The 70,965-nt window shown below is 41.8% G+C and overlaps 3 protein-coding genes across 11 annotated transcripts; 2 read left to right on the forward strand and 1 right to left on the reverse strand.

Annotated features, from left to right (window-relative positions):
- Positions 1–2,501: 2,501 nt before the first annotated feature.
- Positions 2,502–17,679, reverse strand: DNAJB11 (DnaJ heat shock protein family (Hsp40) member B11). Its single transcript, XM_055408624.2, has 10 exons — positions 17,387–17,679; positions 13,664–13,820; positions 9,311–9,408; positions 8,390–8,522; positions 6,524–6,666; positions 5,818–5,900; positions 4,894–4,951; positions 3,795–3,906; positions 3,408–3,567; positions 2,502–2,955 (listed from the first exon to the last, which is right to left on the reverse strand). Exons 1-10 carry the CDS (start codon positions 17,452–17,454, stop codon positions 2,891–2,893), a joined length of 1,077 nt encoding a protein of 358 aa, XP_055264599.1. The 5' UTR covers positions 17,455–17,679; the 3' UTR covers positions 2,502–2,890.
- A 463-nt stretch (positions 17,680–18,142) lies between these two features.
- On the forward strand, positions 18,143–45,075 carry TBCCD1 (TBCC domain containing 1). 6 transcript variants are annotated; one of them, XM_055408603.2, is made up of 8 exons: positions 21,358–22,184; positions 23,837–24,215; positions 28,629–28,784; positions 31,503–31,869; positions 33,668–33,854; positions 33,989–34,486; positions 40,568–40,718; positions 44,315–45,075. In XM_055408603.2, exons 2-7 carry the CDS (start codon positions 23,880–23,882, stop codon positions 40,695–40,697), a joined length of 1,674 nt encoding a protein of 557 aa, XP_055264578.1. In that variant the 5' UTR covers positions 21,358–22,184; positions 23,837–23,879; the 3' UTR covers positions 40,698–40,718; positions 44,315–45,075. The 6 variants fall into 6 exon arrangements, with proteins under 6 accessions (XP_055264560.1, XP_088694506.1, XP_055264551.1 ...); XM_055408612.2 differs by lacking the exon at positions 44,315–45,075 and adding an exon at positions 43,426–44,308; XM_055408585.2 differs by lacking the exons at positions 21,358–22,184; positions 40,568–40,718; positions 44,315–45,075 and adding exons at positions 18,143–18,261; positions 34,606–40,535.
- Positions 45,076–46,736: 1,661 nt separating this feature from the next.
- On the forward strand, positions 46,737–52,990 carry CRYGS (crystallin gamma S). Of its 4 annotated transcripts, none has more exons than XM_055408645.2 (3): positions 46,737–47,033; positions 51,915–52,157; positions 52,554–52,990. In XM_055408645.2, the coding sequence occupies exons 1-3, from the start codon at positions 47,013–47,015 to the stop codon at positions 52,824–52,826; spliced, it is 537 nt and encodes a 178-aa protein (XP_055264620.1). In that variant the 5' UTR covers positions 46,737–47,012; the 3' UTR covers positions 52,827–52,990. The 4 variants fall into 4 exon arrangements, with proteins under 4 accessions (XP_055264620.1, XP_088694521.1, XP_055264629.1 ...); XM_088838395.1 differs by lacking the exon at positions 46,737–47,033 and adding an exon at positions 47,122–49,574 and having other exon boundaries at positions 52,554–52,986; XM_055408654.2 differs by lacking the exon at positions 46,737–47,033 and adding an exon at positions 47,123–51,275 and having other exon boundaries at positions 52,554–52,985.
- Positions 52,991–70,965: the final 17,975 nt, after the last annotated feature.

Below are 70,965 nucleotides of genomic sequence, written 5' to 3' on the forward strand. Positions count from 1 at the left end.
CACGACTGAGCAACTGAACTGAACTGAACTGAATTGCAGCTTAACTTTTTTCAAAGACTAGCATAAAATCTTCTTTTCATTTTTAAGACCAATCAATGTAACTTTTACAATTGGTTTTAAGTTTCCATATCCTGTTCCCGTTTCCAACAACAGTGATTTCTGAGCACTAACACCCATCTAGGATTCAGGAATCTGGCAATATACATTCACTAACCAATAGTGAATGTAGCTGAAGAGCAGAAACTAAACTTACATAAATGTATGGCCAAAATGTTAGAAATGTGCAAAAACTCTCCCTAAAATATATCACCCTTCATCATTCCCAACTGACTTGCCCAGTGTCACAGAACTGAGTCTGATCCCAGGCCAACCACCTTTTCTGCTTCATTACGTATCTCACTGCAGGGACATTTTCCCGTGCAGGGCTAAAGACACTATTATTTAGCCTGCCACCATCACTACCTAGAATATTTCCTCCACACCACCTGTTTTCTTTGAGTAGAAATCATGAGTTCATGGTAGTTGAGGATACATTCTCTGGAGTAGACTGTTCTGTTCAGTCGCTCAGTCGTGTCCGACTCTTTGCGACCCCGTGGGCTGTAGCCTACCAGGCTTCTCTGCCCATGGGATTCTCCAGGCAAGAATACTGGAGTGGGTTACCATTTCCTTCTCCAGGGGATCTTCCCGACCCAGGGATCGAACCCGGGTCTCCCACATTGGAGGCAGACGCTTTAACCTCTGAGCCACCAGGGAAGCCCCTGGAGTAGACTGCTTGGCTTCAAATGTTGGACCCACTGCTTGTAAGCTATGAGAATTCTTCCTCATCTGTAGATTGAGGATAACAGTTTCTCTTCCATATAAACAACCTCATCCGTATAAAACACTTGAACAGAAACTGGCCCATAGTAAGGACTCAATAAATATTTTCTACTCAGTGAGTAAGAGGACAAGTTTTCAGTTCTTCACTTGAAAACTTTGTAACTCATAGAGCCTTTTTTTTTTTTTTTTGGTACACAGAAACTTTTGGCTTAAGGGGAGCTCACATATTGACCACTATGACCTCCCAAGCCCATTCCGTAGGGAGCTTGCTGCCTTGGGGATCACTGCTCCACTTCAGGGCAGCATTAACTTCTGGGAAGGCAGCTGTACCCTAGTGCAAAAAGCCTGGGCTTTGAAGCCTGGTTTTACAATCTTCCTGTCATCTCCACCACATCATCCTGTTACTATGCTTAATTACAAGAAAACCTATGGGGCTCGGATACAAGTCTTTTCATATTACAGTGTGTTTCAGAGAAAGCACTTAAATAGTGACAAAGCCCCATGAACATTCTTATTTGCAGCAAAATAATTATATCTGGGGTCTTCCTAGCTAAGAACAGTTCTAGCTTAGTATATGACTGATTCTTGCAAAAATCTTGGAAAAAATCAATAGGTGCGAATCATGATTGAGAGCTCTCCTGGGCTAAGATATAGAAGATCAATGTTGATAATTATTTCTCAGAAATTTTTAACTACAGAAACTTAGTACATAATGAATATTAAATGTACAAAACATCCATGAAATATACATATGTATCTATGTGGTGCATTTAATTTTAAGATTTTTAGCATTTTAAATATTTCTCAATTTTCCTTCCCTTTACAAGTAAATGCACAGTTGGATCACTCAAATCCAAATAGTGTCTGATCAAGGTTAAATGATGTGCTTGTTAACTATTCATAATGGATGAAATTTCTTCCCCCTCTTCCCTTAATTTTTATAAAACAGGGCAAAATAAATGAAAAGGCTACAGCAGCAATGGCTGTTACATAGACACAGATGGGAATGTTGCTGGAACCACACTGATGGCTAGAAGGCAGCTCCATAAACTCTCCGCAACAGTTCTTTAACAACACTGAAACACTCACTAGCTAAAGTAAAGAAGAGCAGAGTGTGATCTGACCATGTAATGAAGACAAAGGAAAGAGGTTCCAAATTCACATATACTGAAGTCACATACCACCTGAATCAGGCACCACTGACAGAAGAAAATGTAAATTTGTTACTCTAGTACTTTAAAATTCATTTTCTAGGGGCAACAACAATCGTAGTTCCCAACACAAGCCAAAGATTTGTTAAACATGTCAACTGAGATTGGACACATGAAAAGTGCTTTCTAAACAGTAACGTTTCCATGTCAGATTTTACTATTCCCTAATTAAAATGAGAAGGAATATACTTTTTCAAGGATAATTAGGTCCTGGTTTCATCCACTCCGATCTCTAATTTCTTCAGGCTCCTCTCTAAAAAGTGCCATGTGTGTTTAATTGGATATAGGGACTTGATCTTCACCACTCTCCTACAGGTTTGTGTATTCATCTTGCTTCATGGGAGGAAAATCCAACTAGCACACAGGTCCCAGAGAGGGAAATGAGGCTGATTAAGGAAAAATGACAAGGAAAAAAGATGAAGATGGGAGAGACAACAGGGGAGCTAAGTCAACAAGAAACAGGAGTCAAGAAAAAAATTAACATCAGAATGTATTTAAAAACAGACTTCTCCAGTTGGCATTTCAAATGAAACAGCTAACAATTAACTCCAACCCTTTGTATAGTGTCTTTTTGCTTCTGGAGTCCTCTTGCAGCTTTAATTCTTGAAACTCGGGCGCAGCACCAGACATAAATCCCAGAGGGAGAGGTATTATTAAACCTTTTGCTGGTCATTCTTTTCTCAACACAAATGGACAAATTCTTAAGCCCGCTTACTCATTTCATGACGATCATTAGAAGAAAAAAAATTAAACCAAACTTGCATATTGAAAATGAAAACAAAAATACACAAAAAAACCCCTGCAGATAATAAATATCGCTGATTCACTTATTTTAAAACAAAGTCCAATTTTATTCATTCTTAATATCCTTGAAGTCCATTGTAAACCTTCTGCACTGATCCTTGTTTCAGTAGCTGTTTGATACCTGGGGAAAGAATGAACAAATGACTCCATTAACAAAAACGCAGCTTAAAGAGAGCATGTTTCACAGGGAGGCTCCACAAAAGGCCCCATGACAAGCAAGCATGGATCTGAATTAAACAAGTCACTACCCATGTCCAGCTTCATCACGTGCGGATACCCATACACGCACGTCCAAGGTGATCCCTTGTCTTTGTGTCTCAGGCAGATATACAACACACACATCCCACAAAATCCCATGAGAAGAGGCAATTGGAATGGACAGAAAACACTTCAGCTGTCTTCCATCCTTTTTTTTTTGTCCTCTTTCCTTTTTCCTTTACCTTTTCCTTTTTACTTACGACCCACCACCTGGGCCCTCTTCTCAAGCAACCATTGCAGCCTTCACCCTCCAAGCCTCTGATCCTTCTAAAGCAGACCTCATCTTTCCCTGAACAGTAAACATTATACCCTCACCTTCTCTTGCTTCCTCTGACAACTGTTCTTTTGGAAAATCCACATCGAAAGTGATTATCAAAGAGCCCTTGATGTTGTTGTTGTCAAAGTTAGGGAGCCCTTCCCCTTTCTTCCATAGCTTGGCTCCGGGTCTGGTGATCTTATCCCGGGAAATATGTACCTGGAAAGCAAAAGGGAATGGACCAGAGAAGGAGTGGTACTCCCGAAGCATAACACAGTTTCTGGTGAGCGCTGGTACCCAGAGCTCCTGTCACAGCTCAGCAGAGCATCAGGATGAAGGGGCAAGCAAAACGTGTCTCCGTGGCTCCAAAGGACTGAAGTAACCTCAACACCAGCTACAAGAAGGCTTTAAAAGGACAGGACTTTTAAAAGAACTAGTTTGCTTACCTTGTGACCATCCAAGTGAGTAATGTCCATATCGAAGCCCACCAGAGACTCTACGAGGGAGATTGTCACATTTGTGTATAAGTCATCTCCTCGCCTTTCAAATATTGAGTGTCTGGAAGAGAACGCGGTAAAGATCAGTAACTTCCAAAGTCTTTTTTTGGAAGAGTTCAAAAAGTTTCTAGAAAAATCATGGAAAAGGATGGATGCCACTCTTTCAAACAATAAGCATCTCTTAAGACATTCCTTTGTGTGTAATATTAATAGAGACTGTAAAGTTAGTAGGATTTATTAAACCCTCATCTTCAGGAGCTTATGATCAGCAATAGCAAAAGCATATAATTAAAATACAAGTAATCAGATTAAGAAAAAAGAGAAGGACAACTTCTGGCTGTGGAATTGGGCGAGAAGGGCGTCAGAGATCATTGGGTGGGTGGGGATTCCAGAGCTGGGTTTATAAGGCCCGGTCAGCTCTGAAGCTGTAAATAAGGAGGATGCGTGGGAGGCTGGGGACAGGACAAGAGGGAATTCTGGCAAAGATATGGACTTGAGAAGGGACTAGGTTCATTTAGGAAACAGAACATATCCCAATTTCCCGGGAAGTGATCAGAAAAACAAGGCAGGTGAAGAACACTGGGAAAAGATCACTGAGATTAAGGAGTGCTATGAGAGAGAAAAAAGTCTTTGGCACTGGGGGCCCATTTCTCCATATTTGGTTGGGAATCCTGTTTCAGTGAATCCTTAGAAGCAGAGGCATCACTGGTCTCCAAAATGGTAAACAAGAAAGCCCGAGTTCCAGGCAAAATTCTTATGGAAGGAGCACTGCATGTTGAAGAGAGGCCAACCAGGGAAGCTGCCCAGCAGCTGCAGATGACGTCACAGTAGGTCCTGTCTATGGAAAAGTCTCCCATTACTGCATGGGGAGCATTTCCTCAGTTAATCTCTCTGACCTCCTTGTCTGCTTCTCTTTCACAGCTCCTTATGTGTCTTATCAATGCTCTCCTCCCAACATCTTTCAGAATCTTAAGTCTTGAGTAAATAAATATTTAGGCTCAATAAGAGGCTCCAACCCAAAGAAGGCTGCCAAACTGAGATGACTTACTTGACAACTTTGATTCGGAACCGCAGGTCTCCTGGCTCTCCATCCACGTGAGGTTCACCTAGTCAGAAGAGATTACCACACACTGTAAGCGGAACACTGCAAATCTGTTTGGTAGTTGAAAGAAGTTTTTAAAGCCACTAACTCAGGCTTTGACTGTTAAGCCTATCTGTGAGTGCAGTCTCTCTACCTGGCTATATCAAATTTCAGATTAATAGTGAGGCTCACCTGTGCCTCATGCACAGCAGTAAGTAAGTTGACCTATTTCCTAAACAAAGAATGATTCACTGATTTCTGAACCTGATATTTTAAAGCTATTTTTTCTTCTAGAGTTTTAAATTTAACCCCAAAATGAGGTCTGCGAGCATCTTATTAGTGCCAATTAGAGTTACATCTCTTCTTTTATTGCAGAGTTCAAATTAATCCATTAAGTTCTGAACATCTTAAACTTTGATATAATTTAGGCTGTGTGTGCAAGCTAAGTTGCTCAGTTGTGTCTGATTCTTTGTTACCCCATGGACCATAGCCCTCCAGGCTCCTCTGTCCATGGGATTCTCCAGGCAGGAACACCAAAGTGGGTTGCCATGTCTTCCTCCAGGAGATCTTCCTGACCTAGGGATCAAACCCACGTCTCTTATGCCTCCTGCATTGGCAAGCAGGTTCTTTATCACTAGCACCACCTGGGAAGCCCAACTTAGGCTACTGGACAGTAACTTTTGGCCATCGTATTCAAAGGATAAACAGTAATGCGAGAGCTTAAAGATGGTCACAAAAGGCTTCCTGTGTCCTAAAAAACAACTGAAGTGTGCTGGAAATGAGGCATGCTTTCACTATGTGGCCATGACGTATGGGGTGAGGTGGGAGGTATTCATAAGCAATCAGAGAGCAGAAAGTTATGATAATAAAACATCAATGTCAATATATCACCTTCTCCAATAAAGGGGTACTCCATGCCGTCTCTCACCCCAGGTTCAATTTCTACCTCTAGTGTTCGTTCTTCGTTCACTAGTCTGAGACAAAGAGAATTTAAAAGGAAAAATAAATGAAAATATAAATCAAATCCCAGATACAGATAATTCAAGTTATGTCTACTCAATCTACTTTTTCTTGGAAGACTAGCCTGTATCTCTAGATGACAAAGCCACTTGATATCCACTCACACTTTCAACCTGCCAAATGCCAGGGCAAAGTTTCTATATATCACGTAATCACACAACCACTGATTCCAAAAGGAACTACAGTTGACTGGCTGCTTTAACGTGAAGATCAATAATAGAGAAAACCACTCACACTTGCATAAATGTCCACCTGAAAGGACAGTGTCATGTTTATCAGAAAATCTAACAGGTAAGTTTATCCTATTTGACTTTTTCTCCTGATCCCACAAATAAATGAGCCAGATTTAATATGTACAATTGAAGGTTCAATTAAATAGTTGTGTTCAAAAGAAGATATTCAGAAGAGATACTTTAAGAAGAAACAAAAATGTAAATTTCTTTGCTCTGTCCTCTGGCAGCACATGAGGAAGAGAGGGAAAGAAAAAAAATCTAGGTATGGACCGTTGGCATTTTATTAGACCAGTGAGATGATTAAAAGTGTCCCTTGGCAGAGTGAAGAAGGTGCTTCTACTCACTTGACGTTCGGGCACTCGTCGCAGACCACCTCCTGGGTCATCTGGAAGCGCCCGGGGCCCAGCTGGGTGGTTCGCATCTCCTGCCTGCAGTTGCATTTCCGTTTGCCAGGGGCCTGCCTTGCCACGGGTTTGTTTCTAACCACCTAGGAAGTGCACACACAGCATAAGCTTCTCTTTTGCATTCCCCAGATTTCGGTTTCCTGACCAGATCTGGGCTGGAACCTCCCCTTCTCTCCCAAGCTATCCTTCAGGGAGACCCACTGCTGAGAGAAGTCCTGGAGGAGTTACAAATCAGCCCCCACACAGGACTATAGTAAATGGATCTTCAACGGACTCAAATTCTAAAGCTGGAGAAGAGAGAGGAGGGTAAGAAAGAAGAGAACTCGAAGATAGTGTGTATAGGATCATTTTTTTCTAAGCCACAAAGAAATACAGAATTACTGTTTCTTGAGAAATCTGAGCTGTGTAAAGCAGGAGCCCTGAAGAACAACCACAGCCTTCAAAAGCTGGCATGTGGCTCCCACTCCAAGATTACCCATGATTAACCTAATGAAAACACTTCCTTGTTTCAGGCAACTCAATCTGGCAGTGTTTTCCAATGCTGCCTCAATCTAGATACTCAGCCTGTAAGAAGAGACACAATGAGCATCTCCTTGTAGCTGATTGCAATCAAACATTCCTATCCCTCCAAATCAAAGGAAACTAAAATATATGAAGAAATGCATGCCTATGCAGCTGAATGAGGCGAATGCTTGGAGAAAAATCCCTCAAAGCCAACAAACATATGAAGCCCAGTTCAACAGAATAAACAATATAAGTAAATAGAGCTAACAGTTATGGCACTTACTATGTGCCAACCAAGGCCCTAATCACATATATTTACGAACTCTTTATGACATAGACGCTGCTATCATCTCCATTTTACAGAGGATGGAATGAAAGCACAGAAAGGCTCAGTAATATGACCAAGGTCACACAATCAACGTATGGCAGAGCCAGGACTCTAAATCAGGCAGTCTAGCTCCAAAGTCTGTACTTTTAACCACTATGCTCTTTTAGAGTAATTATTTTTCTTAAAAAGAATCGACCATGGGGGCATTTAAATAGCAAGGCCACATACATACATTCTTTACAATAATTAGATTAACAAGGAATTTGTTTAGGTGCATGCTAACTGCAAGAAAGTGATGTGTACATTACGTACAGCCAATGACTACAGAAAACAGGCCTGCAAGGGAACAAGGGAAATTAATCTCTGTATCTGAATATATGTATAAAGCTTCCCAAAAGCACTGTTTGGAAATGAAAAAAACCTGGAAACAACCTACATGCCTGTTGATCCAATGTGTTCGCTGAAATTTCAGCGGTGCTGAAATTCTATTCAGCAGATTTACAGCTGTAAGCAACAACATGGGTGAATCCTGACAAGAGTAAGTAAAAAAAAGGCCGGTCTCAGAAGATAATGTACAGTCTGATGTTGTTTTCAAAAAGTCAGAGACAATGTGAGTGAACGAAATACTATTCAGGTATACATACACATATAATAGAACAAATAAACAAAGAATGGCAATAGAGACAAAACTCAGGCTATGAGGTAGTTACCTTGGAAGGGAGGTGGGCGGATGGAATAGGGAAGAAGCATGTAGGTAGATATAAGTTCTGGTTTATTGTTTTATTAAGTTCTTGGGCTGAGAGATGAGTTCATGAAACAATTACAGGGTATCATGAACCAAAGACTATGATTACTTCAATTCTATGCACTGTCCCCCTTCCTAAAAGACAGAGAAGGTACCCAGAAACCTCTTAGTTTTAGTCATAAGAACACATTCTAGAGTCAATATGAATAGCTGCATAATTTGGACTTACTTCTACAAAATTTCCTGCATACACTTCTTCCAAAGTGACTTCTAGATCTACAATAATATCACTTCCTCTTGGAATATTTCTGTCTTGCTGACGAGGGGTTCCTCCGAACATGAAACCAAAATCTCCAAAGAAGCTGTTGGTAAGCATAAAATTATCAGAAAAAGAAATCAGAATTCACCTCTTACAATTTCAGTTTTCTTCACACTGATTCTTACTTTTTTTTGAGTTCACAAAACTCTTTAAGAATCTGAAGAAAGCACTGCATCCTCCCCCCACAGAAATGAATATTCAAATATATTTTTATTTATAATTTGACCCAAAACCCCCAATCAAGACCCTATTTATGCATCATCAGAGCACAAGAAAATTGACATGTTCAATAAAGTGGGCCTCAAAGAGTGGGAAGGTAAGGTGTTTATTATCCAGCCACTCAGCATTCTCAGAAAGCCGGGAGCAGCAAGAGATAGAGAGTCTCTGCCCTGACTCTTTCCACCAATGCTGATGATCACAATCATCCCTTTCTTGTTGACAGGATGAAGAGGCAGCTCTGGGTATAGAAACAGGAATTTCTCTTACGAGTATCACCTTTTTCATTAAGTGGTTTGCAGATCTGAAGACAGCGAGGAGACAAAATGAACTGGTTTCCAACATATATCACCCCCAACATAGTCGGGATTGATTTAACTGATACGGTTGGCCAGGCAGACATCCCTGTAAGTACTACCTGTCTTTTCTGGAGCTTTGTGAAAACAGAGAAGTATATTTCCATACAAAGAATGATGAATGACCTTCTGGTCAAGGATAAGTTAAGTTGTACTATTCATCAAAAGATTCTGAACAAGGGAGCAAGGATAATTCTTTAATAATCCCTAAGTGATACACTCTTGACACTAATACCTTGCAGATGGATAAATTACTTACTGTGAAAAAATGTCTCCATGGGAGCTCTGATGCCCATCTTTCAAGCCCTCTTCACCATATGTATCATACTGTTTCCGTTTCTCACTATCTGACAGAACCTGGGGGCAAAAGCCAGTGGAGGAAACGATTATGAGTTGGTAATGGTTTGGTGAGGTGCATTCACATTTATGTTTTAAAAATTTTAAACTCTGATACTGTGTGTAAAATTTTAGTGGATTGTGGTTTTCATTATGTATGGTATTAAGGTATGTTTACGAGTTAATAAACTCTTTGATCAGCATTCATTTTGTAACTTTTCACAATGCTCAACTCATGTTTTTGATTTAAATTGATCAGCCTCACCTAGCTGCATAAATGTCATGCAGATTAGCGCTAACGAGATTAGCGACATGGCTATGAATGTGAGGGTGAACTCCGAGAGTTGGTGATGGACAGGGAGGCCTGGCGTGCTATGATTCATGGGGTTGTGGAGAGTCGGACACGACTGAGTGACTGAACTGAACTGAACAGGAGAGAGTGACATGAATTCCTCAGCTTTACTTCCCATGTAGTTTGACTCCCATATTTAGGCTGCTAACCACTATGCTATATTATCTCTCTAAACTATAAACTTGGGACATGACTGACAAGATTGTCATTAGTCACAGGAGCAGTAAATAAGGACAGCCTTCAACTTTGCTCAGCCTCACATATCTATACCATAAGCTCTACCCGACACTACCCCACACAAATTAAGAGATTGGCAAGTCGGGGGAATCAAATGACAGGTCTCCAGAAAGGTCTATACTGCAATATTTTCATATTCCCCTTTCATTCTTTTGATATATGTAGAAATCCATCTGTCGAAGAGTGCTATCTGGCACATACAGCTCATAACCTCCTGAGTCTGAACTGCAAACAGTAAAAAGGGACACTGCTCTATGAAGGATGCTCAAGCTCAATTTCACAACTTGAGAAAAGACTTTCTAAAGTTTTAGTGGTTTTAGAAAACTATATGCTCAGTCATAAGTATATACTTTCTCATTGGAACCACTTCATATCAAGAATAAAGAATGTAAAACAAAATAAGCTTCGGTGTTACTCAAAATTTGCCTTCCAAAAAAGCTTCCCATTTGCTGGGAGCATTCTGAAATATATGCACTTCAAAGGGGTTTCCCAGGTGGCTCAGTAGTAAAGAATCCGCCTGCTAAGCAGGAGGTGAAGGTTTGATCCCTGTGTTGGGAAGACTCCCTGGAGAAGGAAAGGGTAACCCTCTCCAGAATTCCTGTCTGGAGAATTCCATGGACAGAGAGGCCTGGCAGGCTACAGTCCCATGGCATCACAGAGACTGACAGAACTTAGCAACTAAACAACATAAGTTTGAAAATTAAATAACTTTATGCTCTTTGGTATTCCTACATTTCTATTTAGACAGCAGACTGAAGGAAAAAGCTATTTTAAACTCATACTTGTGTTGGCTCAGGGAAAAAAAAGGTTGGAAGTATATGGGGCTTGTTGACTCAGCAAAAGAAAGATCTGATTGGCATATGTAAATAGGACACATTTTTGGTTCAGGGCCTGAATGATATGTAAGGAGCCACAGTAAAAAAATCATTTAAGATACATTCAGAAGGATAAGCAGACAGTCAGTATATAAGAAAGTGAGCATTCTTAAAATCAAAGAGAAATGAGTTAGACTAGAAGTGACTAGAGTACTCAACTAAAGCCACGATGATAGAGCAGGTGAAAAATAAAGGGTTTGATCAATATCCTTAAAAAAAAAAAAGCTACTTTGGGGAAATAGAAATGGGCAGAGTTAACTTAAAAAACAAAACAAACTCATTATTATGTGATCAGGATTTTCAATATTTTCACTTTCAAGTCCATTTCTCTGTTCTTGTCTTGGCAAATAAATGAATTCCACATTGGATCCATAAGAAATTCCATTTCAAAGCCCCTCAAACAAAGACTATTTTTAAGTCAGCTTCTTTTTGGACATAAGAGGCTTCTGTAATAACTCCCCCAAAACTACCCTTAAAGTTATCTATTATCATTCACTTACTCCTCACTTCTCTTCTATCTAAAGAATGCAGTTTTATTCCAGTCTCGGAAACTTTTATTTTTAAGAGAAAGAAAAGAATTTTTTAGTTGATGGGCCAATCAACCAGTCTCAACTAATTAAAATGCCTGCAGTAATCTCAGCTCAGTAGAGAAGACAGACGTATTCACAACAGACTCTTCAACTTTAGTGGGATTTTTATTTGTGGACACTAATTTATCCAAGGACCAAAGACAGGCAATCAAGTGAATGATGCAAAGAAGAAAGAAAATTTGAACTGAGGACTAAAAAGGTTCTGAGTTAAACTGCAATCTCATTGAATGATGCATGTATAGCCTGCCTAGGTCATGGTGAAACAACATGCAGAATCTATAAAGAGCATGGAAAATTCTTAGCAACAGTTCTCCCAGAAAATATTTTTGATTATTGGGTTTCTAGCAAGCAATGGGAGTATTCATGGGAAATAAAGTGCAAAACATGGAATCCATATTAACAAGAAACAAAATGTTACATACAGTAATTTAAGAGGGTCCACCAACCCTCTCAAGTTTATTTGTGAGCCTAAGGTTAGGAATTTTGGTCCTATAGGTGTTGAGAGAAGAAAGGGAAATCCCATTAAAGTTTCATGTGCATATAAATCACTTTTACTTCATTCATTTCTTTAACCCAGGAGGCCTTGGAATCCCCTCTTTGTGGTTTTTTTCCACTAAAATATTTTTCAGACTTGTTTCCAATCTTCTCACTATACAGGGATTTAATCTGAATTCAGATGCTGTAGCTCCCTGACTACTGCAGTCAAATTATTTTTTTAATTGGAAGGACTGATGATAAAGCTGAAACTCCAATACTCTGGCCACCTCATGCGAAGAGTTGACTCACTGGAAAAGACTCTGAGGCTGGGAGGGATTGGGGGCAGGAGGAGAAGGGGACGACAGAGAATGAGATGGCTGGATGGCATCACCGACTTGATGGAGGTGAGTTTGAGTGAACTCCGGGAGCTGGTGATGGACAGGGAGGCCTGGTGTGCTGTGATTCACGGGGTCGCAAAGAGTTGGACACGACTGAGCGACTGAACTGAACTGAACTGTGCCCTTTCAGAAAATGGGAATAAACGGTGACTAGAATTAACACTGAATTGTATAGCTGCAAGTTGTGAAGAAAGCAGAACTTAAATGTCCTCACTATAAAAAGGAATACATGATGTGATGGACTGAGCAAAATCCTTTCAAAATGTATACATATATCAAATCACCACAACGTACACTTTAAATATCTTACAATTCCATTTGTCAATTATATCTCAACAAAGCTGAAAAAAAAATATAACCACAGATCTCTTATTCTATTTCTAGGGGAAAGGTGAATTGCAATACACGCAAAGCAGCTAACTCTTAAATTAATACACATGAAAGATTATCAGTTGCTTATTTGTAAAAATTTTTCACCATGGTGTTGTGTAAAATGGTTTTTCAAATAGCAAAGAAGGTTATTAAGGATTCAGTAAATATTCCTCTGTGCTGTTGAAAATGAAAAAGAAAGAAAGGAAATGGGAATAAGAATATGCCCAGCTCTGCTATATTTCATGTTGTCCTAATGAAGATTAAATGAAACGATACACATCAAAGTGTTTTAATCTCTAGATTAGAGGCTGCAAATTCAAACTATAGCTATGTTTTCTTTGATCTGCACATAAAAGAAAATTTTAAATTGAATTAGTTCCCAACATGTTATAACCAGGAAAATTTACCAAAAGAATCAGGAATTCCACTGCTCTAGAAAAATTAAATGATGTGGCAACACAGTGCTTACGTCTATATATGGCAAAAACTGGTTGGGGTTGAATAACAGCTGCTCCCTTGAAATGAGTCAAGAAGTCTTCAGTTTGTCAGTCCTCTTCAGTCCCTGTTGACTGCTAAAATGTAGGTAGAATATCTACTCTCCTGTTTTATCTTATATCTGCCTGGTTCATATAGGCAGGTGGATCTGCAATCCTCATTTAGATTTTGTTTCTGTTTCTGGCTCCAACTTCCAAACAGACCGACCGAAGATCAATCTACTAATTAATCTACCAATTCTATCTTCTTTCATTCATCTTTTTTAACACTACTCTCCTTAATAAAACAAACACTGATATGAAAAGGGCAGGAAGTAGTACCTTCTAAAATAAATGTACAATATAGCATTGAGCACTACTTTTATCTATTGTCTATTTCTTTTAAAAAGTGACCTGAAAAATGGAAGTGTTACTCTGCGTTACACAGTCTTTTCTGTATCTGCAGGTTTTATTTACACTTTTAATCTTCTTCCTGACTCACTTCATAAGCAGCACCCAGATCCTGGAATTTCTCCTGCGCTCGTGGATCATCAGGATTCCGGTCAGGATGAAGCTGCAGGGCTAGTTTCCTGTAGGCCTTTTTAATATCCTTTATAGAGGCACTGCGAGGCACCCCCAAGATCTTATAGAAGTCTCGCCTGGGGATGCAGGAGAGGGAGAAGATACTTCATTAAAGGGTTATACATTACATTTTTATTTTTTTTTTTTTACATTACATTTTTAAAAGTGAAATTTTTTCCTTTACATTTAGGTTTGTGTCTGAGCAAAGAGGTAGGAAAATGAAGGTACACATGTGACATACAAAAAGAATGACTAAAAAAAAAAACACACCAGAATTTGTAATGAGTGTCATACATTGAAGCAATCATAATGACAGGTTATGTATTTTTTGAACAATGCCAGGATTATTCAAAGTATCTGTGGCATTCTTCTCTTAGGAGAACTACTTTTAGTCAAGAAAATCATTTTCTTATTTTATGGTCACACATTATTTCCAAGCAAGAACTCTATAATCAAATTGACTCTCTGTCGTCCTCTATTACTGACTTCAAATGACTTGACTGCTTCCAAAAATTTAATAATCTCAAAGGATGATTTTCTTTATTCAAAATGATTGTATCACATAAACGTTCTGACTAAAAGTAGAACTCTTGGAATGTTAAAGATGAAGTGACTGAAATTAACTTCAGAAGCCCAAAACAAGAGAAGCCTGAAGAGAGAATAACATTCATTTGAATGTATAAGTTGTGGAGTTTTGTGCCAAAAAAGAGAAAATATCAATTTTGCAGTCATTCAATCAGTTCAGTTGCGCAGTCATTCAGTCAGTTCAGTCGCTCAGTCGTGTCCGACTCTTTGCGACGCCATGGACTGCAGCACGCCAGGCTTCCCTGTTCATCGCCAACTCCAAGAGCTTGCTCAAACTCACGTCCATCGAGTCGGTGATGCCATCCAACTATCTCATCCTCCGTTGTCTACTTCTCCTCCTGCCTTCAATCTTTCCCAGCATCAGAGTCTTTTCCAATCAGTCAGTTCTTCACATCAGGTGGCCAAAGTATTGGAGTTTCAGCTTCAGCATCAGTCCTTCCAATGAATATTCAGGACTGATTTCCTTTAGGATGGACTGGTTGGTTCTCCTTGCATTCCAGGGGACTCTCAAGCATCTTCTCCAACACCACAGTTCAAAAGCATCAATTCTTTGGCACTCAGCTTTCTTTACATAGCCTTGACTAGATGGACCTTTGTTGGCAAAGTAATGTTTCTGCTTTTTAAGATGCTGTCTAGGTTGGCAACCCACTTCTGTACTCTTGCCTGGAGAATTCCATGGACTGAGGAGCCTGGTGGGCTACAGTCCATGGAGTCGAAAAGAGTTGGACACGACTGAGCGACTTCACTTTCACTAGGTTGGTCATAGCTTTTCTTCCAAGGAGCAAGCATCTTTTAATTTCATGGCTGCAGCCACCATCTGCAGTGATTTTGGAGCCCAAAAAAATAAAGTCGCTCACTGTTTCCATTACTAGGAGTTATTCTAGTTTGTCCAGGTCAAGTCTTAATCAGAGCCAGCTGCTGGAACCCATATGCTGGTGCCTATAAGTCTCAGCAGCTGCAAATATGCACATGGCATGAGCTAGGAGACAAAGTAGAGAGCCACTGACCTCCTTGCCAGGAACTATGCTAAAACTAAATTAACTGTAGAGCAAATCTTTGCAGGAAAGGCCAATGGGAAGACAGAATTAGACTAATAAACTTTGAGGGCAGGGACCATATCCAGTCCATAAAAGACATCAATAAATGTTCACTGAATGAAATGACTAAATAAGCATGCTCTCAAAAGTCTATCCCTTTAGCCAGCAGCAATTATTCTGAAAATGCACTCTCTCAACCAAGGGATGGGAAAGTTATTCACAATGGAGATCATGTAGGAGTGATGATAATTTTAAAATGTAGTGGGGGGAAAATGCATTGGGGTACCAAGATCCACCAGAGAACTTTATACCATGGAACTTAAAAAAAAATGATTTAATAAGCTCTAAGTCACACTTTAAGGAAATCATATAATCATTTTATGTGTAAGTTTTTAAAATTATCACTGACAAGGGGATGAGGATTATTCCATGAGGATTATTTAGGTGCTTTATCCCCCTTCCCCTAAATATGCAAAAACCTGGCATCTCTTCAGACAAAACTAGATAAAGGTTCACTAATGTTAACAACAAAAGAGCTAACTATATAAAAAATGAGGCCTACTTAGGATATACTTAATATAAAAATGGTTATGTAATAGCTGAGAAAAACATAGGGAGATGGCTGGCACAGCTCAGTATCAACATTACAGTTCCCAAGAGACTCCTTTATGAAAGACTTGGGCTTCCCTGGTGGCTCAGATCGTAAAGAACCTGCTTGCAATGCAAGGAACCTACGTTTGATTGCTGAGTCGGGACGATTTCCTGGAGAAGGAAATGGCAACCCACTTCAATATTCTTGCATGGGGAATTCCAAGGACAGAGAAGCCTGGTGCGTTTCAAACCATGGGGTTCCAAAGAGTTGGATAGAACTGAGTGATGAGCACTTTCACTTTTTCACTAACTTTACAGTTAAGAGTATTAACAGTATTTATATTGACATCTTGTTCAAGCAACTTAAGGTACACATTGCTTTAAGTGCAAAAAGTGCTAAAAAAATGTTAAAAATACAATAAAGTGTTATCTAGGAGAAGAAGACTTTATTTTAGAAATTTAAGACGTTTCACAAGGAAAAAAAAAACCCAACAAAGTTTACGCATATATGCACACGGGGGAAACAAAAAGCTTTTAAGAGAATAACAAGCACTTAAAGTGTCAAGTTCTGCTAGGTAGTGCTTTCTCTTTTCAGAGTAACCTACAAATTTGTCAGAAGCTAAGGATTTACTATTTTCCATATTCTAAAATATGAGCCTGGCATATAAAATTCTGTGGGCACCAAGCCTACAGGATAATGGATCTCAAAGGCTGGAGAATCTCTAGAGTCCAGGAGGTCCGGCTTCCTTCAAACAGGTGGCACATTATCATCCTCATGTCAAAGATGGGAATTTAGGTTTTCTTTCAAAGTCACATAATTCATAAGTTGGGTGGGGCGAGAATTCCAGTCTACTATCTATTGGTAAAATGTTTCTCCCCTCTGCTTGTAGTGCTACTCAGCTCCCTAAGAATGCTCCCTGGAGAGACAGTGAGGCATGACAGCTTAGGCTCAGTATCTTACGAAGCTGAGAAGTACAAGGGTTCTTCAAAAGGTCTGTCGTGCTCCCTCAATCCAATTTCTTTCAGTCCCGACATGGCTACCCTACCTATTCTCCCCACTTCCTCACTTTGCCTGGCATCACAACCCACCCACTTTAATGCCTGCCCAAAGGCGGGCATTGTAGACTTAACACTGTATCGTCCCCTTCTCTAACTCAGCAGACCCCCATCCCACGTTGCGTTTGGCACTGTATCCAACCCTCGCTTCTCTGGGCAAAACTAGGTCTAGGGATTCTGGGTCTAAGCCACTATCACCCGGGTCACCCACTGTCCTCTGCTCCATCCCACTAGCCTGGCCCACACTACCCACTCCTCTCCACCGCCTCACCACAGCAAAGCCCCTTTCCACTCCCCCCGTCGGACAACGTCCCCTTCTCTTCCCAGCCAAGACTGACTTCACGGCCCCGTGCCCGCGGATTCCAATTCCTCACCCGGCGATCACGGTCCCGATGAGGTACAGCAGCAACAGGCAGAAGGTGCCCAGGTTCTGCGGGGCCATAGTTCCTCCGTGCCGGCCCCGGACCCCCCGCGACTCCTCACAGCCCCCGCCGCCGCCGCCGCCGCCGCGTCGGCTCGCCAGCCCACCCGGCCCTGAGAGGCCGCCTTACGCCCGGGTCTCCGACTCAGGAGCAACAGCTAGCTTGCCCCGTCCTCTACCAGTCCACTTCCCGGGAGTCCCGAGTCCCGGCGAGAGAAGCCCCTCAGCGGCCCAGAGCCAATCGCTGCTCCGGACATCACACGCGGCCGGCGCCTCACAGCCAATCAGGGCAGTACACTTCACCTCCGAGGCGGCGCGGGCGGCCAGTTAGGCTTCGGAGCTGCAGCCGCAGCTCCCGGCCAATCAGAAGGGGAAACGTCAGAGGATCGCGCCGCCGCAGGAATCCGTCGGGCCTAGGCACCTGCCAGTCGGAGAAAATCACGTAAAGATTGGTGATGTAGGATGCGTTCCGAGAGCCGGCGTCCACGGTACGAGGTTTCCCTCCGCCCGCCTCCCTCGACTCTCTACCAATCACAAGGCTCTTCCAGCAGCACTGGCCAATTGCGGGAGGGAGGTTTTATCTCGGTTAAGAGTCTAGGAATTTCATTCATATAGAGCTAGGCGCTGGACGCCCGGGAGGAGGGACGCGAGCGAGATGGGCGGGGACAGTGACTGTAAGTCAACGGTAAAACGGACGCGACGCTTAGGTCATGTTTTGCCTTCTCGTAAAACTCACGAGAAAACTGCCTTGGTTTCGCAAAGAAGAGGCCTGATGTCCGTGGAAACAGACAGACTTAGGTTCGATTTCAGCTTCCACCACTTCTAGCGGTGAGAACATGCACCTTGTCCCCAGTCTGAGCCTAAGCTTCTTTTCTACAAAACTGAGGCATAGCATTTACTGATAGTATTGTTAAATTTTAATCTGTAAGCCGTCTAGCGCAGCGTCTGGCACATAGTAAGCACGCAAAGAATAAAAAATATTACACTTAACCAAAAAAAAGAACAGAACCGACCCTCTGACCCCTTCCACTCGCCCCTTTGCTCATTTCACAAAATCACCACCTAGTTTTTCCATTACAAAGCTTCAGGTATCTTCCTTGATTTCTCTCCTGTGTCCCCTATCCGAATCTTTACCTTTAAACCATTTATTTAATCTGTACACTATTATATATCTCCACCACCTCTCGGCCAAGTCACATCATCTCCCACCAGGCAAGGGCTTCCTAACTCGTCTCCCTGCCTCCACTCCTAATATCTTAGGATGTCTGCCGACCCTTTTCCCTGCCATGATTTTTTACACACATGTCAGATCATGTAATTTCTCTGCTTAAAAGCCTCGAATGACTTTCCATTGCACTTACAATAAGATCCCCAGCCTTTTTACTAGCTATAAGATAGCATGATAATGTTTCCTTGTTTAGCCACTAAGTCGTGTCCAACTGTTTGTCACCTCATGGACTGTAGCCTGCCAGGCTCCTCTGTCCATGGGATTCTCCAGGCAAGAATACTGGAGTGGGTTGCTATTTCCTTCTCCAGGGGATCTTCCTGACCCAGGGATCAAACCCATGTCTCCTGCATTAGCAGGCGTATTCTCTACCACTGAGTCACCAGGGAAGCCCCATAAGAAATGTCTAAAGAGATTTAAAATATATCAATTATATGAATGTATATCACTTGCGTATCATACACATTAAAAATATTAATAGGCAGCAAAAGATAAATATATAACTTTAAATAAACCATCCGCCTAATTATTCTCTAAGTGGGTAACTAGTGCCTAAAAAGTTTAAAGAGGAATACTGGCCTAGCTGAATCAGTGTTAAAACATTGATAATATAAAGAAATAGATTTGTTCAGTTGCTCAGTCTTGTTTGTATCTGACTCTTTGCGACCCCAAGGACAGCAGCAGGCCAGGCTTTCCTGTCCTTCACTATCTCCAGTAGTTTGCTCAAACTCATGTCCATTGAATCAATGATGCCATCCAACTGTCTCATCCTCAAGAAGAGAAGGGATGACAGAGGATGAGATGGAAGGAATTGAAGCAGTCACCTAAATTTTCAGAATAATGTTAATCCTAGAAAATATCTTAGTCCTAAAATCTAGTAACATCTGAAGGGCGAGAGTCTCTTCCTTTATAATCCTAAAAGTTTGTACTGTTACATCTCAAAAAATAAGGAATGTGTATAAAGTCAGATTAAGATAATAAAAAATAAAATCTCTCAGTCTAGAATATAAACAGCTGGGGAAGTGGGAGAATGATACTGTTCAAACATACCAGTGATCATCTGCAGAATAAATATAATGAAATAAAAATTTATGGGAACTTAAATAGAAAAAGCAAACCTCACAGATAAATATTTGAACCATGACTGGCAATGCAGCTATGGTGATCAAGCGATCATGGCAGGCAGCAGGCAGAAGTCAAAATTAGGAAGCAGGACATGGGGAGGCATGTATAGATGAACGCACCGACTCTCAACATCATTCCAGCGTGCCACTAGCCAAGTTTCAAGTGCTCTATAGCCACATGTGGTCAGTAAGAAACTTATTATTTCTCAAAAAAGCTGGGGAAAAAGAACAAAAAACTTACATGATCAGTACCTTCACCTAGTATACTCTACCACGTTTTCCAGCAAAACGGTTTCCTTTATCTTTTTTGAATACGTCAAGCTCATTCCTGGTTAGGGCCTTTATTCTAGTTGTTTTCTGCCTGAAACACTCTTCCCTCAGGTCCTAACATGGGTGACTCCTTTTTAAATTCAGATAACAGCTTAAATTACCACTTTATAGAAGACTTCCTTGACCAAGCAACCAAAATTGCAACTATTGAATCTCTGTTTACACTGTCCTGTTTTATTTTTTTCATCCCTGCCCCTAACACTCACACATACTGGAATGCATTTCATGAAAGCATGAATCTGGACTGTTCTCTTAACAGCTGTTTAAGACAGCAGCTTAGAACAGAGTCTGCCACGGCATAAAAGTCACTTGGACTGTGATCTTCCTGTGCTGGCTTCTTATTCTTCAGGCCTCAGCTCAGATTTGGCATTCACCCCTTTCCCCCAATATGAAATTATTCTAGTTTTTCCTAACACATTATTTATTCTCCCTATTAAAATATACACTCCAAGAAAGCAAGGGCTTTATGTTTTGTTCACTACTGTAATTTAAGTGCCTAACACTGTGCCAGACACAGTGCAGAGCTAAGCGGGAGATCAGGTTACTGCTTTCAGGAAGATGCCTACTAAGGAAGAGAGGCCACATGCAAGAGGAGCTAAATTGCATTTTATGGTCCTGTTTACCTTTGTATCTCCCACACCTAGAGGCCACAAACGAACTAAGAAAGCAGGAAATGGCCAAAAATCATAAAATTAAAGTTTAGAGAAAGGAGTGATGTTTTATACTAGGTGAAATCCAAACAAACTTCTTAAAGGCAGTAACATGGAGGAGAAGCTAACAGTTAAGGAGCTCACCCTGGTCGCTCTCGCTTCAGATAGTCTGGGTTTGTATCTTTGCTCTGTCGCTGTGTTACTTTCACCTCTCTAAGCCCTAGTTTCTTCATCTGTAAAACAAGTGTACTTAGAGTGCTCTTAGGAAGACTGAGATAAGTTAAGGTGCTTTAAGTGCCCAGTTCATAGAATTCTATAAAAGTAAACTGTCACTTTTATTATTATTATTATTGATGAAAGCGTGCTGACCTTACCAGCAGCTAGTTGCTGACCACAGCTCTGTGGAGCAATATAAAACTTCCTACTACCCTGAGTAGAAAGGCGAGACTCCAGAAGGCAGCCGGTCTGGTTCCAGGTTCCAGCATCAAGGATTCCTGGCGCTAGCCAAGTGTTTCCCAGACCGCGGAAGACGTACTGGGCCGCTCTAGCAATGTCGTGCGCCAGGTCTCGGTGGTGCGAGGCCTCGCGCTTGCGCAGAGGGTGGGCGACGAGCGCGGGGCCGGTGTGGCGCGCAAGGCACGGCCGCACCCAGACAGGTATGGGGGAACTGCCCGTTGCCTTCGCAGGTAGCCGCTCGCGGGCCGGCGCCTGGGAGGGAGGAGAGGGACCATCTAGCTTCGGGCTCCGGCTGGGAAGGCAGCCTTTGCGCTCGCCAGGTCTTGGGTCTTCTACAGACCCTGTCAGCTGGGGCTTCTCTGTTCCCAAAGTCGACCCGGGGCGCGCACGGGCTGCACATCCCGCGTCCCAACCTGGACCGCGTCCTACCCCGGACCGCGGATGAGGTGGCGGCGAAGCCTCGGGAGAACGGCCTTGGACCTCACGCCCGTCTCCCCTCCTAAAAAACCAGGATCCCAGGGGAGCTTTTGAAGCGGAAAGGAGCGTCAGTTTATGTTTATGAATTTAGCCGTCTCGAATTTCTTGGTCAGAATAGAGGGTTCGTCTCCAGTGAGCTTTTGATTGCTCGCTTTAGAGACAGGTGGACTATACTGGAGCTGACCAATCTTCACAGAACTTGCATCGTCTGATTTTACTCAGAGAGTTCGAAGATAACTGTCATCCACCCTCTCACACCCTTTCTGGGGTTCATGCTTCCATGATTCTTCACCTGGCCCTTCCGTGGCCCTCCGTTTAAGAGAACTCATTCTGGTAATTCTCTTCTGGATTCACTCCCACTTTTCAGATTCTCCTAAAACTGGGTTCCTAAAGTAGTAATATATATATTTGTAAGTAGCTCAGTTCTGAAGTCAAACTGACTTGAATTCTAATCCAGGGTTCTCTGCCAACTCAAGTATGTGACTCTAGGTAAGTAACTCCCTTAACTTTTCTAAGCCCCAGTTTTCTCATCTGAAAATGGGGATAATATATGTATCTGCAGGTGATTGTAAGGATGAAAGAAGGTGAAGAACATGAAATACTTAGAATGCTACCTGGCACATAATAAGCACTTAATTTATGTCCGTTATTTTTTGAACAGAGAATTCCCCAAAGAAGCACAGTTTTTTTTTTTTTTTTAGAATCAAGTGCCAAACAAAAATAGCAGTAAAACTTTTTTTCATCCAGTCATAAAATGAAAGTTTTTAAAGTGAAGTTAATACTGAGGCGTGCTCAATGAAAACCATTCCTTGGTCAACTGATGGAAAATTTGATATCATTTTGGAAAGCAGTGGACATGTATGGCAGGAACTTCAGAAATGTCAATTACTTCATTTCACAAATGCACATTTGAAAATTTTCTCTGGGAATTAATCACAAGCCAGAATATATGCAGAAAGATGGTAATTATAGCATTATTTATAAAAGTGAAAACATTAAACTTTTTATCGTGGAAAAATTTAACATATATAAAAGTAGAATAAGTAAGTGAACCCCCGCGTGCTCATCATCCAGCTTTAACAATGATCACTATTTTGTCCGTCTTGTTTTTGTGAAAAATTTTAAAGTTTACAAGGTGGCTGAAGATAGAACAGTTGAATAAACTAGAATTATTTATTTTTTCAGCTTTTAAAATAATACAGAATTGTATTATAATACAATGCAGAATATATAGTATTATCACAACTATGAACATTCAAAAACCTGTGTAGAAAAAAGGAAGGAAGTACAGTAAGATATTAACCAATTTCCCTTTGGTGGTGGGACTATGGATACTTTCCCCCCCTTCCATTTTTAGATATTTAATAAATATTCCATTAAAATGGTATATTGTTGTTACAACAAACAATGAACAAACAAAATCTAAAAATATTGCTCCTGAACTAAGGACAATAGAATATACAAGAGCAGGTTAACTGTTGCAGAGAATAAAGATGCTTTAATTTCCCTTGATTAGTATTTTTGGCTTATGTTTACATGAGCATTCTTGTCTGTCACCTCCTGCTAGCGCTTGATGTTGCACTCATATGGTCAACTAACACATCCAGATCTTTAATCACTCTCATCCTTTATTTGTAAGTGATTGGACTGTGAAGTTTTAGTACCTTTATTTTGATTAGTGTTTGCCCTAAGGGCAGAGCAAGATTTCTGGTGATAGGATGGCTCTGTTTTTTCCATTTCTTCTTTTCTTTATCCTTAGCAGGCACATCTGTCTCACACGTCACGCATTTATACTCTTTCTAGAACAACCACTTTGAACAATTCAAGTCAGATGGTTTTATCACATTTTTTTCTTGCTCAAATAGATTATGATGAGATCTGACCAAAAATCTATTCTGCTTTTGTTTGATGAACTGCATTCACTTTTTAAACTGATCTAGTACACTTACCTGGAGAATCCCAGGGACGGGGGAGCCTGGTGGGCTTCCGTCTATGGGGTCACGCAGAGTCGGACACGACTGAAGTGACTTAGCAGCAGCAGCAGCAGTACACTTAAAAACAGTTGAGAGAGGTCACCTTACAAGAAAATGTGTAAATGAGTTTTGTTTCAAATTAGTTTGTAAAGAAACTTTGTTTCCTAGGTATGCAAAGAAGGCTTTTCACGCAGATGTCCTTAGAGATAATATGGATCAGTCCGGAGTTCTCCTCTGGGTGAAAGCAGAACCCTTTATAGTCGGTGCCTTGCAGATTCCCCCTCCATCCAAGTTCAGTCTTCACTATCTCAGGAAGATATCCACTTACGTGCGAACAAGGACCATAGAGGGAGGTTACCCACGCCTGTCTTGGTCTACATGGAGGCACATTGCATGTGGGAAGCTGCAGTTGGCTAAGGATCTGGCATGGCTTTACTTTGAAATGTTTGATAGTCTTGCAATGAAGACACCAGAGGAGCGCCTGGAATGGTCTGAGATTCTGTCCAACTGCATGTCTGAGGAGGAAGTTGAAAAGCAAAGAAATCAGGTATGAATTTATATGTATATATGTGTGTGTTTAGTTACTTTGGGAAATAAACTATTTAAAATTTTTGTACTAGCTGTATAGTGTGCAGTTTTAGATTTTAAAGACCATGTGATCCCAAAGCACCATTTAAGTTTTAACATTTCCAGTTTGTCAGTATTTAGTGAATCAGTCCTTACTTAGCAATCCGTACTCATCTACTTTCAATGTAATAATGTGATACGGAAACCCTGTAATTGGAAGAGGGAAATATTTTTATTGACATTAAAACTAATATTGCGGTATATAAGTGCTTATGAACTGTTGACATGTTATGGTAAGAGCACCTGCTTATTTTTAAGTGTGCATCTGCTATGTGCTGGGATTCAGATGATTAGATTAGCAGCTCTGCCCTCATGGTGCTCATAGACTAGTAGGGGAAGCTGGTGTGTGTAAAAAGGTGCTATTTAATAAACATTTCTTCAAAGAAGACATGCAGATGACCAACAATGCTAATTATTAGAGAAGTGCAAATCAAAAACCACACTGAATTCTACTCAGTACTCTGAAATGACCAATATGGGAAAAAAATCCAAAAAAGAGTGGATATATGTGTAACTGATTCACTTTGCTATGCACCTCAAACTAACAAACATTGTAAATCAACTATTATTAGTCACTCAGTCGTGTCCAACTCTTTGTGACCCCATGGACTGTAGCCTACCAGTCTCCTCTGTCCATGGGATTTTCCAGGCAAGAATACTGGAATGGATTGCCATTCCCTCCTCCAGGGGATCTTCCCAACCCAGGGATTGAATCTGGGTCTCCAGCATTGCAGGCAGGTTATTTTCCATCTGAGCCACTAGGGAAGCCCAAATCAACTATACTCTAATAAAAAAATTTTAATAAAACCACTTTGAGGTATTACCTCACACCATTCAGAATGGCTATCATCAAAAAGTCTACAAATAATAAATGCTGAGGAGAGTGTGGAGAAAAGACTGCCTTCCAAACTGTTGATGGGAATGTAAATTGGTACAGCCACTATGGAAAACAGTGTGGAGGTTCCTTAAAATAAAAGTGAAGCTACCATATGATCCAGCAACCCCACTCTCGGACCTATATCCAAAGAAAACTCTAATTTGGAAAGATGCATGTACCCCAGTATTCATAGCAGCATGTTGACAGTTGCTAACACTTGGAGGCAACCTAAGTATCTGTCAACAGATGAATGGATAAGGAAGATGCATATATAATTACTCATCATAAAAAAGAATGAAATCATGCCATTTGCAGCAACATGAATGGACCTAGAGATTATCATACTAAATGAAGTAAGACAGAAAAACAAATACAATACCACTTTGATGTGGATATAGAAAATAGTACAAATGAACTTAACTGCAAAACTGAAACAGACTCAGACATAGAAAACAAACTTGTGGTTACCAAAGGGGAAGTGGGGAGATAAATTAGGAGTATAGGATTAACAGATGCACACTAACTACCATATATAAAACAGATAAACAATAAGGATCTGCTGTATGGCACAGGGAACTAACTGTATTCAATATCTTGTAATTCACTATAATGGAAAAGAATCAAATGTGTGTGTGTGTGTGTAACCGAATCACTTTGCTGTACACATGAAGTTTAACACAGTATTGTAAATCAACTATACTTCAGTTAAAAAAGTACTATTTAATAGTATGGAATGTACAGTAAAAGTATGCATAGAGTACAGAAACAGAATAGAGAAGAGAATAATTAATTCTGGTGATGAGGAAAGACTTCACAGAGAAAGTATATTAATCAGTAACAAGTGAGTCCAGCATTTCAGTGGCTTAGTGCAATAACATTTTATTTCTTATTCATGCGGCAGTCCAACATAAGGCATCTGGTTGGATGAGTCTCTAGGCTGCTGTTGTTTAAGGAATGACTCAGGGATCTAGGCATCTTCTGTCTTTTGGAGCCACTATTATACTAGTTTGCTTTGCTGCAGTTAAAAACAAACAAAAATGAAATTCCAGTGGCTTACAGTAACTGGAGTTTATTTCTTGCTTATTTGACTTTTAGTTTGCACCTTAGTGAAGGCTCTTTTCCAGGCTCTGGCTGTATGTTTCTGCCCATTTGGGGACTCACGCTGAAGAAACAACTTCTGTGAAGGTCATGCCTGTCTTATGATAGAAGGGAAGAGCAAAAGAACAGGAGAAAAGTTTTGACACTCTTAAAACTTTTGCTCAGATGTGACATAAACAGCAACTACTTTTCTTCCATTGGCTAAAGCTTTGTCATGTGTCCATGCCTGTAATTATTAAGATGGGAGGGAATCTACCTCATAGGAAGTAGGGAAATCCTGTGGCCATGGGTAGAGCCATGTAAGCCCCTTGGAAGATGAGGAAGTGAACAATTGCAAATAAAATACAGTTTGCAACGGCCATACCCACTTGGGTCTCAGTCCTTCACTTCTATTCTTTGGGAGGCTTGAAAGTGGTATGTATAAATCCACCCACGTTCCATTGATTGTAACCCATATCCAGTCTCAAAGGAGGCTAATTGTGTGTGCCATCTAATTGTGTGCTCAAGGAGGGAAAGCTATTTAGTTAGCATCTAGTGGGACTCTACCACATGAAATAATATCTAAACAAGGTTTTGGAAATTGGAAAAAAGTTTGGCAAGCAACCAGGAGGAGAAGGGCATTATAGTTAGTTGTTGTTCAGTCGCTAAATCATGTCCAACTCTTTGTGACCCCATGAACTGCAGCACTCCAGGCTTCCCTCTCCTTTGCTCTCTCTCAGAGTTTGCCCAAGTTCACATCCATTGCATCAGTGGTGCCATCCAACCATCTCATCCTTTGTTGCCCCCTTCTCCTGCCCTCAGTCTTTCCCAGCATCAGGGTGTTTTCCAGTGAGTCAACTCTTGGCATCAATTAGCCAGGGTGTCGGAGCTTCAGCATCAGCCCTTAAACATTTATTGAGTGCCTACTATGTGCAGTAGTGAGTGCTGTGGATACAGAGATGAATAAAACCTTCAAGAAGCCCCAGTGTTTTTTGATGGGGTCGCGGAGAGTCAGACACGACTGAGCGACTGAACTGAACTATGTACTAGTTTCTTTGCTAGTTACTAGGAACATAAAAATGAAAAAGAGATCTCATAGTCTCATGGAGAGGCAGGTACATGGAGAAGTAATGACAATATAACAAATAATTATTAAATGGAAGTACTTATATGTATAAAATCAGGAAATTGTGTTGAGTGAAAAAAAGTCAGTCCCAAAAGATGACATACTGTGTTTCCGTTTATGTAACATTCTTGAAATGACAGAATTATGGAGACAGAGAACAGAAGAGTGGCCAGGGGCTGAAGAAGGGCTGAGGGAAGCTGGGAAGTAGGTGTGGCTGTAAAAGGGCAGCATGAAGGGTCTGTGTGTGGATGGAAGTGTTCTCTACCCTGACTGCATCCATGTCAATAGCCTGTCAATACTATTGCACGCTAGTTTTGCAAGATGGGAAATTGAGGAAAGAGTACATCAGATCTTCGTTCTTGCAGCTGCATGTGAAACTACAGTTACTTCAAAAGGTTTAGTTAAGAAAGTAACTTTAGTTAAGAAAAAAACTTAAATTACATAGATTCACGAGGTTCCATGTTGTCTGCTGATTTGAACAGCTAGGTTTAGGTGGCTCTGAGAATCCATATTAAATTTTAAGTTCCTTAGGCTTCATGATTTTGAGCCATGTTGGCAGTCAGGGTGAATATAGCTGCAGTCCTAGAGGTATTACTTCACTTTTTTGCCTCCATCGTATGTGTATCGGAATGGGTATGTGAGGATAACCATGAGCTCCAAACCATACCTTTTTCAAATAAGAAATGATTTAGAAACATTTGTCAGGCCAGTAGTATTTTTTTTTTAAATCAAGCACTTTTTAAATAATTTGATGAAAACCTAAGGCCTACTCCTCCACAGAATACCACACACCAAAAAATTACATCCAATTTCAGATGTTGCCCTGGATATCCTAAACTTTCTTGATAAGTTTATGATTATGTTAAACTAACTTCTGTGTGTTGATTAAATTTCCTTCCTTTCTTTCTACTTTTTAATTCAAATTACTAAGGTTTTTTAAATATATTTTTAAACTTCTGAAATAATAATCTTCTAAAAAGAATGTGCCTCATGACTTTTGGGAGAGACTGTCAATGGCTATAGATGCTACATAGCTTTCTGAGAAGATAAGTGACTCCAGTTTAATTAGTTTCAGACACGCCTACATCTGGGCACCAGAGACATATGTGTCCAATGCTGGAAACATTTTTACCTTTGTCCTTTTAGGATCAGAACACTGTTGTGAATTTCACTTACTATACCTACTTAGTTGTAGACTAGTGGTTGATGTCATTTTAGGACATGTGTTCATAATTTATTTTCTTCTTGGACAGCTTTCAGTGGACACCCTGCAGTTTCTGCTCTTCTTACATATACAGCAGTTAAACAAGGTCTCCTTGAGGACATCTTTGATTGGAGAAGAGTGGCCTAGTCCCAAACACAGATCTCAGTCTCCTAATCTGACTGAAAAATCCAGTTGTCATAATAAGGTACTGTTTAAGTTATGGTCTCTTTCTCTGAAAGGGACAATTTTCGAGGGAGATATATTGCTTTCATTAAAAATTACTTTGAATAACTTATATAAGCCATAGATTTGCTGGCTTGTTTTATTTTGCTTTTTACTTTTTTTCCTATTTATAAAACAAAATCAACATGTGCAGTCTTAATCAACATAGAGAAGTGATTTCAGTTCCTTCAATGACACAAAAATCACTTGGATAATTTTCTGGCAAATCATTTACTTTACCCTTAATTAGTGTTCACAGTTTTGCAAATGTTGATGAATTCGATTTCACATGATTGTAGGCAAGTCAGTTAACTTCTCTTGCTTGGCTTCTTTTCTCTGCGTGGTGATGATGGTGCCTATTTCCGAGCAGCTGTGAGAATTCAGTAATATATGGCACATGACTTGTTGCACACTAAGCACCAATATATGGGGACTTTAGTTTGTCTACGGCCTCTCCCAGCAACTGACTGGACCAGGGATGGACACTTGACTAGAGTAACCCATTCCTTGGCATGAATTTGAAATTGGTCTGATTTGAAATGGTGACCATAGCCCAAACAGTACCCCAAGGGGTTGAAGAAATTACCATTTGGTGATGGGTATTTGAGCTGGTAGCTCATGTGGCATTAAGACCAGCACAGCTACCACATTTGTGAGTGACCTGGAGTTATGATGGATTAGAAACTCTGAGGGGATCAGAGAAAAAGAAGAGAATGGAACAGATATCCAGAGCGTCCTGGGAGAGGACGAGGTTCACACTGGCTTTCCAGTTCCAGTTCCTTTGAGGCCTCCCTGTACTTCCATTTGGGAAACGACTATGTGTCCCTGCAGTAAATGTCCCTTCACTTGAATTAACTTGTATTCCCTATGCCAGTGAGTTACTACCAGCCAGCCACCCATGCTGTCTTTATCACCACCCTTACCTACTTAGTTGTCAAGCCTTACTGATTCTGATTCCAAAATAACTTTAAAAATTTGTCTTTCTTCTTCTTCTTATATGGGTCCTAGTGTCTTTTTTTTCTTTTTCTTTTATTTCTGGTATTAGATGCTACTTGATCATCCTGCTTTTAATCTATAGCCTACCTACTACACTGGAGTTTCCAAAATACAGATCAGTTGTATCCATCTCCTCTCAGAACTCCATCAGTGAATTCTCACTGTCATTGCTGTTTTCACCCTTGTACTCTTTGGAGTCCTCTCCAGCCTGCTTATTATGGGGGAGGGCGATGCAGCAAGAGGGAGGAAGAGCAGGTGAGGTTGTGGGCAGCTCTGCCTTGAAGTCTTCTCTGGCATTCAAAAGAGAGTTTATTCAAAAGAGAAAATGGTATAGCTGTTTACAAAATAGTTTGAAAATCTCTGGCACAAACAATGAAGCCCGGAAACCTTAGTATTTCATGCAAGGCTTTTGCTGAATGGACGTTACCTACCATTTTGCCTTCCCCTGCCACTTCCCAGCATGCTCCCTACACCCCACCCAGAATTTTCACTGCTCTCAACATAGTATGTAATTTTACTGCTGTGGGCCTTTGGATGCAGTTACCTAGGGCTGCTGCGGCTGCTGCTGCTGCTGCTGCTAAGTCACTTCAGTTGTGTCCGACTCTGTGTGACCCCATAGACGGCAGCCCATCAGGCTCCCCCGTCCCTGGGATTCTCCAGGCAAGAACGCTGGAGTGGGTTGCCGTTTCCTTCTCCAATGCATGAAAGTGGAAAGTGAAAGTGAAGTCGCTCAGTCATGTCTGACTCGTAGCGACCCCATGGACTGCAGCCTACCAGGCTCCTCCGTCCATGGGATTTTCTAGGCAAGAGTACTGGAGTGGCTTGCCATTGCCTTCTCCGTTCCTAGGGCTAGAATGCCTTTTTTCCTGATCTGTTTGCAAAGCTACCGATGTCAATCAAGAATCTATTCAAACAGCACTACACTAAGATTTGTTTTCCCCAAATGACGTTCTAGTTCCTCTCCTACCCATAGAAAGTCTTTCAGATCTCTGCTATAGGTCTTGTCTCATTATGTTTTAGTTTATGTTGTCATTTCACTACACAGATGCTGAATTCCTTGAGGACAGGAACTATGTCTTAGTTTGTATAATTCATCACTTAACACTGCTCGTATCACATAAGAGGTATTAAAAAAAATCTGTCAAAGGAATGAGCCAAGTTATTATAACGTCTGCCAACTCAAAGCTTATTCCCAAAGTAATAACTTCTTTTAAATCTGACTACTGTAAGATCAGTTGCCTTTTTTCATTGGATTTTGAAATTAGTTCTGTGATTTGAGAAGGTAAATTAAAAAATCTAGTGTTTCATGAAATGTTTGATCTAAACTTTTAGAATATTTACTAGCTGTGTGACCTTGGGCAAGTTTCTTTTTGTATCTCCATTTCTTCATCTGTGAAATGGGCATGGTAATGGCATCTAATTTAAGACTGTTGCTAGGACTCAATAATGATAAAGTTTCTTTAACAGTGCTTGGCACACACTGAAGCTTAGCTACTAGTGTTACTTTTGGATTATCTTAGGTAGGATAGAATCTCTTTATACCTATCACATGCACAGAAAATCTTTATAAGGTTTGTGTAGTCACCTTAAATGCTTTTGGGGGGATGAGGCAAAGTATAAACATAAAACAATTAAAATATAAAAGTTTCAGATCTCACTGAATCTCTTTTTTCTGTTAAGAGTGCTTTCTTTTGATATTTTTTAGAACTGGAATGATTACAGTCATCAGGCTTTTGTCTGTGATCATCTGTCAGATCTCCTTGAGCTGCTTTTAGACCCAGAGCAACTTACTGCATCATTTCATTCAACCCACAGTAGTCTAGTCTCTCGGGAAGCTGTTGTGGCACTCAGCTTTCTTATCGAAGGTACAGTGAGTGGAGCCAGGAAGATATATCCGCTCTATGAACTTGCACTGTGGCAACCACTGCATGCGGAAACTGGCTTCTCAAAGACCTCTAAGACTTTTTCTTTCTACAAGCTGGAAGCCTGGTTGAGAACCTGCTTGACTGGGAATCCATTTGGTACATCTGCTTGCCTCAAGTCTGGGAAGAAATTGGCTTGGGCTCACCAAGGTATTTATTAATATCTTAATCTATATTAAATTGAATGACAGGTTATGGAACCTAGTATTTTCTGGTGTATTAGTGATCACACATCTTTTGTGGAAGACCTCAGGAATATTGCTACTATAAAAGGGAAAAAAGGGAACATCTCTTTTGTTAATGACTTTTTCTCAAGGCAGCAACAATCTCAGTTGACTCATTAGTCCAACTTGCTTTGGTTGCAGCTAACAGAAACTCTAACTTCAGTTAGTCCTTTCTTTGCTCTACTTTTGTCTTTTCTGGCTCATTTTCCCTTTCACTCTCATGCTGATTTTTTTGAACCTTTCCCATTTTCTGTGCCACTTAGCAGAAATTGGCTACAGTTTCCACAGTTTCCACTGTATTCCACAGTTATACCCTCATAGAGTTGTTGCAAAATGAAGTTCTTTTAGCTATACAGACACAGGCAGACTAGCTATTTCTGAATTAGAAATTTAAATTCATAGTAGAGAGAATTTGGCTCTGGTTGCAAAGGTATCCACTTCTAATAGTCCAGTGATGGCTAAAGGGATAGGTTCAGGTACTGTATGACTTCTTGGGGCCCAGGTATAAGTTTTAAGAGAAGAGGGCCTCAGAAATAGGTGCTGCACTAAGGCAAATGCCAGGCAAAATTAATGGGAAAAAAACTAGAATATACTTCCAAAATCTCTGAGTTTCAGAGATAAAGAGAAAATAGTTTCCATGCAAATGTAAAAAAAAAACAACAGTTTTGTATCAAATTTTTGTAATGCTAAAATTCAGGAAAAGGTTGAGCAACATCTACAATGTCCCAGGTATTTTATATGCAACCAAGTTATTGCTGTAGCATGAGGTCAGACTCTCAGGTATATATGGCTCCTATAAACAGGAGATACTATATAATTGTTGATGTTGATAAAAGAAATATAGGTGCAAGTAAGTTTTTAAACATTGTTAGGGTAAGTACTAGGAGGAAAAAGGACATCTGACCTCTTAGGATTATAAAATGTGTTAGATAGTAGGATTACAAATCATTTTTATCTTGTTTTACTTATAGTATTTAAATTTTTCTACAGTAGCCATATATTAGTTTTCGAATAAAAGAAAACAATAAGAATTGTTTTAAAAGAAGAATAAGTGTACTATGTTGACCTCTCCACATTTGGCAGTTTTCTTTACAAGAGTGGTCCTGACAGCTTGCAGGGAAGTACGGTCTGAGAAAGCAATGATGTCATGGTGAGACTGTGTTAGGAGGGCAGCCTGCACAGAGTTTTTGAGTGTGAGTTTGTGCAAGGCACCATGTCTGAGAGGAAGATGTACTCTCAGTAATGATCCTGGGAGTAAAGGCATGAACCTAAATAGAATGCATGGAATGACATGGTAAGTAACTTAGGAGGAGTTCAGAATTTGTCTTATGGCAATTCTAAAAGAATATTTCGGAGTTGGGATGATAAATTAAGGTGAGTTGGGGAAGATATTTGAATTGCATCAACTCGACCACTTACTCGCCATATGGCCTTAGGCACGTTACTTGAAGAGTAGACATGAAAAAAATCTTACATCTATAGGCAAGCTTGAATGGATTGTAGATTTAACCTTTTTTTAAAAAGACAAAAATATTTAAATTTGGCAACATACAGAAAAGCACAGAGTAGTATAGCATACACCTCTTTACCTGACACCCAGATCTAACACTTTTTTAAACCTGTTTTGTGTCTAATTTTAGACATGTGGACATGTAGATATATATAAGCTCATTTGGGTGATGGTTTTCCTTTGAAACTATCTCTTTTGTATTTTTCTTAAATAGTTGAAGGGACAACCAAGAGAGCGAAGATTGCCTGTAATACTCACGTGGCCCCAAGGATGCACCGCATGGTGGTGATGAGCCAGGTTTACAAGCAAACGTTGGCCAAGAGCTCAGATACTCTGGTGGGGGCACATATAAAGATCCATCGTTGCAACGAGTCTTTTATATATCTGCTCTCTCCCTTACGGTAAGCAGTCTTCATAGTGTTCTGACGTCGTTATATCTTTAGAACGGGGTTGGTCCTTTTATTTGTCGTCACAGAATAATATTGTAGTCAAACGTTTTTTAATCTTATTCAAAGGAATTTACCTCGTTTTTCAGATCTGTGACAATTGAGAAGTGCAGAAATAGCACCTTTGTCCTGGGCCCTGTACAGACTGCTCTTCACCTCCACAGCTGTGACAACGTTAAAGTCATTGCTGTTTGCCATCGTCTGTCCATCTCATCAACGACAGGCTGCGTCTTTCACATTCTGACCCCTACACGCCCCCTTATTCTCTCTGGAAACCAGAGAGTAACTTTTGCCCCTTTTCATACCCATTACCCAATGCTGGAGGACCACATGGCCAGGACCGGCCTTGCTGCAGTGCCTAACTATTGGGATAATCCCATGATTGTGTGTAGAGAGAACAGCAGCCCAAGTGTCTTCCGACTCCTACCACCATGTGAATTCTATGTGTTTATTATTCCATTTGAAATGGAAGGGGACACAACAGAGATACCTGGGGGTCTTCCACCTGCCTATCAGAAAGCACTGAGCCAAAGAGAAAAAAAGATACAGGTCTGGCAGAAAACTGTGAAGGAAGCTCGTTTAACAAAGTGAGTATTTTCTAGAAGTAAGTAGTAACTTGTCTTATATAAAATTCCACAGGAAAGCAAATTAATCTGCATGCATGCTCAGTCTCTTAGTCGTGTTTGGCTCTTTTGTGACCCCATAGACTGAAGCCCACCAGGCTCCTCTGTTCGTGGAATTCTCCAGGCAAGACTACTGGAGTGGGTTGCCTTTTCCTACTCCAGGGGATCTTCCCAACCCCCAAACCTGCATCTCCTGCCTTGGCAAGTAGATTCTTTATGACTGCGCCACCTGGGAACCCCCCCAAATTAATCTGCTCATGTTTATAATTGTGCTAAACAAACAAAAAAGACAAAGTGTGTCTTTTGTTAAGGTCAGTATTCCAGGTACTGTTTGGTTGGGAGATGTGAGCAAGTGGATACTCAAGTATTAGACTCCCTCCTTTTTTTTTGGTATAGTAAATTTTATTTTTTTTACTCACAAAAAAACACTTTGTATTGGGGTATAGCCAGTTAACAATGTTGTGATAGTTCCAGGTGAACAGTGAAGGGACTCAGCCATACATAATACACGTATCCATTCTCCCCTAAAATTCACTCCTATCCAGGCTGCCACATAACATTGAGCAGAGTTCCATGTGCTATACAATAGGTTTTTGTTAGTTATCCATTTTAAATATAGCAGTATGTACATGACCTTCCCAGATAGACTCTCTCCTTTTAAGAAGCTTCAGTTTAACTGGCAGATATAAGATGTAAATGAAGGACCGTGTATAAAGTCAATCATAAATGGATTACTTTTAGTTTTTAATTTTCTTCTCTGCAGTATATTGTGGTTCTCAAATGGTTGTGTGTCAGGATCATCTAAAGAGCTTGTTAAAAATACAGGTCCTGGCTCCTTTACTCTACAGATAGACTTCTCAAAAGTGGATTCCTAATGCTAGTCCATGGACTAGTGCCAGTTTTTTTCAAAGTTCCTAATTCTTGTAAAATGTGCAAAATAAGTACAGTGTTTAAGTAGTGCTAAATTTAGTCAACTTAGAATACTGTCTTTTATTCTGAAATTGTTTCTTTCCTACTTTGTAGATACTAAAGTATCTTGTTTTTAATAACATTCTTGATAGAATAGATGCTTATGGTTTATTATGTCCACCACAAAATTTTATTTCAAGGGTACTTGTCTTTAAACTCTAGGAGCCAGGGACACAGTATGTATAAAGCGTATATAAAGATTCAGAAAACATGAGTGTGGGTAGTCAGAGGAGATTGATGGAGGAAAAAGAGTTTGTGTTGGACATTGAAAAATGAGCAGAGTTTGGATAGGAATTGAGGGTTAGGCAGAATACTTTAAACAGCACTAGAGGAACAGATGTGGAAACAGAAGCAGACTTAAGGTGTCCTTGAAATCAGTGGCTTAAACAAGATTCAGGGTGTGGATAATGATGTTTAAACTTGTATGAGTAGATCAAGCCAGATTACTTAGAATCTTGCATATCAGTCAATATGAGTTAGATTTATGTGGAATTAAGTAATAGAAGGCACAAAAGGGTTTTAAACAATGGACTGAAGTTCAGAAAGCCATTTCATTTATTCAGGAACATTTATAGAATGCCTGCAATATGCAAACCACCTTATTAGATGGTATGGCAGATAAAGAAATGTGATTGGCACATATGAAAATCCTCTGATTAGATCTGAAAGAGGGAAGTCAGGGTGATATTACAATATTCTAGATTAAGAAACTGGACTAGAGTGGAGATAAAAGGTGTGGAAACCAGGAATACTTTGACAGGAGGCTGAACTTAGTACAAGATTTTCTAAAAAAGACAAAATTAAAGATGACTTCAAAAATTGGACTCCAGTTTAGACTCCTTTGATCACTTTTCTTCTGGACAGAATAGCATATACAACTTAAAACGTAGTGGGTGCTCAGAATAATTATTAAGTAATTATTTAATAATTAAGCAATTATTGTCTGTACAATATTTTGGTATTTAATTTTGTTAGAGATGTTAGGAAAGATAACTAGGAAACATTACAGTACCACAAGCTGGAGGGGTGCTTCTTCTACAACATTGTCCATTTGGGAGCTGGAGCTAGTTTGAGAAGAGGGTATCAAGTTCTTTTGGAGGCTGTTTACATGAAATGTCCTATATCCTGATAATGTCTTGATCCTTAAGACTTAGAAAAACTCTTACCTTAATAATTGGATTCCATTTGCTTGGTATTAGTTTTTTGTTTGTTATCATTTTTCCTAATTAACATTATCTTGGAAAACAGCAGTCATTCTAAATATGTTTCTATTTCTCATGATCCAGAGCTGTGATTTAATGTGTAAGTAGAAGTGCCTATTTTAATTAGATCTCTTGATTTTATTGGATGTTAAAAATCAGTGTTGTTTTTTGGACAGCTGTGTCTGTATTGTAGTGGAAAGTACTCTGACTCAGGAATTAGTACAAACCATGCCACTTACTGTGTGACACTGAAGGTGTCATCTGATCTATCTCTTGGCTATATCACGTATATATAGTGTATTTTCTACCTGATAAGATAGATATAAAGGTTCATTAATAAAGATAACGTATAGTAATGATCTTGTATAAGACACTGTAGTGGTGTGTCCTATACCATGTGTAGTAGTGTGAAGGTAAGACACCCTGCTTAGTGATGAGTTTGAGAGACACATCTTCTAGGTGAGATTGTTTACTCAATATCTGAGACGTGACCTGGTAGAATTAATTTCATTCTAAGAGAAATCGTTGAAAAAAGACTCAATCCAACCATCTAATTTTCTGGATGCATTTTTGTAGCATATGGATTAAGGAAGGAAGTATATAAGATATACTTACACACTTGCATTTAGATTCTTTTTTTAAAAACCTTTTTGTTTTGTATTGAGGTATGGCAAATTAACAATGTTGTGATAGTTTCAGGTGGACAGCAAAAGGACTTAGTCATACATATATGTGTATCCATTCGCCTCCAAACTCCTCTCCCATCCAGGCTGCCACATAAAATTGAGCTGAGTTCCATGTGTAATACAGTAGGTCCTTGTTGGTTATCCCATTTTAAACATACAGTGTGTACATGTCCATCCCAAATTCCCTAACGATCCCTTCCCCTCATCCCTCCCACTGGCAACCATAAGTTTGTTTTTTAAGTCTGTGAGGCTCTTTTTGTTTGTAAGTAAGTTTGCATTTAGCTTCTTCAAAACAGTTGCTGGCTACCAAAAATATAAACATCAGTAATAGTCACAACTCATGCTTTATCTGGGAATCCACTCTAAAAATACTGCTGTTATCTGTAACAAACATTCCACTTGTTTGTATCTCATGGATTGAGCCACCAGGATACTAATAATATGGATCAGTCATGTAAATAAGACGTACTGAGCACTTACTATGTGCCATGTACTGTTCTAAGCACCTTCTATGTATTAACGCATTTCTTCTTCCTAACGTCAAGGCTGTATATTGTCACCCTGCTTATTTAACTTATATGCAGAGTATATAATGAGAAACGCTGGGCTGGAGGAAGCACAAACTGGAATCAAGATTGCCGGGAGAAATATCAATAACCTCAGATATGCAGATGACACCACTCTTATGGCAGAAAGTGAAGAACTAAAGAGCCTCTTGATGAAAGTGAAGGAGGAGAGTGAAAAAGTTGGCTTAAAGCTCAACATTTAGAAAACTAGGATCATGGCTTCCGGTCCCATCTCTTCATGGCAAATAGATGGAGAAACAGTGGAAACAGTGTCAGACTTTTTTGGGGGGCTCCAAAATCACTGCAGATGGTGATTGCAGTCATGAAATTAAGATGCTTACTCCTTGGAAGGAAAGTTACGACCAAGCTAGATAGCATATTAAAAAGCAGAGACATTACTTTGCCAACAAAGGTCCGTCTAGTCAAGGCTATGGTTTTTCCAGTGGTCGTATATGAATGTGAGAGTTGGACTATAAAGAAAGCTGAGTATTGAATTGATGCTTTTGAACTGTGGTGTTGGAGAAGACTCTTGAGAGTCCCTTGGACTGTAAGGAGATCCAACCAGTCCATCCTAAAGGAGATCAGTCCTGGGTGTTCATTGGAAGGACTGATGTTGAAGCTGAAACTCCAATATTTTGGCCCCCTGATGTGAAAAGCTGACTCATTTGAAAAGACTCTGATGCTGGGAAAGATGGAAGGCAGGAGGAGAAGGGGATGACAGAGGACGAGATGGTTAGAAGACATCACCAACTCAATGGACATGAGTTTGGGAAAACTCTGGGAGCTGGTGATGGACAGGGAGGCCTGGCGTGCTGCAGTTCATGGGTTCGCAAAGAGTCATACACGACTGAGTGACTGAACTGAACTGAACTGAATAATTCCTTATCACGGATGAGGAAATTAAGGAACAGAGAAATTTAAGTAATTTACCCAAAGTCACGCAAGAGTCAGGATTTGCATCTAGTCAGCCTGGTTCCAGAACCTAGGTTCTTAGTGTCTCTACTGTTTTCTGTGAACTATTATCATATATAATATAATCATTATAATGATGTGATATAAAAGTGGATCATTGGAAAAACATTCTTTTAAAGCAGTTCCGTTGTTTGGATGCTGTTGTTATTTAGATGCCTAGATTTTCTTGCACATACAGAAAGCTTATACACATGTGCAGAATCTGGAATATGGTGAGGCACTTAATACATGTTAACTGTGAGTTATAGTGTCTTCAAGTGGTAAGATCCTTGATAACACTAGAAACAAGAAAAAGCACACAATTTCACCTTGGGAACATGGAAAGACAGAGGAATTATTGACTAATTTGAAAGGAAACTCCCAACATCATCCTTTTAAAGTGATTAGGTTATATCATTTCCTTACTGTGACCCCACTCATGATTCCCCGTCATACTTGAAATAAAATGCAATGTAAAACCTTTGCGGTACCCACCAGGCCCTTTCTGCCTCATTTTTCTGCCATTCTTTTCCTTATTCACTGTCCTCCCACCATACTATGATCTTACTTACTCATTGCCATCCAGCAATACACCACCAGGAATGTATCTGTAGAATAAAGTTGGATATCATTGCTTATTGCAAGGAGGGAGAGAATTAGTTACATTTCCATAAAAGCATTTTTAAAAGAATTGATTATTGCATTTTGGCTGTGATAGATGATTTGGGGGAGGGTCCTGTTGTGAGTTCGATGCAATCTGGAAGTGAGGGTAATTCTGTGATTTGATATTATAATAATTTTTATATTAAAGAAGAGAGGAATAAAGGGGATAAAAATGTAATTGTAAAGAAACAGCAGTCACTCATTAGCCAGGAAAGGGTAATGCTTGGTCATTTTTGTGGTTTGGATCACAAAATGTTTTTGTTTTTCATCCAGATCTGAGATATGATTATGGAGTGGTTTTGTACTTGTATTGATCTAGCATCATCCTACAATGATCTTGTCTGCTCTTGGTGTGCTGTGGGATTCTTTATGTTTAACAGAAGAGCACTGCAGCCAGTCCAGATCCAGACTACACCTAGGCCTAGCTCAGCCTAGGTGCTAAACCAGCTCCTGGCTGTCAGGAGCTTCTCTTCTCTTGCATATCCTGAATATGTTAAATATTCTTTCACTTTTGAGCCTTTGCACTTTTTGTTCCCTCTGCCTGGAATGTTCTTCTCCAGATATTTATACACACGTCATTTATTACCGATATTCCCTACTAGAATATGCAGGTCACAAGGAGCACAGACTACATAGATCACAATGGGAACCACTCCCTCTGGAGTCCTGTGGTCCAAACCTGCCTGGACAGAGGCCATTTCTCTTTTCTTTACATGTCTCATCAGTCAGAACACTACCCAGCATCACTGGTCCTCAGTAAATATCTGTTGAGTGAATAAACACAGTAGAACAAAATATATAATTACTGACAAGATTTTACAAAGAGAGAATTTGACCAATCTTTTTTTTTTGGTGGTGGTGGTGGTGATGTCGTCTGTAAAACTGAACAGAGCAGTCATTCAGAGAGAACAAATGAATAACTGGAAATAATTTAAATTTATCCTATGAAAGCATTTTATAACCACTTGGTATAAAATTAATATGAGTACATTGTTTTTGCAATTTTAGGGATCAAAGAAAGCAGTTTCAGGTACTTGTGGAAAACAAGTTTTATGAGTGGTTGATTAATACAGGACACCGTCAGCAGCTGGACAGTCTTGTGCCTCCTGCAGCAGGCTCCAAACAAGCAGCAGGATAAGACTTCCTCATCGAAACACTGGTAGGTATTTACAATGGCAACCATGTAAATCATTTGGAGGATGTGTGCCCCCCCCCCAAAAAAAAACACACAGACTGTTATGTTACCAACCATTGCTATTTTTTCCCACTGCTCCCACCACCATATACAGAATTTTAAATGCCCATATTTACAACATTTTATACTGAGAAGACCAACCAGGATATTCAAGCAGAAACTATAGCGTTATTGGCAAACAGAATAGCCAAATTTGTCTTTTTTGTCTCTTGCCTGGCACAGTCCAAAGCTGTTCTGTACTTCCTTGTATATGGCTTTAAGGTTTATTCTTTCTAACACATTTCATCTCTATCCTGTAAACCCACATACTAGTCATTTAATTTAGCTAATCTTTGTTAATTGTGCATTAATAAATAACTAGAATTAATCCAAATGAAGATTTGAATACTAAACTCTAGGAAACCTGCAGACTCAATAGAAGAGGACATATATACAGACACATTTACTGGAAGTTGTTTAATCCAAATACATAGTATATTTTTTTAATAGAAATTAGCTTGTTTTGCTATTTGAAAGTATCTTTAAAAGCTCACAATAGAAAAACACAAAGGACATACGTAGATAGTTCACAGAAAGATACTTACAAAGATGCTCATTTTCACTTAAAATTAGAAATGTAAGATACTATTTTTCATCTGTCACATTGGCAAAGATCAAAAATGTAATGTACAACACTAAGATATTTCACTTACCACCACTGCTGCTGCTGCTGCTAAGTCACTTCAGTCGTGTCCGACTCTGTGTGACCCCATAGACGGCAGCCCACTAGGCTCCCCCGTCCCTGGGATTCTCCAGGCAAGAACACTGGAGTGGGTTGCCATTTCCTTCTCCAATGTGTGAAAGTGAAAAGTGAAAGTGAAGTTGCTCGTAGCGACCCCACGGACTGCAGCCTACCAGGCTGCTCCATCCATGGGATTTTCTAGGCAAGAGTACTGGAGTGGCTTGCCATTGCCTTCTCCGCACTTACCACTGAGCAAAGTGTAAATTTGTGCAACCTTTTTTGGAGGATAGTTTGACAAAATCAGAATTAAAAATGCACACATTCTTTGATTTTGTAATTTCACATCTTAGATTTAGCTTGCTGCTGCTGCTAAGTCACTTCAGTCGTGTCCGACTCTGTGTGACCCCATAGACGGAAGTCCACCAGGCTCCCCCGTCCCTGGGATTCTCCAGGCAAGAACACTGGAGTGGGTTGCCATTTCCTTCTCCAATGTGTGAAAGTGAAAAGTGAAAGTGAAGTCGTTCAGTCGTGTCCGACCCTCAGCGACCCCACGGACTGCAGCCCACCAGGCTCCTCCATCCATGGGATTTTCTAGGCAAGAGTACTGGAGTGGCTTGCCATTAGCTTACAGATATGTAAAGATCTGTTTAAAAGAAATGTTCATTGTAGCAGTATTTGAAATAGCTGTAAGCTGGAAACAAGCCAAATGCTTCTCAGTAGAGGGCTGGTGGCTATGAACCAGTTCATTCATACTTGATCTAAATGATCTATAGTGGAGTGAAAGTAAAAGGTGAGAAGGGGAGTAAAATGTTGCCTTGTGTGTTTGAGAAAAAAAGGATTTAGGTAGATAAATATGTAAATATGTAGGTATTTACAACTCACATATTTATATACTAATTATATGCCCTTAAAATTTCTGAAAAATTATAAAGAAATTGTTAGAGTGTTTGAGGAATGAGACTGGATGTCTAGGGTAGGAGAAAACTTACTCTTAATTTTTATTGAGATATAATTCACATACCATAAAACCCACTTTTTAAAGTGAAGAATGCAGCAGCTTTGATTATATTTACAAGTGTGTACAACCATCACCATGAACAAATCGAGAACATTTTCATCCCCCTAGAAAGAAAGTCCATATATATCAATAGTCACGCCCAAATCCTCCAACTCTGATATCTCCTCTGCCTCCTGTTCCCGGGCAGTCTCTAACCTACTGTTTGTCACTTGATTTGTCAGTTTGGAACATTTCATATATTGATAAGTGGAATTGTACAACATGTGGCGTTTGTGTCTGGCTTCTTGCACTTAGCATAATGTTTTTAAGGTTTATCTATGTTATAGCATGTGTCAGTATTCCTTTTTATGGTTGGATACTGTTCCATTGGGGCTTCCCTGGTGGCTCAGTGGTAAAGAAACCACTTGCTATGCAGGAGACATGGGAGACATGGGTGTGATCCCTGGGTCAGAAAGATCCCCTAGAGAAGGAAATGGCAACCTACTCCAGTGTTCTTGCCTGGGAAATCCCATGGACAGAGGAGCCTGATGGGCTACAGTCCATGGGGTTGCAAAGAGTCAGGCACAACTTAGCAACTAAACAACTATTAATATTCCATTATATGGATATACCACACTTTATCTGTTCATCAGTTGATAGACAAATGAGTTGCGTCCACTTGTTAGCTGTTGTGAATAATGCTGCTATATGTACTTTTGTGTACAAATTTTTGTGTAGAGATATGTTTTTATTTATCTTCAGTATACAATACAGAGGAGTAGAATTGAAAGGCCATATGTTTAATTTTTTGAGGAACTGCTAAACTGTTTTCCAAAGCTGGGTAGCATATTCTTTACTGTTTGTACATTGTTTATATTTTCAGTATGTATTACTTTTTATGAAAAAAAAATTTGTAATACTTCAGTCGCTCAGTCCTGTCTTACTCTTTGCAGCCCCATGGACTGCAGCACGCCAGGCTTCCCTGTTTATCACCAACTCCCAGAGCTTGCTCAAACTCACGTCCATGGAGTCAGTGATGCCATCCAACCAACTCATCCTCTGTCACCCACTTCTCCTCTTGCCCTCAATCTTTTCCAGCATCAGGGTCTTTTCCAGTGAGTCAGTTCTTCACATCAGGTAGCCAAAGTATTGGAGCTTCAGCTTCAGCATCAGTCCTTCCAATGAATATTCAGGACTGATCTCCTTTAGAATGGACTGCAGTTCAAGGGACTCTCAAGAGTCTTCACCAACACCACAGTTCAAAAGCATCAATTCTTCTGCGCTCAGCTTTGTTTATAGTCCAACTCTCATAGCCATACATGACTACTGGAAAAACCATACCTTTGACTAGACAGACCTTTGTCAGCAAAGTAATGTCTCTGCTTTTTAATATGCTGTCTAGGTTTGTCAGAGTTTTTCTTCCAAGGACCAAACGTCTTCATTTCATGGCTGCAGTCACCATCTGCAGTGATTTTGGAGCCCAAGAAAATAAAGTCTGTCACTTAGAATATTTAGTTAATAAATAGTGAGATTAAGAATGGAAAATCTGATGAAGGTTATACAGAGGAAATGGGAGCTATAAGAGGATAAAATTTTACTTTAGACTAATCCCCACTGCCTACTACTTTGTCTATATGTGAGTTTCTTTATGTCTATTTGTGAACCTCAGAAAAAAGGAATGTAGTTAACTTTTAACTCACATGTTTTATCACTCTAAATTATCATCTGATTGATTTATGTGATGTTGTGAAAAGGGTTTTTTCCTATTTTTCCTTAAAGGCAATAGAAAATTAAGTGATTATAGTTTTGTTTTCTTTTATTTTTTTTTTCAATCATTTTCAGGGAGCAGAAAATGGTGCACATGTTGAAACTAAACTGGGAAGGTGCTCTTGCTGCTTAAGAGACTTTGGAGATTTTTCTTCCTGTTTAAGACCTTTCTTTACATTTCCTTCCAATTTCATTTGTTACTGTTTACATTGAATTTTAGTCTAAACTTCTATTATATAAACATATTGTTTATAGAATATCAGAAGGCTCATTTTATGATGCTAAAATGAAAAAGTTGATGAAGACATTATGTTAATATTAAAATGACTTGAGTATTGATATAGTAAACCTTACATTTTAAGTTGTATAATGAAAGGGTTTCATCCTTTCTAGAGTTAAATAAGAGTTTCATAGTTCTTTGTAAGTATTTAAATGGAAATTGCTACGCCTTTTAAAAAAGACTTGAAATGAAAGTATGACTTGTTGGAGTATAAATATAAATATAGCAGAAAAGGTTTTATACAAAGATATTTTAGTCCTTAAAGTATACAACAATGAAATTGTGTAGAATTTTTATTTTTCATTTTCTGCTTCAAATTTTCAGTAAAACTCTAAAAAGTAATTTTCTCCTTTTGATTAAAAAATAAAGTTTTAACTTTGGGAAAGGTTTCCAAAGTCATTCTGTGATGTTATATCAAAATAAAGTTTATATTTGATAGAGTTGTGTTCTTTAAGATAAAGGAAAACAGTTTAATAAATAATCTGATTGCTGATAAATGTTGTTTCATATGCTCTTTGGTCAGTTAATTAGTAATTATATCAAAAGGGTATGATCTCTTATTTATAAAGTGAAAATTAACCCTCGGAATGTTTTAATTATAATTGGAGTTCTTATAGTTTTTATTTTAATATGAAATTTAACCAAGCAGAACGTTATAAAATAAAGAAACACTGGAGTAATAGGAGTGTGTTTTGGAAATTGCTCTTGGTTAATAAAATTAATGGTATTAATTATACTTTCTTTAAAGTTTATAAAATTCAGAATAGTAAGCACATAATACTTTATAACCTAGCAAGCTTCATATCAAGGCACATTTGTCATTTTCTGAACTAACCATAATATATCTGGGGGCATCCCATTTATAAAAATATTTGCTGAAGTCTTTATTAGTGGAAAGATGAAGTAGAACTTTTGAGAAGAGTATATTTGACCAGGAAAATTAAAATGGAGAAGAACTGATTTGTTGTTTGAGTTTATGTGAGATGTAATCTTATTCATAAATCAGAGGTATATTAAATGCCAAAGACTGTTCTCTACACGGGTTCCAAGATGATAGCATGGCAGAGAAATGCCACCTAGCAGGCGGCAGGTCGGGCTTAGCTAAACCTTTGTGATTCAGGATTTCCACAGTAACTTTCTGCTGCTTGGGCTACACACTGCAGCCCCCTTTCTTGGGACTAGAACTTTTGTATGTGTGTGTTGAAAAAAATTTCAGACTTAAAGGACAGTTGCAGGAGTGTGAATTCCCACATGCCCTTTGTCTGGGTTGACCAATTGTTAACATTTTGCTACATTCACTTTTGGAGAAGGAAATAGCAATCTACTACAGTATTCTTCTAAAGGAGATCAACCCTGGATGTTCATTGGAGGGACTGATGCTAAAGCTGAAACTGCAATACTTTGGCCACCTCATGCGACGAGTTGACTCACTGGAAAAGACTGTGATGCTGGGAAAGATTGGGGGCGGGAGGAGAAGGGGACGACGGAGAATGAGATGGCTGGATGGCATCACCGACTCTGTGGACATGAATTTGAGTGTACTCCGGGGGTTGGTGATGGACAGGGAGGCCTGGCGTGCTGTGATTCATGGGGTCGCGGAGAGTCGGACACGACTGAGCGACTGAACTGAACTGAACTGAACAGTATTCTTGCCTTGAGAATCCTATGGACAGAGGAGTCCATGGGGTCACAAAGAAGCGGACACGACTGAGTGACTAACACACACACACATATTCACTTTACCACCCTCTACGTAGTGTCACTATTCTATTTTTGCTCAACAGTTTAAGGATAGGTTGCCCACATCTGGGACCTTAACTCCTAAATACGTTAGTATGTATTTCCTAAAACCAGACATTCTTTTACATAATCATAGTACATATAATTAAATTCAGGAAGTTTTAACAATGGCACAATAGTAGTACCTAATATATAGTCTATATTACAATTTTTCTAGTCATTCCTAAAATGTCACTTGTGTTGACTTTTCCCCCCAAACACAATATTATGCACTGCCATTAGTTGACATGCCAGTTTTATTGCTTTGGAACATGTTTTACTTCTGTTCAGAATTAGAGTGTGGTTTTTCAACTCATCTCCTACAAGCTCTGTTGAAGTAAAAAAAAATGATTTTGGGGACTTCAAGGTGGCTGCTTGCTAAAAAACCAAAGTGCACAGGTAAGAGGATCTTCTTTGTTTTTAATTTTGAAAAATTTGGCTGGGTTTTGGTGTCTTGACTCAGCAGAGTCTATAATGCAGCAAGGCTTGGTAAGCATTAAAGAGGGTACTGAAGCTTTCCTTTATTTCATAATCCCGATTGTTTTTCTAGAAACCATCAATAGCCTCTAAATGACTGACTCAATTTTTGGATCCTATTCTCATGACTAAGCAAATGTTTGATTTGAAACCAGCCCAGTATAAATGTCTCTGTGCCTGTAACTCTCTAGCCATTCCTGGATTTCAGCACTGGGGAAACCAATCTATGCACCAAACATGTCTAAAGCTGGAACCAAAGTAAGTAAATGGTGACGCTGATTTCTAGCCTACCCACTTTCTTTTCACCTAATGATACATTGAAAGAAACATTTTTGCTTCTTCACCTGGAGGTGAGTGTGATAGTTAGAAGGCTGGGATGATTGAAGGAAAGATGAAGGAATGCTTACTATATTCTCAATTCCAGCAATTACCAAATAATTTATTAAGGGTTTTATCTTCATGTGTGGTGCTATGTTGAATACTGTAAGGTAGGTAATGTGTAAGTATCATCATGATTTCTGCCTTCTAGCAGCTGATCTTTGAATTTCCACAGGAATAAGATGTGCAGATAAGAGGATTATGTGGAGTAGAAAACTTTCATTATTCAATTAAAATTTTGTCTTGTGAAATTTAGCCTCAACCATTAATATTCTGAGTGGCTAAAGTGGGTGGACCAATCAGATGAATTAAATTCTACATCTCCCCTTCATTCAGCAGCTTCTCTTATCCTGTTCCCTAAATAAATTGCTGACTTGGATCAGGAAAATTGCCTGTAAAATATTTGATTCGTAATTGTTGGACTGGAAACTGATTCTCTTTGGGAATGAGGGAATATATCTTCTCTTTTTAATTCTTCCCTGACTATAGGTTTAAAGCAAAGTCTCTGGTGCCTGGTTCTCCCCTCAATGTTTTACTTTGAAAATGTTCAAACCCATTGAATCTTAATAAGAAAGAAATGGTGAAAGAATACTTGTTTGTCCTTTACTTAAATTTCCAGTTGTTTACATTTTGCCATATCTAGTTTCTCTCCGTGTCTCTCTTTTTACTAAACCATATGAAAATAAATAGCAGACTTCATTATACTTTGCCTTAATTTTTTAGGCATATCCTAAAAACAAGGGCATTCCCTGTATAAACATAATATCCTTAGCAAAACATAATACCTAATATTCAGACTATATTCACATTTTCTTTAAATGCTCCCCGCAAAAATGCTTCATAGCTGGCTGATATGGGATCAGTCAAGGACCATACATTTCATTTGGTTGTCAAGTTTCTTTAACATTTTTTAGCCTCTTTAATATAGAACAGTCCCCCCTATTTTTATTGTTGTTCTTTGAGGCAGTGACATTTTTCAAACTCCAAACCCAGATATCTTATAAAAAGTTCTGAAATCTGAATCTTTCTAATTGTTTTCTCATGTTTAGATTTAGACTACCACCTTGGCATGAAAGCTACATAGGCAGTGTCAGGCACTTCCCATTGTATCTTTTCAGGAGGCACCTGTTAACTTGTTCCATAATTGGTTAGTGCCTGAGATTTTTGAAAAATATGCAATGAAAATCCACTAAAAATAATCTGAAGTCTTTATCTGCATGCGTGGAAGGAAGGCTGTTAAAGAGTAACTCCCAGTTTCAGTGATTTCCAGCGCGGGAGTACTCTTATCCTTGTAGCTGGTTTATTCACTTAGTTAAAACTTACTTGCTGGGTCAAAGGCGATAGTAATTTATCTCACTCTTAGTGCTTCTTCCTTTCTCACTATCTTGCTAGCAGTTTAATCAGAGGAGTTATGGGCTGGGCAAAAGCAATTTTTCTAAGTTTGGTTTTGTCATCTGTAGAATACTCAAGACATTTTCACCTTTTCTGTATTGGATTAGTAGGCTTTTTTTTTTTTAATTGACAATTGGAGGGATTTTGTAATAACTTTTAGGAAAATCTGCACATTTCTTCGAAGAAGGCAATGGCACCCCACTCCAGTACTCTTGCCTGGAAAATCCCATGGATGGAGGAGCCTGGTAGGCTGCGGTCCATGGGGTCGCTAAGAGTTGGACATGACTGAGCGACTTCACTTTCACTTTTCACCTTCATGCATTGGAGAAGGAAATGGCAACCCACTCCAGTGTTCTTGCCTGGAGAATCCCAGGGGCGGGGAAGCCTGGTGGGCTGACGTCTATGGGGTCGCACAGAGTCGGACACGACTGAAGTGACTTAGCAGCAGCAGCACATTTCTTAGCCTTCTCAACATCTTTTTTTGTCCAGCCTCCCAGCTTACTATAAAGCGGATTTCATGGTCTTTCTACAAACTGAAATTGAGTAGATGTGCACCATTCTCTCGGAGAAGGCAATGGCAAGCCACTCCAGTACTCTTGCCTAGAAAATCGCATGGAGAGAGGAGCCTGGTAGGCTGCAGTCCACGGGGTTGCTACTAGTCGGACACGACTGAGCGACTTCACTTTCACTTTTTACTTTCACACATTGGAGAAGGAAATGGCAACCCACTCCAGTGTTCTTGCGGAGAATCCCAGGGACGGCGGAGCCTGGTCGGCTGCCGTCTATGGGGTCCCACAGAATCGGACACGACTGAAGCGACTTAGCAGCAGCAGCAGCACCATTCTTTGGGTCCTAAGATTCGGAAGGTCTCCAGCTAAAAGAACAGCTTGGCCCTGGAGCTCAGTGATGGGACTATGGCAATGCTAGTGCTTTGTTCAGCCTTGGGGTGGTTGGCTGGTCTGCTGGCAAGGTGGACAGCAAGCACAAAGTTATACAGATTTCTACTGTTCATATACTGAAGTCAGTCAGGTAAGTGTGCAGAAGGTAGTAAGTGTGAGAATAAGGAAGAAAGAAGATGTTAATTTCCCGTGGCATATCCCTTGTAGAACATCTTACTTGGTGACTAGTTGGCCCAAAACCAAAGGTCAGTTGAATTAAGGAGTTTAGAATCTATCCATTCTTAGAGAGGTTACCTTGATATTCCTAAAGATCTCACCACAAGTTTTGGGAAAATCCTGTCAGATTCAGGATCAGTCTTGCTCCATTTCTAAGAGTAAGTGGCGTATGTTGAACAGAGCTAGCTGGGCAGGTAGGACGACAGCAGAGGGAGATGAAGTAACCACTGACTACTCGCCAGAACCAACTTGTAACTAGCTAGTGACCTTAGCAAGTCATTTAACTTCTTTATCTGTCACTGATGTAGAAAAAGTTTATTGGCAGTCATGAGGCAGCTATTAAAATTGCTTTATTGGCACTGTGGCATCAGACCCTCAGAACAACTCTGCAGTGGACAGTGTTACCTAGATTTAACTAGTGGTGTTGCAATTTTGTTTTCTCATCTGTAAACTGGGGTACCACATATCTCTAAACCTGTCTTATGCTAAAATGGAAAAGGGAGCAGGAAGAGGTGAATGTGGGAAGGGGGCAAAGGGGGTGGAGTATATGATTTAGGGGTGGGAAGGGTAAGGAAGCTTTTAGGGAACAGGAAAGAGAAGAGAGAAACGGAAAGGCAGGGAGGGGAAAGTTTACAGTGGAAGGAAAAGCTATTAGTAGATTACCATCTAGAAAGACACCTGGGGTAGAAAAGAACGCGGTGTTACGCCCAGCTGCAAGTCATTCTTGGTTTCTTCCTCCCCTTCACTCCCTGCGTCTGACTAGTCACCAGATCCTGATCTCTTGTGACTGTTTGCTCAGTGTCATTCGTGATGCTATTGCCTTTGGTTGGTCCTCAGCAGCTCTCAACTCCACCAATAGCAGTCAGCTATTTCTAGGCACAAGCCACCACATTATTCTAGCATGGCTTCTGGGTCACTTCTGGGTTTATTTCCTAACTCTTCACCATGTGCTCAGTCTGCACCAGGCTTAGTGAACTACTTGTCCCTACTCTGGTGGGCCATGTTCCTTCATTCCTTTATTTCTTTAAACGAGCTGTCCTTTTCCCTCTGCCTCTAGAAAACCCCTCCTTATCCTTCAGTCCTCACCCCAGAGATCCTCTCTTCAAAAGTCCTCTCCAGACTCTTAACTGGCTCTGCTGCTGTCATCTAAAATGGCTGACCTGGTTTTTCCTCCTTCTAAACTGATAAAGCACGTTAGCCACAAGGTGGCGGCACAACATCAGGGAATGACACCTGTGATTTCAGTTGGAGTTATAACCTGGCAATGATCATGGGTGTGGAATTATAGAATAAGAAGGGACAAACTTTGTGGTCCATTTGGTCTAGTGGTTTTCAGAAACTGCGTCATGAAGCCCTGGGACTTCCTGGGAACTTGACTGCCTAGTTCAAAGAGAGAAGTTTTATTTTACAGCCAGGGTTTCAACTCCAGTCCAATCCTTTTATTTGACCAATGAGAAGCTGCAGCCTGGAGCGATGGCTTGATTAAAATAGCAGGGCTGATTGGAGAGCTGCAGCTCTCCAGCCAGGCGTAGTATTTCCCTGTTTCCCAGGGCTGCATATTTCCCAGTACTGTCACAGGCTTGGAGGTTTACCCTGAAGATTGCGGTGCAACTTGGTAAGAGCTTGCAGCAAAGGACATTCTTGCCTTGTCATTTTGTTACTTTGCAAATGACTATTGGCAACACAATAATAGCACAGAACATATATCTTCATGTATATTCTATATTATCTAAAGTTCTTAAGCTAAATTTATGTTTTATCTTTCTTTATATATTTCTTCCATATCATCTAAAATGAATTTCTGTATTTGGAACTCACTCATCTTCCTCCAGCCTTTGTTGAGGGTTTTGTCCAGTTCTGGGCATAGGAATCCATAGCTTACATAAGGCTTGATCCTTGCCCTTGAAAGACGTCTCGGTGGGAAAGGCATATGCAAAAGTGAAAAATGTATTACATAATGTGGTAAATACAGTGAGGAAGAAGCCATGAACTTGAGTCTGAAAATGATGGCTTATAGTAGAGCACTCTTGTTTGGCCTCATCTTAAGCCCTCATAAAGTCCTCATTCCTGTTGCTGACAACTAAAGTTGTCTGCCAGAAGGCAAATGTGAGGTACAGTAGAACTATATATTTCTCTCCTCAAAATGGAGGGAAAAGGAATTCTTAAAGTGGGAAATGTGCCCTTAATTTTCATTTTTCTGAAAGCGCAGCCACCTCACCCCTCAGTTCTTCGCTCTGTTTGCCCTGTACTCCAGATTACTTTCTTTGAAGACAAAAACTTTCAAGGCCGCCACTATGACAGCGATTGTGACTGTGCGGATTTCCACATGTACCTGAGCCGCTGCAACTCCATCAGAGTGGAAGGAGGCACCTGGGCTGTGTATGAGAGGCCCAATTTTGCTGGGTACATGTACATCCTACCCCGGGGCGAGTATCCCGAGTACCAGCACTGGATGGGCCTCAACGACCGCCTCAGCTCCTGCAGGGCTGTTCACCTGGTGAGTCTGGAGGTGGTGGACTGTCTCTCTCCTTCCCCTTCCACCCCTTTAGGCTTTTATGTAAAGGAGTTTTCTTAAGGTTTTCCTACCTCTTAATGGGTGTTGTCTCTTGTTGGCTATTGAGGCTTCAGTCAAATGTTAGATCAGTTCATATAAGACTACACGATTTATTTCTGCTTTCTTTACCCCTTATATATTTTAAGGAATAACATTTTCCTTATTGAATGTTAGCAGTTTTAGTCAGTACACAGTGGGGATAGGAGTTCAGATCATCTTGCTTTCAAGATGGTGGGCCCTGAACTGCTCTCTTCTCTGAGTTCCTAGCCTGCTGTTGATTTCCATAACAGTTGCTGTTCTTTTCCCCTTGTTTTCTGTTTTTGTTTTTTTTTTCTTCAGTCTAGTGGAGGCCAGTATAAGATTCAGATCTTTGAGAAAGGGGATTTTAATGGTCAGATGTATGAGACCACGGAAGACTGCCCTTCCATCATGGAGCAGTTCCACATGCGGGAGGTCCACTCCTGTAAGGTGCTGGAGGGCGCCTGGATCTTCTATGAGCTGCCCAACTACCGCGGCAGGCAGTACCTGCTGGACAAGAAGGAGTACCGGAAGCCCATCGACTGGGGTGCAGCTTCCCCAGCTGTCCAGTCTTTCCGCCGCATTGTGGAGTGATGATACAGATGCGGCCAAACGCTGGCTGGTCTTGTCATCCAAATAAGCATTATAAATAAAACAATTGGCATGCATTCCGCTGTTTACTGTGACGCCTCTCCTTAAACACCTCAAACAGGGACCAGTCAAGTAGTGCCCACCACAGCACACAGTTACACAAAGCAACTCACCCTTCAGGTTACCCTTCTGTATCTTTGTGCCAAACAAAATAGGATTGCATTAAAAGGATAGAAAATCATACTGCCACATGGTGGCCCTTGTTGCTTAAGGTCTCTCAGGTACAATCATCATAGCTGCCATTTATTGTGTGCCTTCATTTTCCCATTTCTCTTCACAATAGCCCTGTAAGCGGGGAGAGGGGAGGCCGTGTCTATTTGCATTTCACAGATAAATAAATTGAGGCCTAGAGAAGTTCAGAAGTTGCCCAAATTTACCATCTGGTGAATGGAGGAACCTGGATTTGGTACAGGACATTTATATTTCCAAAGCCCTTGTCCTTTTTATTTCTAACTCTTTCATTCAACACATTGGCTGGGGATCTCTGTGCATAATGTAAGACCATGAGAAATTGAAAAGATAGGAAAAAAAGTTCTGCTTGAAGAGCCAGCACACCTATCAAAAATAGCCAGTGAAAACAGGGCTGTTACTTGAAAATAATAGAACTCTGTGTGCGTGTGTGTGTGTGAGTCAGTTGTGTCTAACTCTGCGACCCCATGGACAATAGCCCACCAGACTCCTCTTGGCCATGGCAAGAATACTGGAGTGAGTTGCCATTCCCTTCTCCAGGGGATCTTCCTGACCCAGGGATGAAACCTACATCTCCTGATGGCTCCTGCATTGGCAGGCAGGTTCTTTACCACTGAGCCGCTTGGGAAGCCTTGTGTGGTAATTCTCTCAAAAGTTATTCATTTTGTTAACTTCCCCTGGCTTTTGTCATTTTGTCTGTTTTGAGTGGGGGGTTTTGATAAACCGGAGTAGAGGAATGGGAGGATGAGCACCGAGCTGCAGAGAGCTCTGGGTCTCCCAGCCTGAAGCTAACTTTTCTGATCTCCAAAACCAGCTAGCTGAACCAAATGCTCGCTCAGGTCCTGTCAAACATCAACGTTCTCTTGAGGCTGAGGACTAGCTGTTGACTAAGGACCACTGACACTCATTTTTAGAGGCACACTTTCAGGAAGTGGTTCAGAGATACTGCTCCTCCTTTTCTGCCCGGGAAACTGGGATGGTGGTAACAGTGAGTTAGGGCCAGTCTCTCCTCTCATATCAATTGCTGCCACGTTCCATTCCATGGTGAGTCGACCACAGTCTGTTCAAAACAGCCAGAATAGCAGCTCTGGCAGCAGGATAGGAAAACAAGTGTCAGGATGACTAACCACAGCCTCAGAGAAGCAGAAGATGGCTTTTGACAGATGAAACTGAATCATCATTTCTAGATGTTAGATGCCTTTTGGTTCATGCCCTAATCCAGAAAGCAATTGCAACCATTCTCCCCAGCTGTAGAGACATCAATCAACTTGCAATTAAAAGGAATTTTACTAGCAATTGATATTAGAGGTCAAGAGCACTTTACATTCTTATCAATCAATCTCAGTTCTGGTACAATATTTTGGCATTCGAGTGAGAAGCTAGTGTCTCCCTTCCCCCCAGCCACCCGCCCACCACCACCTGCCCCAGTTCAAGCACACCCAGAAGAGCACCAATATTATTTAGAATTATTATCTCTCTCTACCTTTTATTATTTTGTTGCTCAGAAATGGGGGATTTCAAGAAAACTGGGCAAAAGCATCCTTAGACTATTTCAGCTCTGCTTCCATCCTGAACATTCCTCAGTGACAATTCCTTTCCTCACGGAAGAGTCAGAAATGGATTCCAATCCTTCCACTGGCACGTGTTAACTCTAAGTCACACAGTCTAATATGCATAACCTCAATTTCCTTATTTGTAAGATATAACAGTTTGTGGGCATTAAAATGAGATAATATATGGAAAATGTGTAGCATCCATTATTTATAGTAGCTGTATTCTATAAAGAGTGTGAACACTGAATAGCAAACACTGAACTACTTTTTCCTAAAGGAAATATAGGGTTGGGTTCCTGTGAGCCTCTGGTCACAACATTCTTGTCAATTAATCAATATATAACCTTTTAAAATATGTGTTTCTTGTAATATACATTATTGATTGATTATTTTCTCTGTAAGGCACATCAAAGCTTTCTTATGCTTGGGAACACTGCCTTAGCACTGCCTTTGGGGTGGTTCTGTACAGCAAAATCATGAACCAAGAAGGAAATAATGCAAAAACATAGAAACACTGCAAAAAGAATTCCTGTTTACAAGAGCTGAAACAAGAAGGCAGAGCGTTTATTCCATCTCAACTGGGAATGTGCACACTGGGTGACAAATTTTTCACTGCTGTGTTGATGTCTGAGAATGACCTCAAAAGCACTGTGAGCAGTGATTTGGGGATTACACATGCACTGAAGTGAGTGGGCAAATTCACAAGTACAGAATCTGTGAATGACGAAGATCGAGTACACTTCCCAACTTGGTGCTTGACCTGACTCCTTTCCCCAGGACAGTAAGTATTAGACCTCTGTTGTCAAGTTGCTCTGTTTCCTGGGCTTTGTTATTTTACTTGTTTAGCTTTTTCATAACTCTAATACCCCAGTTGTTTTCAGAAATGCATCTCGGCATTTTGGCAGGTGCTTCCTAGTTAGGAAGAAACATATCAGAATCATCCGACCCATCCTGTTGCCTTGAAAAAGAGCCACCTTCCACAGGGGTCTGGCTGTCCCTTAGTTCTCACACCCACCGCCTCCTGGTTCTGAGTCTCACCAGTCCCCAGGGCCAGCAGGGTCATCCAGAGAGCTCTCACACGCACACACACACACACACATTCTGTTTTCTCTTCCTCCTCAATCTGTCTTATATGGGGTCTCTTAGGCAATAGAGAACAGTGAATCACCAAGCTTTCTTTTCAGCCCTTTGCCTGACTAGCCCTTAGTATCCGGAGAGAAGGATCCCTTTTATGCAGGGAAACCACTGTGTCCACTGGCACCTCCTCCCTGTGCCCTTCACGCAAGCCTCAAACTTCAAAATCAGAGACCTGTGTACCTGGAGGGGCTGGGGGCCTTGCTGTACGCTATAACAGTGGGAGAGATAGGCTTATTAACCCCAGTTTACAGGCAAGGAACTCGGGCTCAGCGAGGATGAACTACTTGTCCAAGGGTACTGGTTTCCAAGTTCCGGTTCTTTCCACTGTACCATGCAACTTCTGCCTCTCAACCTTCACAACATAGAACCAGGGTACCTTTTCAGTCATAACATGAGCTACTTCTTTTTAAATAGCTTTATAGAGATATAATCCACACACCATACAATTCACCTGTTGAAAATGTGTAACTCAATGGTTTTTAGTGTATTCACAGCCATAAGCAACCATCTCCACAGTCAATTTTAGAGCATTTTTGTCACCTCAGAAAGAAACCTGCACTCTTTAGGGATCACTGCCATTGCCCACCGCCCCCGCCCCAGCAATCACTAATCTGCTGTCTCTATGTATTTGCCTATTCTGGACATTTTACAAAAATGAACTCATATAATAAATGATCTTTTGTGACTGATTTCTCTCCCTTAACCAAATGTTTTCAGAATTCATCATGTTGTATCATGCTTCATTCTTTTTAGGACCAAATAATATTCCATTGTGTGGCTATCCCACACTTTGTTGATCCATTCACCAGCTGATGAACATTTGAATCCTGTTGCTATAAACATTCCTGCACAAATTTTTATGTAGACACATAGTTTCATTTTGCCTGAGTATACAGGCAGCAGGGCAAATAGCTCAGAGAGCCTAAGCTATTTCTTCTTAAATGCTGGAAGCCTTTGGGGACTTGAAGCCACACAGACCTCGGTTCAAAACTCTCCTACTTTCTAGCTATAGGATTTCAGGCAAAAACAAATCTCTTAGTCTCTGTTTTCTTGAATGTAAAATAGAGATAATTACACTCACTTCCCAGGGGTTCTGCTGGCACTAGAAGTGATAATAAAGGGAAATTCTCAATTCAGTGAATGATCCAAAAGAGCAGGTACTCAGGAAGGGCAGTTATTCTAAAATCCTCCCAAATATGAAATCCCTGCAGGAGCAGAGGTAAGAAGAGTGGTTGGTGTTGAAAAAGATGGAGCCCGTGGGCTGGTGGCCTCTCAGTCCCTCCCCACTTTAATAATCAGTGACTAGGTATCCATGAGTGTCTACAAGATGGTGTCTGCTGAACAGGTAGAGAGGAGGGAGTAAGGTAGAGGGAAGCTGTGGGGGGATTACAGGAGAGCAGAGAACGCCTGCCCTTGAGGGCAGCAGCTACTTGCACAGAAAGGGGAAGGTGATCTCTCTCACTGCGTTTCCTCCAGGCCTTGTGATGCCCCCTGGGTTTTCTCTTACCTCTGTAAACCATCTCATTTCCTTTCTCTTTGCTGAAATGGCTTCCTGTTTCCCTAGCACCCCAGTGGCGCTTTGTGAGTCAGCAGCCTCCGGGGCTCTGACTGGTTGAATGGTTCTGGAATTGATGAGCTCCAAGGGAAAGCCTGCCAGCACTTTGTCCCCTGGGAGGGCACTGGGCAGAGATTTGTTCCCATTGTTCATGCCCCACCTCCCTGAACAGGCCACATTAGCCTGTGCACTGACCCGTGGGCCTGGACAATGGGGGTCTGTCTGGGGTGCTGACCTCCGCGCTTCTCAGCACACACCGCGTGCTGCGCGGAGCTCAGGGGAACTTGATGACCCTGACTAGGCTAGTCCTGCAGGGTCCAACACTCGGGACGGCAAGAGAAATCTTTAGACTGTGTGTTCCGGTGAGCTGGGGAGGGGCAGGGGGCTTCCTGCAGGTTGGTTATAAACTAGAAACAAAAGCATCTCCACCACTAACAAGCTTTGGAGGCCTCCTCCAAAAGCAGGAGTCTTTGCCGTGGAGAGGGAGCTGGCTGTGTCTCAGGCTCAGAGTCATATAGGTGCTATATAGGTGCTGTTGATAGGGCCCTTTCATATGCAGCTCCACATGTACCCCTCATCAGGGTTATGAGAAAAAAAGACAGTATGAGTATTCCCACTTGACATGTGAATACACTGAGTCACTGAAGGACTATGTGACTGTTCAGTTCAGTTCAGTTCAGTCGCTCAGTTGTGTCCGACTCTTTGTGACCCTGTGAATCACAGCACGCCAGGCCTCCCCGTCCATCATCAACTCCCGGAGTTCACTCAAACTCATGTCCATCGAGTCGGTGATGCCATCCAGCCATCTCATTCTCTGTCGTCCCCTTCTCCTCCCGCCCCCAATCCCTCCCAGCATCAGAGTCTTTTCCAGTGAGTCAACTTGTCACATGAGGTGGCCAAAGTATTGGAGTTTCAGCTTCAGAATCAGTCCTTCCAATGAACACCCAGGATTGATCTCCTTTAGAATGGACTGGTTGGATCTGTAGGGGTCATTATAGACCTCTTGGGTCCCCATGGCCCTTTGGTATAACAGGTGCTCATGCCAAAAGTCTATCCCATGATATGACAACTTTGTAAAGATCATCATAAGAAGGATGCATACTTTCAGAGTAGGTGGCTTCTGTGATTGAGTGAAACCCAGGTGAGCACAGGACTGCTGGGCCGGGGAGGGATATGCGAGTGTCAGTGAGCATGCCTCAGAAAGACACATAGAGATGCTTTCTGTTTAGGCCTTGTTTTGTGTTATCTTCTTCCTTTCTGCCTTTCATTTTTCTGGTTTCTGATTGGGCCCTGCCACAAGAAGACAATCTGACAGATCTCTCAAGCAAAGTGGAGGTTTGATGGGTTATCGTTCAGGCTTATCCTTTTAAGCAAATCCAGTTCATGAAGTTTCAAATGTGCAAAACAAGTAAATTAGGGGGAGAATATTAACTTTAAAGTTGCTACTTACAGGAGTCTTTTTAAAGTTTACATTTAAAATTTCAGCAGAATGCAATGCTCATGGAAGGCTTACTATCAAAGAATTGTGTGTTGAGTGAGAATCTATCACGTGGTAGAAGCTGAGGTTCCCAAACTTATCAAAGGAGATGCTCTGAGTCTGTAACAGTCTCTTCCTGTTCTCACACCCTGAAAAGATGACCCTTTCTCTGCCTTGGGGCCCACACTTTAGAGTGTTCTGTGTGCTGTGTGTACTAAGTCGTTTCAGCTGTGTCCGATCCTGTGTGACCCCATGGACTGTAGCCTACCAGGTTCCTCTGTCCATGGAATTCTCCAGGCAAAAATAGTGGAGTGGGTTGCTGTGCCTGTCTCCAAGGGATCTTCCTGACCCAGGGATCGAACCTGCGTCTCTTATGTCTCCTGCATTGGCAGGAGGGATCTTTACCACTAGCACCACCTGGGAAGCCCCAGAAGGATCCTACACATCACAAACTCCAAAATACAAACTGTTTTCTGCATTTCTGTCTATATCTCTGTCTCTGTCTGTCTTTCTCTGGTTTGGTAATCAATTGGAAAATGGTAATTACAGGAGAGGGTCACTTAGGCTGAAATGGATCCGCTAGACCAGGGAAGAGGGAGAAAATCACAGTCTCTGTTCTAGGAAACCAGAGAAACGGGGTCTGATTCATGTTTTCATTTAGTTGTTTGGGAAGGGTAGCTTTATTAAGGGCTTCCCTTGTGGCTCAGATGGTAAAGAATCTGCCTGCAATGCGGGAGATGCAGATTTGATCCCTGAGTCAGGAAGGCCCCCCTGGAGAAAGGAATGGTTACCCACTCCATTATTCCCGCCTGGAGAGATGGTTAGATAGCATCACTGATGCAAAGGACAAGAATTTGAGCAAGCTCCAGGAGATGGTGACGGACAGGGTAGCCTGGTACGCTGCAGTCCATGGAGTCGCAGAGAGCACAGAGTCGGACATGACTTAGAAACAACACGCTTCATTAAATTCCCCCTTGTAAAGTATTTGGCTTGATGAGTTTTGATAAGTGTCTACAGTTGTGTAACCACCTGCACAATCAAGATCTAGACCACTTTCATCACCCAGTCAAATTCCCCTCGGCCCCTTGCAGCCATTCCTCTCCACCCTTCTTGCTCTGGAACCACTGATCTGTCTTGTCTCCCCATAGCCCCCCTTCTAGAATGTCATGAAGGTGGATCATGCAGCCTGGAGCCTTCGGAGCCTGGATTCTTCTCAGCATGTTGCTTCTGAGATATATCTGACTTGCTGGATATTAGTAGTCTATTTTTTAAGTTGCTGAGCGGAGTTCTACTGTATGGATGTGCCACACTTTGCTTTATCACTTACCAGCTGAAGGAAATTGAGTTGCTTCCAGAAGGCCTGCTTTGTTGACAGCCACTTCCTATCACACAAAGAAGGCATTTAGCCAAAGCAGTTTCTATAACTCTTTCTCTTCTCTGTACTCGGGTGATGTGGTTCAGGGAGGTACTTAGAATTGCCTGGAATTCCTGGTTTGGCAAAATGACACTCAGACTCAGAGAGAGGAACCTGCTTAACTCAGCTTCCTGGGGACCTTGATTAGGCCTGTCCCTATCGGTTCTGAGGGTCTAGTCACCAGCTGGTAGTCCTGGGCCAGGTCCAGCTAACGCCCTATCCCGGATCACAGGCTCACAGGTGGCCAGGCTGACCCAGCGGGGAGCTCACCACTTTTAGTCTCTGGGACGCAAGGGTGGTGCTGGGGAATAGGTTGCGAGGTCCCACTGGGAAGGCAGCCCCGTTGAGGGAGTAGCTCTGTTCAGTGTCTCCATGTTTAGCCATCTGGGTGTATGGACCTCCATTTACACTCTTGCTCTAGGCCTGCTCCTGCTGGTAGCTGGGGAGGCCAGCCTGGGGCCTCCTCATCAGCAAATGTTGCCTCTGCACTGGTGGCCCTCTAGTGGCACAGAGGACACAATTCTGTGTCTAAAAGCACCTGCTCTGCCCCTAGAGCATAGCTCCTGTGCAGGGAGGATCTTACCTCATTGTTCCATCTGGTGCCCTGACTGACGGCAGCTGTCCGGCCAGGAGAAAACAACCCGTGCTTGGCAGTCCTCCCCGGAGTCCTGATCAGCTGCCTCGCTCACCCCCCACAGCAGCTGTTTCCTTCTCACCACCCTCCAGGCTCCCCACACACCCGGTCTCTCCAGATACCTCCACCTCCTACTCGGTGGGAACAAGAAAGACCGCGGGGCCAGGCTTCCTCAGCCCCCTCCCTGCTCCCCACAGGTCTCTTCCTGTCTCCACAACATCAGGGGTCCCTGACATTTTGTTCTGGTCAAGGGTGCATTCACCTTCCTCTCTCTCCACATAAAGACTCCCGCGTCTATGTCTCCTGAGCCACAGGCTCCAGCTCTCATCGTGTCCTTGTCTCCTTCCATTTCTGCTCGATCACAAATCCTAACTTCCGTGGATTCCTCCAAGGCTCCCCTTCTGACCCTCCCCCCCCACACGCACACTTGTGTCTCTGCTCATCCTCCCCTCTCCCCACCCCAGGCCTCCAGGCTTCTCTCACTCCTCGCCCATCCATCAGCCTGCCTGTGTTCAGAGTGTTCTTTCAAAACCTCAGTTGTGATTGTGTCACTTCCTTGAGTTAAACCCTTCTAGTGAATTTCTCGGGTTTGGAGTGTTCTGAACAAAATCCAGACTTCCCAGGCCGTGGCCCACATCCCCCATGAGTCAGCACCCTGTGCCACGGGCCTGGGGTGCTATTGTGCAGTGACTGTGCAGGGCCATCCAGCCAAGCGGAGAAAGGGGCTTGGGGAAACCCCAGGCCCACAGTGGGGCTCATAGGCCTCATCTCTTTCCACTCCCCCAGGCTCCCTCACCCCCACCTGCAACCCCCAGCACTCATGGTGAATCCTTCAAAGGCAGCCTGCTGTTTCCCGCCAGGAATCGCCCTCCCTACCTTTCCCAGGTAAGTCTCCCCTCATCCTTGCTCTCAGCTCAGACGTTTCCTGGGGTAGGGCTATGGTGTGGGAACGAGCTGGGGGTGGGGAGGGTCTCCTCTGCTGCCATCACCTCTTCCCGTTTGGTTACATGCTCTCATCTGAGCTCCTGCAGCTCTCCACCCTCACCACTACCCCAGGCCTCTGTATCCCCAGTCACGTTGTTTCTCCTCATTTCTCTCCTCCTTAGACCGTGAACTCCTTGAGGTTGGAGGCTGGATCTTGTCCATATATCACCAGGGTGGATGTCTGTTGTTACATGGACATTTATTGTGCACCTACTATGTGTCAGGTGTTTTGTGTACATTGCCAGTACTGCTGGGCTAGGAAGAAAGATTTCTCCTGAAGACCTCAACTTAGGCATAATTTACCAAACATAACAGCAGCGACGTTCAAAGCCATCTTTGGACAACAGAAAGACTCCTCACCCTCCGAGTTTTATTGTATCCTAATGGAAATTTTAATTGCAGGTATGCATGCTAAGTTGCTTCAGTCGTGTCCTACTCTTTGCCACCCTAAGGGCTGTAGCCCGCCAGGCTCCTCTGTCCATGGGATTCTCCAGGAAAGAATACTAGAGTCGGTTGCCATGCTCTCCCCCAGGGGATTTTCCCAACCCAGGGATCCAACCCGCATTTCTTATGTCTCCTGCATTGGCAGGCAGGTTCTTTACCACTAGTATCACATGGGAAGCCCCTTTATGAGCAGGGATGAGTTAATAAACAGGAGGGGTTTGGTGAGCCATGGAATCCAAGAAAAGTCGAGTCTCAGGGGCAATGTTGGGTGAGTAGGTGAGAATGTCCTAGCGCTGACTTTGGAAGAGAAAGCCTGGGGGTACCTTCCTAAGGACAGAAGGTGGAGGAGCCGGGCTTTCGATGGCTGGGTTCTCTAGCTGACAGCTGTCAGACATGAGGCCTGCAGCTATCCTCATTTGAGTCTGTGTTTTTCAAAATCGACTCTGATTCTGACCTGGCTTCTAACTAATGTGACTGTTGGTTGGGCATAAGGGCTGAGAGTTCTGTGTCCTCCAGTTGTTATTACTCATAAATTACCGCCCCATCTTTATTGCACTGATACAAGTTGGTTTCCAGACTTACAATGCTGAAGGCCAAATCTTGCACCAGAACCTTACCAAAGTGATGAAAGGTATTCTGTGAATAAAACCTTAGGACACAGCAGCATTCCCTGGAGGTGACATGTCAGTGGAGTTATGTAGCTATGAATGAGAACTTTTTGAATTTAGACATGTGGCCAAGTATAATGGCTAACTGTAGGCTCTAGGGAGAGATGACACAGATTCAAATTCTGGTAAATTATTTACTCTTTCTGTGCCTCAATTTCCTCATCTGCTAAATGGGAATAGTGAAACTGCCCACCCAGCTGTCATTGTTTTCTCTACATCTTAAGCCTGTTCCACCATTGCTTTTTTCTACATCTTAAACCTGTTCCATCATTGCAGTGATTCTCAGCCAGAAATGCTAAATGAGAAGTTATGGATGAGCAAGCTAAAGCTCAGAGGGTTGAAGTAACTGTTCCAGGCTCACAGAGCCACAAGCAATGGAGCCCAGATTCAAACCCAGGCTGCCCGTTCCGTTTCTGTCCTACCCACTTCCTTACCAGACAAGACACCATAGCTTCCAGTTTTGAACCACAGATAGGGGCCCCGGGCCTCTGCTTGCACTGGTTCCACCTGCTGCTTTAATTGAGCACAGACCTGTCACTGCTGCTGGCAATGCCCTCTAGCAAAGGGAAGCCTCAGACAGACAGAGGTGGGTTTTCCAGATGTTTTTATCCTCTCAGTGGAGCTGTGGGCTGGCTTCTTTCAGGTGGACAGAATTTTTTTTTCCTGTCCTTATAAAAAAAAAATGGCATAGACTTCCCTGTTTCTAACTGGGGGAAAATGTTCATATTTTAATAAACTTAAATATGATAAAAAATTATCTAAAGTGATGACAGCATGTGATTCAAAGCCCCCAGGGTGCTGTTAGCAATTTGGCATTTCCAATTCTGATGGGAATACTAATGGCAGTCTAGAAGCAGCATCGTTATGATTAAGACATTGCAACTGTAGAAACTTAGAAGTGTGAACTGCAGCATAGGAACAAATGCCAGCATCCCACCAGAGCCAGGTGTGTATGTCAGTTTTGGTTGGCTCCCCCTTCGCAACTCAAGTTCTAGTTTCTTCACAAGGAACACCAAGAGGTTTCCTGGGATCAAAGACTATCTGAGCTGCTGAGGATGCTAGAGCATCTAGTCCATCGCCCTGCCTGGCAGAGGAGGAAACTGTGGGCCAGAGAGGATGCATCCCTTGCCCAAGGTCACCAAGTTCAACAGGGCACAGCTGGGAGTAAGATCCAGGTCTTTTTCCCCAGACCAGCAATCTCTGTCTTATACCACACCACCTCTGTATTGCCCTCTTTAAGCTCTGGTTTTTCCCTCTGTAAAACGGTGTTCTGGTCAGTTGGGGCTGCTGTAACAAATAACCATAGCCTGGGTAGCCTAAGTAGCAGACATTTATTTCTCACAGTTCTGGAAGCTGGGAAGTCCAAGGTCGAGGCATGGGCAGATTTTGGTGTCTGGTGAGAGCTTGCTTCCCGGGATGCAGATGGCTGTCTTGTGTCCTCACAGGCAGAGAGCAGAGAGGAAGTCTGCAATCCTGTTCCTGAGGGCTCTACCCTTACAACCTAATTTTGTGTTTTATAGTTTGTCCTGACAGATCATTTTAATAATATCTTAAGCCTTGACTCAATTGAAATCTAAGTAATTTGTATAAGCCACAGGTAATTAAACGTTTCTAGGTTGGGCTTCCCAGGTGGTGCTATTGGTAAAGAACCCATCTGCCAATGCAAGAGACATAAGAAATACAGATTGAATCCATGGGTCGGGAAGATTCCTTGGAGGAGGGCATGGCAACCTACTCCAGTATTCTTTCCGGGATAATCCCATGCACAGAGGAGCCTGGCAGGCTATGGTCCAAGGGTCGCAAACAGTGAGACACAAATGAAGTGACTTAGCTTGCAGATTTTAACAAGACTTTGTGTAATTCTTGGGAAAAGAACCTGGTGTCTTTGGAGACACACGGATGAGAAACTTTCTTTTTTTCAGTTATATATATAATGGTTATATATATATATATATATATATATATGATGGTCATTCTGACCAGTGTGAAGTGATAACTGATTGTGGTTATGATTTGCATTTCTCTAATGATTAGTGACTTGGAGCTTCTGTATGTCTTCTTTGGAGAAATGTCTACTTAGGTCTTCTGTCCATTTTTTGATTGGGTTGTTTTTTTGATACTGAACCCTCACAACCTAAATATAACCCAAAGGCCCTACCTTCAAATACCACCACATTGGAGATTAGGCTTCAATATAAGAATTTACAGGGGACACACAGATGTTCAGTCCAAAGCAAATGGAAATTTAAAATAATTCTTAGATTGCTGTGAGAATTAACTGGGATAGTTTCTGAGCGTTGCTTTGTAAATTGCAGGTACTATACGGGTGTGGGGAGGCAGTGGCGAGGAGCACATGTGTTTTAGAGACTGGCCTGGTTGGAACCCTTGCTTCCCACTTGCTTCTCTAAACCACAATTTCTATAAAATGGGGTGATCCCATCTTCTGCATAAAGCTGTTATTTATTTAATTTTTATAATTGACTTTTTTTTTTACCTTCAAAGATGCATGTTTTTCCCCCTTTTTAAGATGTTTTCATTGACTTTTTTTTCAGGTTAAAATTTATGAAGTATCTGAGAGACATTTTCTGTAGGCCAATGTTTTATTATTATTATTGTTGTGGCAAAAGTCACTTGATATGAAACATTATTTTAACCATGTTTAACTGCACAGTTCAGTGGCACTAAGGATATTCACATTGTTGTACAACTCTCACCTTCATCCATCTCTTGAATTTTTGACAGGGAGGCCTGGCATGCTGTGATTCATGGGGTCGCAAAGAGTCGGACATGACTGAGCGACTGAACTGAACTGAAGCTGAAATAAGATTTAAATGAGGTGTTTTATGTAAATGTATACTTCTCTGTCAAAATATTAACTACTAAATTATCCATCAAAGATAAAGGATATTAATTCTGTCTTTCATATGCTGCCCACCTTTCAAAGGGAGCCCTGAAATCAAACTTTTGGGAATATTCTTCTAGAAATAGAAGAAATGTTGATTGTAATAGGAATTGGCCCAAATTAAACAAAGAAAGCTTTTCCTTATCCAAGAGTGCCTACTGTTTCCAAAGGTGTCAGTAAAACCAGCTTAGCGGAGAACAGGCAGCCATGACTTCCCATGAGGTTGACAAGATGTCAAGGGCTGGCTGTCAAAACGAAGGGCTGTTGCCTCAGTGTTCAAAGGACTTGGCTGTGTTATTTATGGGAGCCTAATTTGCTTATGTAAGAGAACACTCAAGGCTGCCATCTTTATAGCCAGTGCAGATCAGCCCCACAGGGCCGCTGTGTGAAAAGAGTGGACTGCTGCTAATCCTCCAGTTAACTTTTTTCCTCTGCTGTCATGGAGGATGGTAAGAGATGCTCATCCAGATTTCACGTTTCTTTCAGTCTGTTTTTATCCCACAGTGTCCTGCCTTCCTGGTCTCTCCCCTTTAAATTTACCGTTGAAGGTAGTCCACATGTGTAAAAGCTGTACACAGTACAGAACAGTGTTCTGTCTCCTTCTCAGCCCTTCTCCATCCTGACACCCCTGCTCTCCCACCAATGGGTAACCACCCACTCCATGTTCTCATCTCTCCCCTCAGGGATATTCCTTTCATTTTGTCCTACTTGCTCAGTTAAGATATACTCATTGAGAGCCTGTTCTAGGTATTGGGGATAGAGCAGTGACTAAGAAGAAGTCGAAAATTCCTGTCCTTACAGAGCTTACGTACAGATGATACTTCTGATCTTTGTATGTGCAGCAGGGCTTATGCGTGCTCAGATGTGTCCGATTCTTTGCAGCTCCATGGACTGCAGCCGTACAAGCTCCTCTGTCCATGGAATTTTCCAGGCAAGAATACTGGAGTGGGTTGCCATTTCCTACTCGAGGGGATTTGCCTGACCCAGAAATCAAACCCAGGTCTCTGCCGTCTTCTGTATTGGCAGGCAGATTGTTTACCATTAGCGCCACCTGGGAAGCCCCTTGTATGTGCATTCTTTGCTTTTATAACCGCGTCCACCCCAGCTTCAGTACATCAATCATTATTTTACACACTTTCCTGTACATTGCTTTTTTCTCTTAATCCTGATTCTAGGAGATTAATAATAAAGGATATGTTTAAACCTAACCCAGAGGTCTATTTGTTTTGGCCACCTGGGCCCCAGACATCAGTCTCAGCCAGGAGGAAGGTAAAGTCCACAAATGACTCCTGGCCAGACAGGTAGGAAGGAAGGGCTAGAGCTGCTGTCTTTTGGGGGAAAACCTTGGTAGCCAGGTCCAGGCTACTGCAGGAGGATTAATATTGGGTTTATCAGGGTTTTTATGTTCTCAGGATCAGAAATCCAACTTAGATTGGCCTGAACAAGGTGGTAAGGCCTCAGGGGCAGCTCCCAGGGCAGGAAGAGGACAGAATTACCAGTTCCAGGGTCCAAGGTTACATCCAGCTCTCCATCAGTCCCTCTTCTCTGCATTTGTCTGGTTCAGTGGGCATGTTGGCCTCCATCTGTCCTCAGGAAGCAAACCCTTTGCATTTTAGGGGGGAACAAGAGTACTACAGGTCAGGCAAGGACACCTATTGGCCAGAACAGGGGCATGTGCTCACCTTTTTGTCCAGGGAGATGGTGTCTATTTCCAGGAGAAGGGGCATGGGAATGTTCTCAAAACAGAACAGTTACTAAGCCCTGTTTAATGGGCTTCTGGCAGTCACCCTTCTGGGCGGCATCCTTGCCAGTCCAATGTTTCTTGGACCAAATGGCATGCCTAAGACTTAAGTTAGAATGGAAATTTCCAGAGCTATTTTAGAGAGTTTTATACAACATGCATTTTGGTGCACTGACAAATCATTCTTTCACTGATTCACTCTTTCATCCAACATTAGTAAGCATGTGCCTTATGCCAGGCAGTGTTCTGGGCGTCTGAAGATACCTGGTCCCTGTCCTGATAAGAGACTCAGCCCCTGCCCTGAGAGCCTGGTGAAAGGAAAGGAAATGGGCAGAGGGCTGCTGAGATGTTTAACCCACACACGTTGTGTACAGATGCCTTGGGAAGGGGGCAGGTCAACTTACCCTGCCCCTGGGGAACTTTCAGAGAAGAGAGGCACAGACATGCAGAACATGGCACAGACATGCAGAATATTCGCGAGGTGGGGTGGGGGGCTTGAGATATATATTAGAACTCTTTGGGGGACAATAAATAGAAAGCAAATTTAGCTAACTCCAGTTTAAAAAATAAAGGCATCATACGATTATAGCAGCATTCTGGAAAACCTGGAATGAAGACCTGGAGGACCAAAGGCAAGCCAGGCAGGAGCACACTTTCTGTGTCTCTTGTCTTTAGTTTTCTGTGTCTCTGTCTCTAGCTCTTGCCAACCACCTCTCCCGAACAGATCAGCTTTCCCGATCCACATGTGGGAGCATGGCAGGTGGAAGGGTTTGAAGGCTGAGTGGGAGAATGGAACGGGGAGGTGGACAGAGGCTAACGGATCAGCCTAGCATTCCACACAGGGCCCGGAACCTCGTGGCAGCCGGGCTGGACTCACAAGCCTTTCCAGGAAGAGAGTGAGGTCGGCCACTGCCAAGGGAGGGCCAGTTATTCCAAAGGAGCAAGAAGGGAAAACTGCCTGACCTCTGAGAGGGGGGATTCTCGCCTGAGGGGCCGCCTGGTGGAAGAAATGTCCAGAGAGCTGAGAAGAAAAGGATGGCCTTCCACCAGAGGGATAAAAAGGAGCAGAAGTCCCGTGTCCCTCTCCAGGGCACCTACTAGTCCCAAGCCAGTGAGTCTTGCTCAGAATGAAGTGTGACAGAAAAGAAGAAGGAAGTCCTTTCAGTATGAGTTTTACACCCATACAGCCTCGTTCTCGCAGAAGCCCCAGGCTGTGGGCACAGGAGTCAAAGGTTAACGGGAAGGGCTTCCTAAGTGGTTCCCCAGCGCTGCCGTGTGGGAGCTCGCTCGCCACTGGCTCCCAAGTGGCTGCAAACCATGTGCACAACAGTGCTTCGTGACAAAGAAATAAACTTGCCTCTTCTCTGGATTCAGTAAGCCAGTGACCTGCAGAAGGACACGACGGGAGGGTGTATCTCTGAGGTTCCTTCCAAAGGGATGTCACCAATATTTCAATTTGTTTATTTGTGGCCTGGATGCTGAAGTCACAGAAAACACACACACCCTTCAGTCCTTCTGGGTGGTTTTCTATAATTGGACAGAGCAAATTTACAGGTTCAAAAAGTCAGGAATAGTTCCTGTGGCCACTGCTTCTATCCATTCCTACCCGAATGTTGGGGCAGGAGAAACGCAACCAAAATCCACTCTTTAGGCTATTCCAGTCTCAGAGGCAGAGGGGTCAACTGGGTGTTCACACACTATATATATTATAGATTAAGTGGTCTTGTATTTGCTTCGTAAGCATTCTTCCCGTCTCTATTTGATTGGGTAGCAGGGGGCAGAAGGGGTGGGATGTAATACTGCCTATTTCAAGAGGCTCTGAAATTATTTCACCCTCTCACTGAGGTGTGTTTGGATAGGTGGTCTCACTGTTTTTCTTCTAAATGTTCCATTTACTTTCCCCATCCCACCTCATCCCTTTGACCCAAGTCAACTGATCTCTGATAACAGAAGAGAGTTGGTGCATCTAGAAGTACAAGGCTGTGGAGCTGGTGGCCTTTAAAATAAGATTTGCTCAGTAATGCCTGCTCAGCTATTCATTTTCTCAAGGCTGGGCTTTGAAGGGCAATGGTGGCACATGGAGTCCAGGTCTCTAGAACCTGTGTGCAGGGGCAAATCAGACAAACTCTACAGGAAGGTCATTTTTGAGCACCTGGAAGAGGAATCAGGGTTCAGATCCAATTAAAAATGATATCATTGGCATTTCTTGAGCCCAGACTATGAACTAAGCTCTTTTCATTAGACCTGATAAATGGGGGCTAACTATGCCATTTAATAGAAGCACAAGCTGATGTTCAGAGCAATTCACCCAAAGTTACGTACTTTATAAGTGACAGAGCCAGACTTCAAATCCATGCAGTTTGAGTTCAGAGCCAATACTTCACACAGTCTTATCACTTAACTACATGTTTGGAGGAAGTTACTTACCTTGACTAAGCTTCAATTTCCTTATCTAAAAACATGGTTATAATAACAGCTCCTACATTCAGGGTTATTGAGACATTCCACAGGACCAGGAGTTCGGGGCAGCTAGTGCACAGGGACGGGTGAGTGGCAGCAGTTACCATGTGATGCTAAGTAAGGGACACGAAACCCAGATCCCTGCTGGATGACTCTTCCTGAACCCTGGGCTGGCGTCCAGGGCCATGCGGTCCTCAGCCCCCAGATCTCTCCAGGGGAGGGTGGCTGGGGGTGGACCTAGACCCACAAAGCCTCCAACAGTGAGAAGGAAGGCCTCATCAGGTGTAGTGTTAGGCCGTTAAGCCCAGCCAGGTGAAGGGATGTGCTTGCCTCCCATTCTTCCCAGCCAAGGCTCGCTGGGCTCAGAGGAGAACCCCCTGCCCAGCACTCATAGAAACCCTCTTTGGCTGGCCTATGAGCTTCTGGCAGTGGCTGGTGGGTGGTCCCTCTAGCTAGAATGCTCCAGAGAACAGATGGGGCTCTCCAAGCTGTTTGGAGGTGGCAGATTGATGTATATTAACTGGCAAACCGCTCATCATGTAGAGGCGGCCCGGAAGGAGGCCTGCAGTTGTGAGTGGGCGAAGGGGACCACAGGGAGGAAGTTGGCAAGTGTAAGGCACCCTGTAGGCGGAGGCAAGGGCAGAACTGTGGGTGAGCGGTTCTGGAGGTGAGGAGGTGAAACAGCTCGGCTCAGAGCCTGCTTGGCCCGGACTCATCACTGAGGGAAGCATATTGGATAACATTTGTTAAACTGATCTCATAGAAACAGCATTGTGGGAGCCTGGAATCAGCACGTGGTGCTGCCAGAGGCCTTGCCACTCTCCTGGTGCAATCTGCAGACAGGAGACTGAGGTCCAGGTTGGGGAGACTTGTCCGAGTTGCATAGTGACCTGTCTTTTTGTTGACGGCCAAAGACAGTCTCTT

The sequence above is a fragment of the Moschus berezovskii genome, chromosome 1 (genome assembly GCF_049115385.1).
Source record: "Moschus berezovskii isolate FMDL1 chromosome 1, NW_MosBer_1.0, whole genome shotgun sequence".
Taxonomy (NCBI): Eukaryota; Metazoa; Chordata; class Mammalia; order Artiodactyla; family Moschidae; genus Moschus; species Moschus berezovskii.

What these genes read in the sequence shown, in the direction of transcription:
- DNAJB11 (XM_055408624.2), bottom strand. Translation starts at nt 17,454, where the DNA reads ATGGCCCCGCAGAACCTGGGCACCTTCTGCCTGTTGCTGCTGTACCTC. An exon ending in ATGCAGGAAATTTTGTAGAA is followed by an intron (nt 6,667 to 8,389) that starts GTAAGTCCAAAT and finishes TGCACTTCCTAG; the next exon opens with GTGGTTAGAAACAAACCCGT. An exon ending in GTACCCCTTTATTGGAGAAG is followed by an intron (nt 4,952 to 5,817) that starts GTGATATATTGA and finishes TCTTCTGACTAG; the next exon opens with GTGAACCTCACGTGGATGGA.
- TBCCD1 (XM_055408585.2), top strand. Translation starts at nt 23,880, where the DNA reads ATGGATCAGTCCGGAGTTCTCCTCTGGGTGAAAGCAGAACCCTTTATA. An exon ending in AATCCAGTTGTCATAATAAG is followed by an intron (nt 28,785 to 31,502) that starts GTACTGTTTAAG and finishes GATATTTTTTAG; the next exon opens with AACTGGAATGATTACAGTCA. An exon ending in AAGGAAGCTCGTTTAACAAA is followed by an intron (nt 34,487 to 34,605) that starts GTGAGTATTTTC and finishes GTGACCCCATAG; the next exon opens with ACTGAAGCCCACCAGGCTCC.
- CRYGS (XM_055408636.2), top strand. Translation starts at nt 51,804, where the DNA reads ATGGAGGGAAAAGGAATTCTTAAAGTGGGAAATGTGCCCTTAATTTTC. An exon ending in CCTGCAGGGCTGTTCACCTG is followed by an intron (nt 52,158 to 52,553) that starts GTGAGTCTGGAG and finishes TTTTTTCTTCAG; the next exon opens with TCTAGTGGAGGCCAGTATAA.